The sequence below is a fragment of the Mirounga angustirostris genome, unplaced genomic scaffold (genome assembly GCF_029215605.1).
Source record: "Mirounga angustirostris isolate CCGP_5_RB_7025 unplaced genomic scaffold, mMirAng1.0.hap1 SCAF_13, whole genome shotgun sequence".
NCBI lineage: Eukaryota > Metazoa > Chordata > Mammalia > Carnivora > Phocidae > Mirounga > Mirounga angustirostris.
In genome coordinates, this window is record NW_026991721.1 from 98,791,695 (window position 1) to 98,863,783 (window position 72,089).

The 72,089-nt window shown below is 37.6% G+C and overlaps 1 protein-coding gene and 1 pseudogene across 1 annotated transcript; one reads left to right on the forward strand and one right to left on the reverse strand.

Moving 5' to 3' along the window:
* Positions 1-230: 230 nt before the first annotated feature.
* On the forward strand, positions 231-39,944 carry NXPE4 (neurexophilin and PC-esterase domain family member 4). The gene is made up of 7 exons (XM_064577413.1): positions 231-295; positions 3,956-4,065; positions 21,135-21,234; positions 26,022-26,755; positions 27,260-27,321; positions 35,092-35,298; positions 38,824-39,944. Exons 3-7 carry the CDS (start codon positions 21,145-21,147, stop codon positions 39,357-39,359), a joined length of 1,629 nt encoding a protein of 542 aa, XP_064433483.1. The 5' UTR covers positions 231-295; positions 3,956-4,065; positions 21,135-21,144; the 3' UTR covers positions 39,360-39,944.
* Positions 39,945-67,136: 27,192 nt separating this feature from the next.
* Positions 67,137-67,243, reverse strand: LOC123858179 (U4 spliceosomal RNA; annotated as a pseudogene).
* Between the last annotated feature and the right edge of the window lie 4,846 nt (positions 67,244-72,089).

Here is a 72,089-nt window from a genome sequence, read left to right on the forward strand (position 1 = left end):
AGATTCCAGGTGAATGTCAATTTTGGGGAGACAAAACTCAACTCATAATCTTATAGCAAACAATTTGACCAAACTTTCTTATTACTTCTAATAACTTGTGGATTTATCTATGTGGACTTTTATGTTATCATGAAATAGACAATTTTCTCATTTTGTCTCTTCTGTCATTTTTTTTTTTTTCCTTTTTAGGTCTTCTTTCTTTTGCTACACTCCAGTAAAATGTTGAGTAAAAGTTGTGGTGACAAACAATTTTAATTTCTTCCTAACTAGTATAAATTCTTCTAAAATTTTACAGGTAAGCGTAATGTATTGGATGTAGGATTTTAATAAATATCCTCTATTATACTAATCAAGTTTCTATTTCTAGTTTACTGAGAGCTTTTTACATTGTTTTATTTTTTAATTATAAATGAGTCCTGCATTTTATTGACATTTTTCAGCATCAAGTGAAAGGATCACATTTCCTTCATCTAAATGTTAATGTGGTTGTCAGGGAGGAAAAACTGTTCCTCTATTCCCTCCTGCTTAGTCACAGGAGTCCTATGAATTACACTGACAAAAGCCAGAGTAGCATGAAGAGAAAAAGGCTTATATAAGTGCATATGGGAGCCAACAAAAAAGTAGCTGTCTTATTAAATGTTTAAAGTTGGAGGCTTATCCATCTAATTTACTAGGGAAAAGGGAGGAGGGAGAAAAGGCTCTTGGGGAAGAACAAATAGGTTTCTTTAGGAAAGACAACCTGTTTTTTAGAAGAACAAGAAAGTTTATGATAAAGTTGGTTTATGCAGATGCCACTGGTCTTTTTCATGGCCATGAAACTCCCAGAGCAGCATTTATGGTAGCCTCCTTTCCCAGAAGTTGCTGCTCTTCGTCAGATAAGGGATGTTCCAAGAAGGCTTCTATTCACATCTACTGAATCTCAAATGTCTTCAGCTTAAAATAAGCTCCGTATGAACCCTGGAGTTCTGAGTTGGGTCCCTCATGGCAAAATGCAATGGATGTCCATCATTGTCTTCCTGGGACAAAATGAAGCCATGATGGTTTTCTTCCCCCATATATTAGGTAATTCAATTGAGTAGTCATCTATTTAGGATTATTCAGCTCTGTCCTGTGGTAAAATTAATTTTTCCTTTCTTTACTTTCCTCACAAAATAGTGTGAGGAATTTTCAGCCTTTTTTTTTTTTTTAAGATTTTATTTATTTGACAGAGCGAGAGATAGCAAGAGCAGGAATACAAGAGATAGCAAGAGCAGGAACACAAGCAGGTGGAGTGGGAGAAGGAGAAGCAGGCTTCCCGCCAAGCAGGGAGCCCGATGCGGGGCCCGATCCCAGGACCCTGGGATCATGACCTGCGCTGAAGGCAGACGCTTAACGACTGAGCCACCCAGGCACCCCTCAGCCTTTTTTTTTTAATTTCTAAATAGTTTATATAAATAGGTAAAAAGAGTAGAAATCAGGTAAAACTTGTGCTTTGTCGTACAGGTTGGAGAGGTTTTTATTATGAATTTATATTCTTTAATAATTACACTTTAAATTTTTTAATAAATTTAATTTTTTAAAGATTTTATTTGAGAGAGAGAGAGAGAAAGAGAGCATGAGCAGGGGGAGGGACAGAAGGAGAGGAAGAAGCAGGCTCTCTGTGGAGCAGGGAGCCTGATGTGGGATTCAATCCCAGGACCCTGAAATCATAACCCAAGCTGAAGGCAGACACTTAATGGACTGAGCCACCCAGGCACCCCTAATAAATTTAATTTTTTAGAACAGTTTTTGATTTACAGAAAAATAGGGAAGATAGTAGAGTTCCCAAATACTTTTGCATTCTTGTATTATTAACATATTATCATGAAACATTTATATTATGGTATAAACATATATAGGTAGTATATGTTACTATGATAACACACTTGCTATGGTATATTGTTATAATTAATGAGCCAATATTGATACATGGTTATTAACTAAGAACTATATTCAGATTTCTTTAGTTTTTAATCTAATGTCCCTTTTTCTGTTCCAAGATCCTGCGTTACATTTAGCTGACATGTCTTTTTAAATTCCTTTTGGCTATAATAGTTTTTCAGACTTCACTTGTTTTTGATGACTTGATTTTGAAGAGTACTGATCAGGTATTTTACATAAAATGTTCAGCAACTGGGATTTATCTGGTATTTTTCTCATGGTTAGGTTGAAGTTATGGGTTTGGAGAAGACTACAGAGGTGAAGTGTCATTTTTATCACTGTATATCAAGGGTACATCTTATCAGTATGATTTGTCACTCTCGATGTTGCCTTGGTCACCTGGCTGAGGATCTTTGTCAGCTTTCTCTCCTGTCGGAGTTACTCTCCCTGCCCCACCACTATGCCATATTCTTTCGAAGGAAGGTACTATGCATAGAATAATTACCTTTTTTGAGTTTTTTTCTTCTCCCATCAATTTTATTGTCATATATTTTGAAAATAGTTTCTGTGTCACACTTTGCAAATGTATTGATATAGTTATTTTAGTATCCTCATGATTTCAAAAGTCTTTGTATCAGCTATAGTAAACCCTTTTTTATTCCTCAAATTATTTGTATATTTTCCCTTTCTATTGATCACATTTATTGGGAAGTTGCACACTTTTTAGTTTTGTTCTAAGAATTAGCTTTTTATTCTGTTATTACTTCTTGTTTTAGCTCCTGTTAACATCTGCTATTTTACTTACGATTTCCTTACTTCAAGTTTACTATACTATTCCTTTACTATTCCTGGCATGGACATTTAGCTCATTTGGTCTTAATTCTTACTGCTATTTGATAGCTATATTTACAGTTATAAATTTCCCTCTCAGTATAACTTGGTGACATTCTACATCATTTGATAAAGGGAACCTCATTATAATTCACTGTCAAAATCTTGTGATTTCACTGTGATTTACATTTAAATAATGAATTTAACAGTTGTTGAGGTTTTCCTTGTGACCCAGTACGTGGCCTATTTTTTTATTTTCACATGTACTTGAAAGTAATGTAGTGTCTGCTGGTTTACTTGGATTTTACCTTGCCTTCCTGGGATTCTTACAGATGTTGACCTATTTATTCCTTTGCTCCATATCTTTTAACTTGTCTTTCCATATTCTTTCAACTCTTTGTTCCTTGATGATCTCTGGGAGAGTTCCTTAACCTGATCTTTCAGTTTCTTAATTGGCCTTCTTTATGCATTCTACTCTTGCACCAGACTATCATTTATTTCAGGCATTATTTATTTCAGACTGAGAAGCTTCAACTGGTTCTTTTTTTATGACTACTTGTTTTCTGCTTTCCAGTCAATCAGTATCTCCACTTGTTCTCTCTCTAATGATATGATAATGCTAATTCTTGCTCGATGTGGTCCATTACTTTTTCCCTTTCTTACATAGTGGGTGTACCTTCAGATGTCTCATTATTTTTCCTGTAATGCCACATTTCCCTGGGATTATCTGTTACTGTCAACAGTCATGTCTCCCTAGGAGAATAAGCCAAACGCCAAGCCCTAACTTGTGCCCTTGGTGTAGTGAGTTTACAGAGATTTTTAGAAGGGTTCTTTAGGGCTAAGAGCCTATTTTGATTTTTCCTCAACAATTTCCAGTTTGGCACGCACACATAATGTGACACTGATCTCAAGTGACTTTTCTATGCCTCCACCAAAGCACAGCTTTTCCCAAAAGCTGTCATCCTCTTGGGACCTAATCCTCTAAACCACAGCTTCTCAACCAAAAATGGTATTTGGAAATGTGTGAAGGGAATACAGGGGCCGCTGTAATGACATTGTCGCTAAAGCATTTTGGGCAAGGGGTTGAGAATATTAAACATGTTCTAAGGCATGGAGAAATCCCACACAATAAATTACTGTCGAATAAAATGACAGGAGCATCCCCATGGGTAGCAATAGGATATGAGTTAAAGCTGAGGACTAACTCCCTTATTTGCACCTGCAGGTTTCTCCTCCCTGCCCTCAGGTTTCTCCAGCGGTGCCGGATGCTACTACAGTGCCTCCAGGTGGGCATGGAAACTTGGTGCTCCTGCTTCTCTCCCCTACAGTCACAAGGTAGCAATCAGTGTTCTAACCAGGACATTGCAAGAAAATTAAAAGGACCCAGAATGCTTGCCTCGATCTTTTCCCTGTTCCTGACTACCAGCTTTCTCCTGCCCTGGCTTTGCTTCCTCTTCCTAAACCCTAATCTCCATCAGGGACATCAGAATCCAATTATCTTGGACTTCCTAGGGATTTCTTACAGTTTTTACTAATATCTGAATATACCATCTTCCTTCTGTGGCATACCCGGTGTTGAATCAAATGAAGGAACCAGCATCCCATTAGTATTCCATCTTGCTACCTCACTCTAGGAACACTGGTTCTTAACAACATGTGAACAGAAATGTACAGTGGATAGAAAATTTTCGCTAATTTTGAAAATTTGGAGCATGAAAAGTAGATTTACCCCCAGAAAATAAGGTATACAAAGACATGTTTAAAAAAAAAAAAAAAAAAGCCAGGGCACCTGGGTGGTTCTGTCGGTTAAGCATCCGACTCTTGATTTCGGCTCAGGTCATGATATCGGGGTGGTGGGGTCAAGCCCCACATCAGGCTCCACACTCAGCCCCAAGTCCGCTTGAGATTCTCTCTCTCCTTCTTCCCCTTTCCCCATCCCTCCCATGTTCTTTCTCCCTCTCTCTCTAAAATAAATAATCTTTAAAAAAATAAAAACAGTGTAACATTCATAGATGAAAAACATACCAAGCAAGATGAAGAGCCTAGAACTCTACCATGTATAGATGGCAACATGAAACAATAGAAGTGGTAACACCAATCTGTGTGGACATGATAAATTACTTGCTAAATTATTTGGTAGACAATATAGGGAAAATGAAACATTTCATGGAGAAATATAATATTTCCACCATTTGAGAAAGTTTAAAAATTTTTATAACAAATTTATTTGCGAGAGAAAGAGAGAGTGCCATGAGCCGGGGTGAGGGGCAGAGGGCAAAGCAGACTCCCCGCTGAGCAGGGAGCCCGATGTGGGGCTCGATCCCCGGACCCCAGGATCATAACCTGAGCCAAAGGCAGATGCTTAACTGACTGAGCCATCCAAGCACCCCTAAATTTTTTAATTTGAAATAATTTTATAAGTATAGAAAAGTTTCAAAAATAGTATAGAGTGTTCTTACACATGCTTCAGCCAGATTCACATAGTAACATCTTGTATAATTATTTTACAATGTACAAAATTAAGAAATTAACATTGGTACATTAGTGGCTATTACCTAAACTACAGATTTTATTTGAATTTCACCATTTTTTCCACTAATGTCCCTTTTCTGTTCCAGAACCCAAGCCGTGATCCCACATTGAATTTAATTATCATCTCCTTAATCTCTTCCAAACTCTGAAAGTTTTACACTGTTTTTCACGATCATGAATCTTTTTTTAAATTGTAGTTGACATACACTGTTATATTAGTTTCAGGTGTACAACATAGTGATTCAACAATTCTGTACATTACTCAGTGCTCACCACAATAGGTGTAGTAACCATACAACGTTATTACAATATTATTGCCTATATTCCCTATGCTGTACTTTTCATTTGACTTATATACTTCACACCTATAAGTGTGTACTTCTTAATCTCCTTTACTTATTTCACCTGTCTCCCCATACCCATTCCCCTCTGGCAACCACCAGCTTGTTCTCAGTATTTATGAGTCTGTTTCTCTGAAGGTTTGTTGGTTGGTTTGGTTTGGTTTTGGTTTGGTTTTTAGACTCCACATGTAAGTGAAATCCTATTTGTCTCTCTGACTTATTTCACTTAGTGTAGTACACTCTATGTTTATCCACATTGATGCAAATGGCAAGAACTCATTTCTTTTTATGGCTGAGTAATATTCCAGTGTGTGTGTGTGTGTGTGTGTGTGTGTGTGTGTGTGTATAAACACATCACATGTTCTTTATCCATTCATCTATTGATGGACACTCTGGTTGCCTCCATATCCTGGCTATTATAAATAGTGCTGTAATAAACATAAGGGTCCCTATGTGTTTTTGAATTAGTGTTTTCATTTTGTGGGGTAAATACCCAGCAGTGGAATTACTGGATTAAATAGTATTTCTATTTTTAATTTTTTGAGGAACCTCCTTACAGTCTTTTCCACAGAGATAACACCAATTTACATTCCCACTAACGGTGCACAAGTGTTCTCTTTTCTCCGCATCCTCTCCAACATTTGTTACTACTTGTCTTTTTGATACAACCATTCTAACTGGTGTCAGGTGATATTTCATTGTATTTTCATTTGCATTTCCCTGATGATTAGTAATGTTGAGCATTTTTTATGTTCCTTTTGGCCATCTGTATGTTGTCTTCGGGAAAATGTCTACTCAGGTCCTCTGCCCATTCTTTTATTATTATTATTTTTTTTTTTTTTTGGTGGTGAGCTATATATAAGTTCTTTATATATTTTGGATATTAATCCATTTTCAGATATATCATTTGCAAGTAACTCCTCCCATCCAGTAGGTTACCTTTTCATTTTATTGTTTCCTTTGCCATGCAAAAGCTCTTTATTTTGGTGTAGTACCAATAGTTTATTTCTGCTTTCATTTTCTGGCCTGGGGAGATATAGCCATAAAAATGTTGCTGAGGCCAATGTCCAAGAGATTACTGCATATGTTTCCTTTTAAGAGTAATTCTCATGGATTAGAAGAATTAATATTGTTAAAATGTCCATACTATTCAAAGGAATCTACTGGATTCAAGGGAATCCTTATCAAAATACCAGTAGTATTTTTCTAAGCACTAAAACAAATAATCCTGAAATTTACCAAAAGACCCTTAACAGCCAAAGCAATCTAGAGAGAGAGGAATAAAGCTGGATATATCACAATCCTGGATTTCAAGATATACTACAAAACTTTAGTGGTCAAAAACAATATGGTATTGGCACAACAGACACATAGATCAATAGAACAGGACAGAAAGCCCAGTAATAAACCCACACTTATATGATCAATTAATCTATGACAATGAAGATAAGAATATGCAATAGATGCAATAAGGGAATGACTATCTCTTCAATAAATACATTCAATAAATGATGTAGCTGTATGGACGACTAATGCAAAAGAATGAAACTGGACCACTTACTTACATCATATACAAAAAGAAACTCAAAATTATAACTTTACTGAATTCATTTATTTTAATCATTTTTGATGGAGTCTATGTATAATATATCATCTGCAAATAGTGACGGTTTACCTCTTCCTTACCAATTTAGATACCTTTATTTCTTTTTCTTGTTTGATTGCTGAAGCTCACACTTCCAGTACTATGTTGAATGAAAGTGACAAAAGTGGACATCCTTGTCTTTGTCCTCATCTTAGAAGAAAAGCTTTCAGTTTTTCACCATTGAATATGATGTTAGTTGTGGGTTTTTCATATTTGGCCTTTAGTATGTTGAGGTGAGTTCTCTCCAAACCCACTCTGTTGAAAGCTTTTATCATGAATGGATGTTGAATACTGTCAAGTGCTTTTCTGCATATTGAGATGATCACATGGCTTATCCTTCCTCCTGTTAATGTGGTGTATATTGATTGATTTGCAGATATTGAACCATCCTTGCATCCCTGGAATAAATCCCACTTTATCATGATTAATACTTTTCATGTATTGTTCAATTTGATTTGCTAATATTTTTTGAGGATTTTTGTATTTATGTCCATCAGCAATACCGGGCTGTAGTTTTCTTTTTTTGGTAGGATCTTTGCCTATGGTATCAGGGTAATACTGGTCTTATAGAATGAATTTAGAAGTTTTCCTTCCTCTTTTATTTTTTTTTTGAATAATTCAAGAGAATAGTTCTTTAAATGTTTGGTAGAATTCATCTGTGAAGATATCTGGTCCTGGACTTCCGTTTCTTGGGAGTCTTTGATTACTGATTCAATTTTGTTACTAGATATCTTTCAGTTCAGATTTTCTATTTCTTCTTGAATCAGTCTTGGAAGATTACATTTCTCAAAATTCATCCGTATCCCTAGGTTTCCAATTTGTTGGTATATAATTTTTCATAGTATTCTTATAATCCTTTGTATTTATGTGGTATTCATTGTTATTTCTCTTCTTCTATTTTTTATTTTCTTTGTGTCGTGTATCTTTTTTTTCCTTGATGAATCTGGCTAAGTGTTTATCAATTGTGTTTATCTTTTCAAAGAAGCAGCTCTTGGTTTCATTGGTATTTTCTAATTTTTTTGTGTCTATTTAATTTACTTCTGCTTTAATCTTTATTATTTTCTTTATTCTACTTACTTTGGATTTTGTTTGCTCTGCTTTTTCTAGTTCCTGAAGTTGGAAGGTTTGTTTGTTTACTTAAGATTTTTCTGGTAATAGGCCTGTATTGCTCTCAACTTCCCTCTTAGAACTGCTGCTGTTGCGTTTCAAAGATTTTGAACTGTTATCATTTCCACCTGTCTTCATTTTTTTAAAATATCCTCTTTGATTTTTTGTTGACCCATCAGTTGTTTAGTAACATGTTGTTTGCCTCCATGTTTGTTTATTTGCTTGTTTCCAGTTTTGTTTTGTTGTTGTTTGTTGTTGTTTTTGTAGTTGATTTCTAGTTTTATATTGTGGCCAGAAGAAAATGCTTGATGTAATTTTAATCTTCCTAAATTTAGTGAGACTCATTTTTGACCTAACATATGATCTCTCCTGGAGAATGTTCCATGTGCACTTGCAAAGAATTTGTATTCTGCTATTTTTGGATGGAAATGTTCTGAATATATCTGTTAAGTCTATCTGGTCTAATGTGCAATTCAAAGCCATTGTTTTCTTATTGATTATCTGTCTGAATGACCTATCCATTGATGTAAGTGGGGTGTTAAGTTTCCCTACTATTATCGTATTACTGTCAATGTCTTCTTTTAGGTCTGTTAAAATTTGCTTTATGTAGATAGGTGCTCTAGTGTTAAGTGCATTGGTATTTAGAATTGTTATATCCTCTTGTTGGAGTGATTCCTTTATTATATCATTATGTAAGGCCCTCTTTGTGTCTTGTTACGGTCTTTGGGTTTTTTATTATTATTATTATGTTAATCACCATACATTACATCATTAGTTTTTGATGTAGTGTTCCATGATTCATTGTTTGCGTATAACACCCAGTGCTCCATGCAGACACTGGGAGGGTATGTGCTATGGTGAGTGCTGTGAATTGTGCAAGAGTGTTGAATCACAATCTTTGTTTTAAAGTCTATATTGTCTGATATAAGTATTGCTACCCTGGCTTTTTTTTTTTTCCTGCTTTGATTTGCACAAATTATCTTTTTCCATCTCTTCACTTTCACTTTGTATGTGTCTTCAGGTCTGAGGTGAGTCTCTTGTAGAAGCATATAAATGGGTCATGTTTTTGTTTTTTTGGTTTTTTTTTAAATCCATTCAATCATCCCATATCCTTTGATTGGAGCATTTAGTTTATTTACATTTAGAGTACTTATTTTTAGGTATGTACTTGTTGCCATTTTGTTAATTGTTTTCTGCTTATTTTTGTTGTTCTCCTGTTTCATTCTTCCTTTCTAGCCATCTTCCCTGTGGTTTGATGGTTTTTAGTGTTAGTGCTCGAATTCCTTTTTCTTTTTTCTTTCTTTGTGTGTGTGTGTGTGTGTGTGTGTCTGTGTGTCTCTAGTATAGGTTTTTGTTTTGTGGTTACCATGGGGTTCATATTAATATCTTTGTGTTTAGCAGTCTATCTTAAATTGATGGTCATTTAAGTTCAAATACCTTATGAAAGCACTACATTTTTATTCCCCCCCCATGTTTCATGTATGTCATATTTTACATCTTTTTATTTTGTGTATCCCTTGACTAATTTTTATAGATATAATTAATTTCACTACTTTTTTCTTTTAACCTTTATACTGGCTTTATTAGTGACTAATCTATCTTTACTACGTGTTTGCTTTTACCTATGAAACTTTTTTCTATCATAATTTCCTTACTTCTAGCTGTGGCCTTTTCCTTTCCCTTGAAACACTCCCTCTAACATTTCTTATAAGGCATGTTTAGTGGTGATGAACTCTTTTAATGTTTGTTTGTCTGGGAAATTCTATTTCTATTTTTTTAAGATATCTTTAAGTAATCTCTACACCCAATGTGGGACTTGAACTTACAACCTTGAGACCAGAGTCACATGCTCTACTGACTGAGCCAGCTGGTCACCTCTGTCTGGGAAATTCTTTATGTCTCCTTCAATTTCAAATGATAACCTTGATAGGTATCTTGGTTGTAGGTTTTTTTCCTCCCAGCACTTGGAATATATCATGCCACTTTTTTTCTGGCCTGTAGAGTTTCTTATGAAAAATTAGCTGATAGGTTAATGGAGGTTCCCTGTGTATAATTGTTTTTTTTCTTGCTGCTTTTAAGATTTTCTCTTGATCACTACTTTTTGTCATTTTAATTATTATATATTTTGGTGTGGACCTCCTTGGGTTCATCTTGTTGGGGGTTCATCTGTTTTGGACCTGGATGTCTGTTCCCTTCCCCAGATGAAGGAAATCTTCAGCTCTTGTCTCTTCAAATGAATTTTCTCTTCTGTTCTCTCTCTTTTCCTTCTGGGATTCCTATAATGTAAATGTTAGTATACTTAATGATGTCACAGAGGTCCATTAACCTATTCTCCTTTATTATTTTTTCTTTTTGGTATCCAGCTTGATTGCTTTCCGTTCCACTGTTTTCCAAATTGCTTATCTGTTCTGCATCCTCTCATCTGCTGTTGATTTCCTCTAGAGTATTTTTCATTTCAGTCATTGTATTCTTCAACTTTAACTGTTTTTTACCTATCTCTTTATTGAAGCTCTTACTTGAGTCATCCACTATTTTGTCAAGTCCAGTGGTATCTCTGTGACCATTACTTTGAACTCTTTATCAGGCATATTGCTTATCTGTATTTCATTTAGCTCTTTTTCTGTGATTTTTGTCTTGTCCTTTCATCCTGGGCACATTCTTTGTCTCCTCATTTTGTCTAAATCTCTGTTTGTTTCTATGTATTAGATAGCTCAGGTGTGTCTCCTGGTCTTGAAAGTAGTTGCCTTGGTAGAAGAGGTCCTATGTTGCCCTATAGCCAATCCCCTTTTGTAAGCAGAATCAGGTGCTCCTTGCGGGCTGCATGCATTCTTTTGTTGTGACTTACCCTAAATGCTGTGAGCATGCTAGTGAGTAAGGCTGACACTCAGCCCAACTGGCTGCAATGACCCATTTCACCTGCGGTGGGTGTACTGGGCATGGTTTACTCCCAGTGCTGCTGAGATGGCTGGCTGTAGCTGCCTTGGGCTTGCTAGTGGGTGCAGCCAACCCTCAGCATGGTTTTCTGTGCACTGAAAGGCAGGGCTTGCTCCCCACACAGCCAGCTCAGAGGAAAGGCTGCAGGAACTGAAAACATGCTGGTGTGTGGGATTATCTCCATCTCTCCCCAGGGCAGGAGTCACTTTTGAGGGGTGCTAGTCTCAGATAGGACTGCCTGCTGGGTATGACGGGGTAGTAGCCACTTTGGAGGGGTACCTGCTAAGGTGAGGGGATTAGGCAAGCCAGTCCACAAGTGAACCCTAGGAGTGGGCACACGGTGATAGCAAAGTAGATGGAGAGTGTTAGCATTGGCTCCCCACAAGCATCCAGCATCCTAGGAGAAGGCAAGAAAATCACCTGTCAGCTCTTTTGTTCCTGGAGAAATCACCTACAGATCCCTGTTCCTCTTGCACATGTCCTAAAATTAGTCAGTAAATCTCCTTCCTGTATACCCCAAACACTTTTTAAACTGCTGCTTCTGTGTTATGTCTCACATGGAGTTTTTTTCACATGCTGGCTCTTTAAGGGTGGGGACTCCATTTCCTGTCATGCTCTTGCTCTCCCAGAGTTAAGTCCCACTAATTTCTGAAGCTCCAAGAATGAAGGCTCATTGATTTTTAAAGCTTCTGTAGGTAAGTCCCACTGTATTTCAAAGCCAGATGTTGTGGAGATTCATCTTCCCAGTGGTGTCTCCAGGGCCAGGGGATGCTCAGTACGGGTTCTGATCCCCTTCTCTTCTGTTCTTGTGATATCTCTCCCATTTGTGGTTAGTCACACTGGGGATTTGGTTTCCAACCATGGCTCTGCCCCTCCTACCCTTTTAGATGTGGTCTTCTTTCTCTGACTAGCTGTGGAAGATCTTTTCTGCTAGTCCTCAGGTCATTTTCAGAATTCGTTTTAATACCTGTAGTTTTTGTGTCTGTGTCTGTGGGAGGAGGTGAGCTCAGGATCCTCCTACTTCACCATCTTCACCACCAAGTCCAATCATGACATTTTCCAAGAGTATTAGTTATTTTGTAGAATGTCCCTCAATTTTGTTCTATCCAATATTTTCTCATAATTAGATTGAGGTCATGCATTTTTGTCAAGAACACCCCAAAAGTGATGTGTCCTTCTTGGTACAACATTCGTGAAAAAAGATCTTATAACTGCTGATATTAACCTAATCACTGGGGTAAACCAGTGTCTATTGATTTTACGTACTGTAAAGTTACAATTTTTCACTTTGAAATTAATGTATTAGTGGGAAGATATTCTTTTTTTTTAAGATTCTATTTATTTATTTGACAGAGCTATAGAGAGCACAAGTAGGCAGAGATGCAGGCAGAGGGAGAAGCAGGCTCTCTGCCGAGCAGGGAGCCCGATGTGGGGCTTGATCCCAGGACCCTGGGATCATGACCTGAGCCGAAGGCAGATGCTTAACAACTGAGTCACCCAGGCACCCCAGTGGGAAGATATTCTTGTTTCTCCTCAAACTTCCACCCACTAATTTTAGGCTCATCAACAGATCTTGACTATAACAATTGTTACTGCAGTGTTTTAGTGCAGAGAAAAGGTGTACCTTAACAATGTATTTGTATTATGAAATGGAAGACTTTTCCTTCTGAAACGTCCGTGTTTAAGTTGCTCCACATCATTCATATTTTCCACAGGGAAAAAAGGGGCATATGCTTGCTCTACAACCATATGACTAAAAGGGTCTCAGTAGTGAAAGAATTCCAGTGTGAAGGGCAAGACTGCTCGCAGTTTTTTAAAGTAAGCTCTTCTTCATTCGGCCTTCAAGATAAAGTCTCAGCCAGGCAAACCCGTTACTCAATTTTTGGCCAAAAATTAACTAGAAGGCCCAATGCTTTTCTTCTCCTGTTCAGGTTGGTCAAATCCATTAAAGTTGTTCAGGAAACCAACCACAGCACTATCCAGAAAACATGTTCATTTACCTAGCCAGGAAAATCCCTAGACACGTGGTGCTAGTATCACTAAGGTGTGAAAGTCATCTGTGTTGGAACAAAATGCTCACAGTTTGCCTGTGTTTTATTTTTTACCTTCATAGAAAACATGTTGTTTCACGCAGTCAGTAAATCAAAATATAATCATTTGTGTATATGTATATGTAGCTAGTTTCATGTAATTTTGAGTTTCTCATATTTTAGTATCCTGTCTGAGAATTTTAGGGATGAGTGAACTCTTCCTCCCAGACCCCCAACGTGGTCCAGTGCTTCACAGAGATGGTAAACTGTTGCTGAGGAACTAACTGGAAAGGCCTTTAGGATATGATGTGGCCCTCATGATGGGCTTAAAACCACCTCCGCAGTAGGCCTAGTTTTTATTATGCCCCACCATTCAGTGATTCAAGCCCTTTTGTGTCTGTCTCTCCTACTTCTGCTATTAACATGTTACTGATCTCTCCTCCCTGTCTCTCTGCATCATGGCAGTACTGTAGAGTGGTTAGAAACGCAGTTCTGAGGATCTGGCTCCAAGGCCTGCCTCTTCCGCATACTAACTGCGTGACCTCAGCTAACGTTTAACTGCACTCTGCCTCATTTTCCTCGTCTGAAAATGGTAATCACTTCCTAATGTAGTTCTGAGAGTCAAGTGGGTGAGTGCCTAAGAAGCACTGGGATAGCGCCTGGCATGTAATGAGTCCTCAGTAAATGTTGGCTGTTGTTCAGTCAGTGGGTCTCTCCACACCTGCCCCCGCCAACTGCTTTCTGTCTCACATCTATGTGTCTCTGTCAAACTCCAGCAAATAGGAGCTCTGAGTGGTAGGCAGTCACCCACAAAAGGGAGTAGTTGTGGGTGGCAGTGTTTTCATTCCCGCTTCCCCCACTTGGTTACCTCTGAGACAGGTGCCCATCTCTGTGACAGTGTCACAGGGTAACAATAACTTAGGTATAACCAAGCACCTTTACACCACTTTTTCGCTGCTTTTTTCAAAAAGGGCTACGGAAATGATGGTCACTCTGAACTTCATACGCTCTCCCATAGTATACCTGAAAATGACACAAAGTTTGCGGTCCTGCTACTGGTAAATTCTGGGACCGTAGTCAGCTATCTATCCATATACCTGCCACATCACCTGCCCTTGTCCCTCCATTAGCGTGGTTGAGTTGCAACAGCCTGTGCCCTTTATCATCATTTAGTGACGTAAAGTGTCCTGTGCCAAGTTCTCACTGCTGGAATTCTGAGTCATTTTTGGTATTGTATCCTCTCTCATCCCTCCAGGGATACTCAGATCGCACAAACATGAGACCTCCTACCATTTGGTACAGCCTCCTTGGCAATGGGGCACATCTTGTTTTAATTCCTGGGGCCTCCAGCAGCCATCTCCCTAACTTGTGGCTCAGTCCCCAGTGACAGTTCCTGGGACATCTGCTCTTTGCTTGGCTGATGCTGGCAATTTGCCCACTTTGCTTGGGCTCTTTTATTTTTTTTTTTTTAGAGGTTTGTTTTTTTCTTTTATTATGTTAATCACCATACATTACATCATTAGTTGGTGATGTAGTGTTCCATGATTCATTGTTTGCACATAACACTGAGTGCTCCATGCAGAACGTGCCCTCTTTAATACCCATCACCAGGCCAACCCACCCCCCCAACCCCCTCCCCTCTAGAACCCTCAGTTTGCTTCTCAGAGTCCATCGTCTCTCATGGTTCATCTCCCCCTCCGATTTCCCCCACTTCATTGTTCCCCTCCTGCTATCTTCTTCTTCTTCTTCTTCTTCTTTTTTTTTAACATATAATGTATTATTTGTTTCAGACGTACAGGTCTGTGATTCATCAGTATTACACAATTCACGGCGCTCACCATAGCACATACCCTCCCCAGTGTCTATCACCCAGCTATCCCATCCCTCCCACCCCCCACCACTCCAGCAACCCTCAGTTTGTTTCCTGAGATTAAGAATTCCTCATATCAGTGAGGTCATATGATACATGTCTTTCTCTGGTTGACTTATTTCGCTCAGCATAACACCCTCCAGTTCCATCCACGTCGTTGCAAATGGCAAGATTTCATTCCTTTTGATGGCTGCATAATATTCCATAGTATATATATATACCACTTCTTCTTTATCCATTCATCTGTCAATGCACATCTTGGCTCTTTCCACAGTTTGGCTATTGTGGACATTGCTGCTATAAACATCGGGGTGCATGTACCCCTTCAAATCCCTACATTTGTATCTTTGGGGTAAATACCCAGTAGTGCAATTGCTGGGACGTAGGGCAGCTCTATTTTCAACTTTCTGAGGAACCTCCATACTGTTTTCCAGAGTGGCTGCACCAGCTTGCATTCCCACCAATAGTGTAGGAGGGTTCCCCTTTCTCCGCATCCCCGCCAACATCTGTCGTTTCTTGACTTGTTAATTTTAGCCATTCTGACTGGTGTGAGGTGATATCTCATTGAAGTTTTGATTTGGATTCAGAAGAATAGGTATTAATTCTTCTTTAAATGTTTGGTAGAATTCCCCTGGGAAGCCATCTGGCCCTGGGCATTTGTTTGTTGGGAGATGTTTGATGACTGCTTCAATTTCCTTAGTGGTTATGGGTCTGTTCAGGTTTTCTATTTCTTCCTGGTTCAGTTTTGGTAGTTGATACATCTCTAGGAATGCATCCATTTCTTCCAGATTTTCTAATTTGCTGGCATAGAGTTGCTCATAATATGTTCTTATAATTGTTTGTATTTCTTTGGTGTTGGTTGTGATCTCTCCTCTTTCATTCATGATTTTATTTATTTGGGTCCTTTCTCTTTTCTTTTTGATAAGTCTGGCCAGGGGTTTTTCAATCTTATTAATTCTTTCAAAGAACCAGCTCCTAGTTTCGTTGATCTGTTCTACTGTTCTTTTGGTTTCTATTTCATTGATTTCTGCTCTGATCTTTATTATTTCTCTTCTCCTGCTGGGTTTAGGCTTTCTTTGCTGTTCTTTCTCCAGCTCCTTTAGGTGTAGGGTTAGGTTGTGTATTTGAGACCTTTCTTGTTTCTTGAGAAAGGCTTGTATTGCTATATACTTTCCTCTTAAGACTGCCTTTGCTGCATCCCAAAGATTTTGAATAGTTGTGTTTTCATTTTCATTGGTTTCCATGAATTTTTTTTAATTCTTCTTTAATTTCCTGGTTGACCCATTCATTCTTTAGTCGGATGCTCTTTAGCCTCCATGTATTTGAGTTCTTTCCGACTTCCCTCTTGTGATTGAGTTCTAGTTTCAAAGCATTGTGGTCTGAAAATATGCAGGGAATGATCCCAGTCTTTTGGTACCAGTTGAGACCTGATTTGTGACCTAGGATGTGATCTATTCTGGAGAATGTTCCATGGGCACTAGAGAAGAATGTGTTCTGTTGTTTTGGGATGGAATGTACTGAATATATTTGTGAAGTCCATTTGGTCCAGTGTGTCATTTAAAGTCTTTATTTCCTTGTTGATCTTTTGCTTAGATGTTCTGTCCATTTCAGTGAGGGGGGTGTTAAAGTCCCCCACTATTATTGTATTGTTGTCAATGTGTTTCTTTGCTTTTCTTATTAATTGGCTTATATAATTGGCTGCTCCCATGTTAGGGGCATAGATATTTACAATTGTTAGATCTTCTTGTTGGATAGACTCTTTAAGTAGGATATAGTGTCCTTCCTCATCTCTTATTATAGTCTTTGTTTTAAAATCTAATTTGTCTGATATAAGGATTGCCACCCCAGCTTTCTTTTGATGTCCATTAGCATGGTAAATGGTTTTCCACCCCCTCACTTTCAATTTGGGGGTGTCTTCGGGTCTAAAATGAGTCTCTTGCAGACAGCATATTGATGGGTCTTGTTTTTTTATCCAATCTGATAGCCTGTGTCTTTTGATTGGGGCATTTAGCCCATTTACATTCAGGGTAACTATTGAAAGATATGAATTTAGTACCACTGTATTGCCTGTAAGGTGAATGTTACTGTGTATTGTCTGTGTTCCTTTCTGGTCTATGTTACGTTTAGGTGCTCTCTTTGCTTAGAGGACCCCTTTCAATATTTCTTGTAGGGCTTATTTGGTGTTGGCAAATTCCTTTAGTTTTTGTGTGTCCTGGAAGCTTTTGATCTCTCCTATTTTCAATGACAGCCTAGCTGGATATAGTATTCTTGGCTGCATATTTTTCTCGTTTAGTGCTCTGAATGTATCCTGCCAGTCCTTTCTGGCCTGCCAGGTCTCTGTGGATAGGTCTGTTGCCAGTCTAATGTTTCTACCATTGTAGGTTACATATGTCTTCTCCTGAGCTGCTTTCAGGATTTTCTCTTTGTCTCTGAGACTCATAAGTTTTACTATTAGATGTCGGGGTGTTGACCTATTTTTATTGATTTAGAGCGGGGTTCTCTGTGCCTCCTGGATTTTGATGCCTGTTTCCTTCCCCAAATTAGGGAAGTTCTCTGCTATAATTTGCTCCAATATACCTTCTGCCCCACCCTCTCTTTCTTCTTCTTCTGGATCCCAATTATTCTAATGTTGTTTCGTCTTATGGTATCACTTATCTCTCGAATTCTGCCCTCATGATCCATTAGTTGTTTATCTCTCTTTTTCTCAGCTTCTTTATTTTCCATCATTTGGTCTTCTATATCACTAATTCTCTCTTCTGCCTTATTTATTCTAGCAGTTAGAGCCTCCATTTTTTATTGTACCTCATTAATAGCCTTTTTGATTTTGACTTGGTTAGATTTCAGTTCTTTTATTTCTCCAGAAAGGGTTTCTCTAATAACTTCCATGCTTTTTTCAAGTGCTTGGGCTCTTTTAGATCCTGGTCAGCACTACTCTTGCCCTACTCATACCCCCAAAGAACTGATGACCTCCTGAATTGTATTTTATTCTGTAAACACATGGTCCCACGTTCCCTTGCCTGAGCTCTCATGTTTATATCCCTCATTTAGACCTATAAATGTAGGGGAAAATGAAGCTACTCAGTCAAAGATAATGACAAAGCCACACACTAACTGCAAGGAGAACGCACTAATGATGACCATTTATCTTGCTCAGATCAGGCTTTCAGGTGGTTTAAGGGGGTTGGGGGTCTTTTAGGCATAATGGACAATAAATATATGAACCACGGGATTTACCTGAACTTGGTTAGACCATTTCTGTTGGAGTCATGCTGCATGGTGGAAAGTGCTCTAAATCAGAGGTCAAAGTGACAGGAATCCTAATCTCAGCTCTGTTTCAAAGCATACTAGATGATCTGGACAAACCATTTAAATTCTACACTCTCAGTTAAGTCAAGCAGATTCGTTATTCCTGCCTCCTGAAGAGATGTCAAGTTGACATTAAATATCAGCCTCTATATAACTAGAACAAATTAAAACCCATAAATCTGTGTATCAGTAGGTGGCAAACTTGAGTGCTTGCTAACACTGGTCTCCTAAGAAGCAACCAAACCAGAACTGCAAATATTTGTCTCTTAGAGGCTCCCTAGGACAGAATGGTCCAGAATGGGTATGACTAAACCCAGTCATACACGTAAGGTTAAAACAGTTTCTCCAACTGTCATCACGTAAAGACATAAAGAAGTATTGTTAAGGCCAGTTCAGTAGAGCACAATCAAGGATGTTGGAAGGATTATTATGTCCTTATGAAACAGACCTCGATTCTTTCATAGACAGATGGACATGTTTAAATATGTTTAACTGCCTCTGTGGGACAGTACAAATGAGACTGTAGAGGGATCCACAGTGTAATCAGCTACTGCTTTCTATGGACACTGGTGCAATAGTCCTGGGTACCTGCTCTTTTGGGCACCATTTCTATCAGTTCAAGACTGCAAACCCCAGATAGATTCAAACTCGTAAGTATAAGCCATTCACTCTCTTGTCTTGAGAGTTAATATCATTGTCTTGCCTCTGTTGTATCTGAGGTTTTATTAATTCAATTCAGCAAATTTTATGGAGTACCTACTATGTCCAAGATAATATGCACTTGAATCCTGGCAAGTGGGTCTTGATGACAAGGTTCAAATGGAATCTAGGCAGTTTCAGCTTTTCGGGAATGGCTGACTACTCTCAATCATTCAAACGTTCAGCTTCATTCACTCTTTTTGTTGTTGTTGTTGGATTTTTATTGTATGTGTACTGTAACTAGACTAATAAGGTCTAAAGACATTAAAATTATCTAATCTGTACTGAGGATTTCGTTTTTCCTCCCCCATTATGCACGAACTAGTAACTGTAGTCTGTGATCTAGGCCTCCCCTTAGGGTAGAGTCCCCTTCACGGAAATAAGCAGAAGGTTGTGGATCCCAGCCAAAAGTATGCAGGCTGCAGCTCCTACCTGTGTTTTCTTTTAGCACAGAGGAGACACACCCCAGTAGTACACTGGTGGCTTCAAAAGAAAGCCCCAGATGACAGCAGGTCCTATGCATAGGATTGAACGTAATCTTTAAAGGTACGAAAACATTCTCCAAATTGTGCAGGTGGGGGAAGAGGTAACACTTACTCTTTGGTACAGAAACTTCTAACGTATATGTATCAACTGGGAATCTAGGGTAGGAGGTGCTTCGAGGGGAGAGTCAATTTGAAAGATGGAAAATTTTAGAAAGGCAGCATTTAAGCAATCTGCTTTTAAAAGACAACTTGAAATTCTTACCCAATGACAAATGAAGATGTAACAAACTTTTTCGGCTTTGGTAGTACTAGAAAAGCTGGTTAAGACAAGAAAAAGGAACCTAATAATAGAATTGTAATAAGGAAGCTGGAAAAACCAAGTTACATTAAAAAGGCCCTGGGAAACTGTGGAAAGAGCCAAGATGTCCATCGACAGATGAATGGATAAAGAAGATGTGGTATATATATACAATGGAATATTATGCAGCCATCAAAAGGAATGGGATCTTGCCATTTGCAATGATGTGGATGGAACTGGAGGGTGTTATGCTGAGCGAAATAAGTCAATCAGAGAAAGACATGTATCATATGACCTCACTGATATGAGGAATTCTTAATCTCAGGAAACAAACTGAGGGTTGCTGGAGTGGGGGGTGGGGTGGGAGGGATGGGGTGGCTGGGTGATAGACACTGGGGAGGGTATGTGCTATGGTGAGTGCTGTGAATTGTGCAAGACTGTTGAATCACAGATCTGTACCTCTGAAACAAATAATGCAATATATGTTAAGAAAAAAAATAAAGATAGGAGGGGAAGAATGGAGGGGGGGGAAATCAGAGGGGGAGACGAACCATGAGAGATGATGGACTCTGAAAAACAAAGTGAGGGTTCTAGAGGGGAGTGGGGTGGGAGGATGGGTTAGCCTGGTGATGGGTATTAAAGAGGGCACGTTCTACATGGAGCACTGGGTGTTATGCACAAACAATGAATCATGGATCACTACATCAAAAACTAATGATGTAATGTATGGTGATTAACATAACAATTAAAAAATTTTTAAAAGGCCTTGGGATAAAATGATGATCAGGGTCAACATTTGCTGAGATGTTTTATCTACAGTTTGTGTTTAAGGGAAGAGAATAGGAAATCTGTTAGGGAACAAAATAGCCTGGACACCTAAACATGAGCAACCCTGCATCCTCCAGGCCATTAACGGCTCAGTTTCATAGAATCCATGGTGGGCTTCCTGTCTCAGAACAGCGTTTCTGTTGAAGGTACAAGCTGATCGCCAAAGATGGCCGCTGGGAGGACAATAAGAGCAGCTTCTATGTAGGAGCAGGGCAAGGTTCTGTTCTGGGAGAAACTTAGGACAAAAGAATCAAGAGGTATAAACTTTTCATGTATTTCTGCATTTTCTTTCTGCTGTGCATTTGTTTGTTTTGTATTATCTCTTGTAGGATCCTCATCATGAGAAGTATGGCAAATCGTAAATCACTGTTGATACAGTTTATATTGGCCTCCTGGATCATTTTTACAGTTTTTCAAAATTCCACTAAGGTAGGAATTGCTTTCTTTCTGTGTCTTACTTTTACTTCATACTTTACCTGTTCTAGGAAAATTCAAACAGGGATGCCTGCGTGGCTTAGACAGTTAAGGTCATGAGATCAAGTTCTGCATCTGGCTCCTTGTTCAGCAGGGAGCCTGCTTCTCCCTTTGCCTGCCATGCTCCCCCCTGCTTGTGCTCTTGCACTCTCTTTCTGACAAATAAAAAATCTTAGAGAGAGGAAGGAAGGAAGGAAGGAAGAAAAGGAAAGGAAGGAAGGAAGAGAAAGAAAAAAAGAAAAGAAGGAAAGAAAAGAAAGAAAGGAAAGGAAAGAAAAGATTAAAAAAAAAAAAGGAAAGTCCAAACAATGAGACTTACTAAATTGTAGTAGGGGAATTTCAACAGCTTACACAACTTTGAAGAGCCAACTTATTTGGGGACACCTGAGGGGCTCAGTTGGTTGAGTGTCCAACTCTTGATCTTGGCTCAGATCTTGATCTCAGGGTGATGAGTTCAGACCCCACGTTGGGCTCCATGCTGGGTGTGGAGCCTACTTAATAAAAAACAAATAAAAGAATCAACATATTTGATTATTATGCAGCTTGGGTGAGGAGGATGTTGTGTTCGTGTGTGTGTGTATGCGCGTGTGTGTGTATGCATGCACACTTCTTTTGTCACTTACAAATGCCCCTGCAATGATTTTCTCCCAATGTTTAGCTTGTTTTTTCACCTTTAAGGGAATTTCTGAACAATACATTTTCCTGTCTACATAGTAAAATTTATCTGCCTTTTTAAACAGTCAATTCTTTTTGAGTATTAAGAAACCCTTCCCTACTTCAGTGTCAGATTATTTATCTAAATATTCTACTTAAGCTTTTAAAGGTTGCTCTAGACATTTAACTCTGCAACAGATCTGAATTTTCTTTTTTTTGCTGATTTTTATTTCTGTATGGATGATCACCTTTTCAGGTCTTCTTATTTTGTAGTTGTTTCTTTCTATGCTGATTCTTGTCATGTATCAAAATTTCTGATCAGGATGGGTCCCTTTCTGTTCTCTTTGTTCTATTCCATTGACCTATGTATCTTCCCTGTATCAATACCACATTGCTATAATTAATATAAATAATAATAATAATAATTAGTTTCATAGTTAGTCATGAAAGCTTCTAGGTCAAGTTACCACCACTTAATCTACTTCACAAGTTTCCCGGCCAGGATTGGCCCTTTACTCTTTTATTATTATATGTTTTAGAGTCAGTCTGTCAGATATGATGGAAAAATCTTACTTAAATTTTATGTGCATTACATTAACCATGCAGTTCAAATTGGGAAAACTGACATGTTTATAATATTATTTTACTCTTTACAAACATGTAATCTCTGTCCATTTATTTAGGTTTTCTTCAAGATCTTTCAGTAAATTTAAAAATTTTTGGATACCTGTCTTCTACATCTTTTATTAGATTTATAACTAGGTACTTTATAATTTTTTTGTTGCTGTTGTAAATGGTGTTTTTATTTTATTTTTTATTTTTTTATTATTATGTTCCCTTAGCATTTTCTAATTCCTTCTTGCTGGTGTAGAAGAATGCAGTTGACTTTTGCATATTGAACAGCAATATTTTGCTTTGCAAGGTCTCTGATTCATTAGTTGAGGGATGCAAATATCACCTAGCATCTCCCCAAGGATAGAAATATACTTGCTCTAAAGTTTTGTTGTGCATTTTCTATTTCTGTTCCTTTGTCTTCTCTTTACTGAACTTGATACTTTTCTTTCTTGAGTTGGCTTTCATAAAATTTTTGCGAATCCTTGGTTGTATGTCCATTCTTATACTTAAGGTTCTATGGTGGCCAGACTGAGTCCTGTTACCTATTTTCTCCAGCATGTTTGTAGCAGAGCTGCAAAAGTACTCAAGGCAATAAATGCTCCCCATTTGTCTGGGGTGTTGCCAGGCACACAGGGTCCTATCCTACACCCTCCAACTTAAATACCTAGAGTTTTTATGCACAGTAAAGTACAGAAGTCCCCATTTCTAGCTGCCTGGCCAGGCACAGGTGGAAAAATAGGGAAGCAGTAACCAGCCCAGTATGTCCTCCCATGGGCTACTCCTTTATCCTCTCTTATTCCAATTATCAACTTCCTCCAAGTTTGGAGTATCCTTGGAGTGGCTTCCATCTTCTGCAGAATTCTCATTGACATGCATTTGGAGCCATGGTTTTCTTCATTGATCTAAGTTCATCTGCCTTTTGTTTTTCAGATTTCTTTTTTTTTTTTTGAGGTATCTCTCCACCCAGTGTGGGGCTCAAACTCATGACCCTGAGATCAAGAATCTTATGCTCTACCAACTGAGACAGCAAGGCACCCCTATTTTTCAGATTTCTTATAAATTCTGGTCTAATTAAGGTATCTCATCCTATTTCCTAGAATACTTAGAAATTTTTAATTTTTTTTCTATCTTTCGTTAGATTTTCTGGTGGGAAATTGAGGCTATAATATGTCCTTTGTCCTCCATCTTTTTTTTTTTTTTTAAGATTTTATTTATTTATTTGAGACAGAGAGAATGAGATACAGAGAGCATGAGAGGGAAGAGGGTCAGAGGGAGAAGCAGACTCCCTGCCGAGCAGGGAGCCTGATGTGGGACTCGATCCAGGGACTCCAGGATCATGACCTGAGCCGAAGGCAGTCACTCAACCAACTGAGCCACCCAGGCACCCCTTTGTCCTCCATCTTGAATCAGGTTTTCCTGCTTATTTTTACCAAAAAAATTTTTTGTCCAGAGTAGTATTCTATCATACTAAAAATCACTTAAAATTTCCATTTGCTGAAGTTGTAGCAATTAAAAAGTACCTGATAATGTATTGTGATGGTTAAGTACCTGATAAGGTATTGTGATGATTAATGTACATATTCTCTAGGTCATTACTCATTTTTTTATCTAAATAAATAGCAACTACTGAGACAGTAGTTTTAAGTTCCTATAGCAACTACTGAGACAGGTTTTAAGTTTCTAATTATTATTGTGGATTTTTATGTCCCTTTAATTCTGTCAATTTTTGTTTCACTTATAAACACATGTACGTGTAGGTACAATACACATTTATGATGCTATGTTTTCTGACAAATTGACTCTTACCACTGTGAAATGTCCATCTCTATGTCTGGTGACATGCTTTGTCTTGAAGTCTATTTTAACATTAATATTAGCTTTTTCATGCTTACATGGCATGTTTCCCATCTTTACTTTCAATCTATAGATAACTTTATACTTAAACTACATTTTTGATAAGCAGCAAATAGTTGGGTCTTGCTTTTTTATCTCTGTCTTGTAATAGCATGTTTAGTCAACTTATTGTTAATGAAATTTTTGAGCGGATTTAGGTCCATCAGTTTACTGTTTGTTTTCTCTTTGGCCCCTCTGTTCCTCTTTTTGGATTAATTGATTTTTTTTTTTTAGAATTTCCTGTTAGTTTCTTTATTATTTTTACAGCTGTAAGTTTTTTTTTTTTTAAGTAGTTCCTCTAGGGATTATAATGCATGTTCTTTTATAGTTAATATCATGCTACTTCATGTGATCTGTAATAACCTTTCAACTATTTACTTCCATCTATTTGCCACCCCATTCTTTATGCTATCATTGTCATATTATTACAAAATTACAATTTTTACTTTGGCTCAGGTCATGATCCCCGAGTCCTGGGATCAAGTCCCACACTGGGCTTGCTCAGCAGGGAAGCTGCTTCTCCCTCTGCCTGCCGCTCCCTCTGCTTGTGCTCACATGCTCTCTCTCTCTCACAAATAAATTAAAAAAAAAAAGACCTTTAATAGTGTTCACCACATTGGATCAAAATAATTCTATTTCTGAGTTCTTACAAATAACCTGGATTGCAAAGATTTATACCAAAACATTTATACTGAAGTATAAGCAAGAGAAAAGTTGAGTGTAATAAATGTCCAAAAAGGTGGGAATATGTAAAATATTAAGCTGTATCCATAGGCTGGAATACTATGTGAGCCAGTGACATAAGGTGGAGTTTTTAACAACACTGTTTTTAAAAATATCAAAATTCATTGGTAATATTCGGTTTGTTCACAATCATGTGAAATAGCATATAGAGAATGAAAGAAAAATCACCAAAATGTTAACAGTAGTTATCAATTATGACAGATTCAACCAATTATGGTTGTCATAATTGTCACTGATTTTTGTTTCCTATACAGTTTGGCATTCTCCCATTTTTAATAATCAGTGTTAATTTATGATTAGAAAATAAATATTTTTGTAAGCCTATGTTTATTATCTCCTAAGTTAACTAAAACAATCTGAAAAATACTAATAAATATCATAGGATGTTTAAGCAACATACAAAATATCAAATAGAAAAAAATAATCATATTTTACATAAAAGCCCCATGCATCTTAAACATTTTCTTAAGGATTTTTTTAATGACTGAATTCTAGTTTTAAGATTAAAAAATAATAGAACGGTAAACATTTGTTGTGTGCTATGCAGTTAAAAAACATTTTTCCACGTCTTCACAACTGCCCAGCAAAGGTGTATTTTATCGTCACCACTCTAAGGAAGAAGATTCTAGAACCCAAAATATATCAGCCAGTGAAAAATGGAGTTCCACCACCAAATTATTTTGCCCATGAAACATATATGATAATAAAATCTCAATATCATTTTATTTTATATCTCCCATTATTATATAAAAGATCAAAGTTGGCTAACTTACCAAAAATTATTATATTACATAAAACAGTCTCTATATTCTTTATTGTATTCATTATCATTTCAGATATGGACTGCACTTAAGTTGCCCATCTCCCTCCATCACTGGAACTTTATCATGAAGTCCTCAAGTCCTGAATTACCACTGCATCCAGTAGTTTCATCAGCAGAGACTGAGCTAAGAATAAAGAGAATCATGGAAAAACTAGACCAGCTGATCCCCCCCAGACCTTTCACCCACATGAACACCACCACCAGTGCCACACACAGCACAGCCACCATCCTCCACTCTCGAGACACCTACTGCAGGGGGGATCAACTAGACATCCTCCTGGAGGCGAGGGACCGCTTGGAACGCAGGAAGGAATATGGTGGGGATTTCCTGAGGGCCAGGATGTCCTCCCCAGCGCTGAAGGCAGGTGCTTCAGGAAAGGTGACAGACTTCAACAACGGCACTTACCTTGTCAGTTTCACCCTCTTCTGGGAGGGCTGGGTCTCTTTGTCTCTCCTGCTCATCCACCCCAGTGAAGGAGTGTCGGCTCTCTGGAGGGCAAGGAACCAAGGCTATGACAGGGTGATCTTCACAGGCCAGTTTGCCAGTGGCACCTCCCATGTCAATACTGATTGTGCCCTGGTTTTAAACTCCAGTGCTGAGCTGTGTGAGTACCTGGATGCTCAAGACCAAGAAGCCTTCTACTGTGTGAGACCTCAGCACATGCCGTGTGCTGCACTCACTCACATGCAATCCAAAAACACGGATGTTTCTTATCTTAGCAGACAAGAATGGAGCCTCTTTGAAAGGTAAATAATTATTTCTGGAGACTCCCTGGGAAAATATGGTAATGATTTAGCCTCCATGTTGATCCAAAGGAAAGTGCTATGAATATATCAATTTTGGGACTCTGTGAAGAGCCATTTTAGGAAAAAATCTGTGAATTCATTTGGGGACAGTGTTTACATTCCAGTCATCCCCAGTCTTTTTGGATATTTAACCCTTATCATTGAAACAAAAAGATATACAAACAGAATAAAAATTGAAGGGGAATGAGAAACATACACATAAGTGTGTGCTCAAATATATATTCTTACTGCACCTCAATAAATTACCTTGCACACCTTCTAGGCATCTGTACCCCTGGGACTAATAAGCAAAGGAAGGGAAATTTAATCATTGACCTGGAACTGTGGGTAAGGTAGTCAGTTATCAGCACTAAGAAATAACTGAAGCAATTAGTAATGTGGCTTCTTGTGTTTCCTGATCTTTGGGGTCACCTGCAGATTAATTTCTGTATCTGTCTCTTTAAGGTCAAATGTCGGTGTAGAGATTATGGAAAATAATGCCATTAATGTCTCCAAATGCAACAACAGTAAGTTCTCCCTGTGATGATGGGTGGTGTTTAGCACTAAACTCATTTAAAGGGTTTCTTCTGGTGGACTTGTTCACTGTTATCAGTCCTATTGGTACTCTACACATCAGGCTTCTCTGTGGTGAGCCCAAGTGAATAAATGATTGGAATCACTAGGATATCATAAACCTGTTTTAGTAATTTTAACTCATCATTAATCTATTTATCAGGCAACAGATTACCTGCTCATCCAACACAATAACCTTCAAATATCAAAACTCTCTACACCTAGGTGTTTCCCTCCCCACATCATAACCATCATCCCCTTCCCACATCACTATAAGCCCAAAAATCACCATCTAAAAGTTTCCAACCTGCCATCTAAGAGTCTCTTATGTCGAGATATGTTTCTTTTATACTCAATTTGTTAAGAGTTCTTATAAATGTATATTGAATTTTGTCATGTTCATTCTCTGCATCTGTTAAGGTGATCATATGATTTGTATCCTAGTTTGGTAATATGGTGTGTCACCTTGATTTGCAGGTACTGAACCATCCTTGCATTCCTGGAATGAATCCCACTCAGTTGTGGTGTATGATCTTTTTAATTTATTATTAGTATTGTTGAATTTGGTTTGTTAATATTTTGTTAAGGGTCTTTGCCTAGTTTTGGTATCAGGGTAGTGCTGGCCTCGTAAAATGAGTTTGGAAGCATTCCTTTCTTTAAAATTTTTTAGAATAATTTGAGAAAACTAGGTATTAATTTTTCTTTAGCTATTTATTAGAATTTACCTGTGAAGCTGTCTGGTCCTGGACTTTTGCTTTTTGAAAAGTTTTGAATTACTGATTCAATTTCATTCCTTGTAATTGTTCTATTCAGATTTTCTGTTGCTTTATGATTCAGAGTTGGAAAGCTGTTCATTTCTTCTAGGTTTTCCAAGTTTTTGGCATGTAATTATTCATATAATCTCTTATGATATTTTATATATGTAGTATCATTTGAAGCTCTGTTTTCATTTTTTAAGATTTTATTTATTTGAGAGTGAGAGAGAGAGAGCTCATGAATGTGGGGAGGGGCAGAGGAAGAGGGAGAAGCAGTCTCCCCATGGAGCAGGGAGCCCCATGCAGAACTCGATCCCAGGACCCTGGGATCATGACCTGAGCCGAAGGCAGATGCTTAATCGACAGCCACCCAGGTGCTCCTCCTTTTTAATTTCTGATTTTGTGTTCTCGTTTTTGTTGACAGATCTGGCTAGAGGTTTATTTATTGATTTTGTTTACCTTTTCAAAGAACCAGCTTTTAGTTCATTGATCTTTTCTATTTTTTTTTTCAGTCTCTGTTTCATTTATTTCCACTCTGATCTTAAATAAGTCTTCTCTTCTACTAACTTTAGGCTTTGTTCTTTTTCTCTAGTTTCTTTAGGTATAAAATTGGACTGTTTATTTGGACTTTATTTTTTGCTATATTGCTACAGGCTTTCTCTTAGAACTGTTTTTGCAGTGTCCCATGGATTTGGAGGAGTTGTGGTTCCATTTTCATTTGTCTCAAGGTATTTTTTTATTTCCTCTTTGATGTCTTTCTAACCCATTAGTCATTTAGTAACATGCTGTTTAGTCTCCATGTGTTCATGTTTTTTCCAGTTCTTCTTGTAATCAATTCCTAGCTTCATACTGCTGTCATTGGAAAAGATGCTTGATAAGATTTCAGTCTTCTTGAATTTAATGAGACTTGTTTTGTGGACTAATGTGATCTACCCTGGAGAATGTTTCCTATGCTCCTTAAAAAATGTGTATTCTGGGGCACCTGGGTGGCTCAGTCGTTAAGCGTCTGCCTTCAGCTCAGGTCATGATCCCGGGGTCCTGGGATTGAGCCCCACGTCGGGCTCCCCGCTCGGTGGGAAGCCTGCTTCTCCCTCTCCCACTCCCCCTGCTTGTGTTCCCTCTCTCCTCGTCTCTCTCTCTGTCAAATAAATAAATAAAATCTTTTTAAAAAAATGTGTATTCTGAAGTTTTTGAATGAAATGTTCTATATATATGTTAAGTCTATTTGATCTAATATTTAAGACCAATGTTTCCTTATTGATTTTCTGTCTGGATGATGTACCCATTGATGGAAGTGTGGAGTATGTAAGTCTCCTACTATTATTGTATTACTGTCAATTTCCTCCTGTGCCTGTTAATATTTGCTTTATGTATTTAAGTGCTCCTATGTTGGGTTGCATATATACTACAAGTATTATATCCCCTGCTTGGATTTAGCCCTTTATCATTGTAGTGATGCCTTTCTTTGCCTTTTGTTACAGTCTCTGTTTTAAAGTCTATTTTGTCCTATACAAATATTGTGTACCAGCTTTCTTTTTATTTTCATTTGCATGGAATATCTTGTTTTCCTTCACTTTCAGCTTGTATGTCTTTAGATCTGAAGTGAGTCTCTTGTAGGCAGCATACAGGTGGTCTTATTATTTTTTTTTATTTGGTTTTGGTTTTTGCCACCCTGTGTCTGTTTTTTCTTTCTGAGAACTTTTATTACAAATTTAATTTATTTATAGTGAATATGCCTATTCAGATTTTCTATTTCATCTTGTATTGATTTTGGTAAGTTGTGTTTTTCAAAGAATTTATCCATTTCATCTAAATTTTGAAATTTGTTGGCATACACTTTATTGTAATACTGCCTTATTACCCTTTTAATGTCTGCAGAAACTTTAGTGATACTTTTTCGTTTCTAATATTGGTAACTTGTGCCGATTCTTTTTTTCCCTTTTGATTGGAGCATTTAGTCCATTTAAATTTAAAGTAATTCTTGATAGGTATTTATTTATTGCTATTTTATTCATTGTTTTCTGGTTCTTTTTGTGGTTCTTCTATTCCTTTCTTCTTCTCTTTTCTCTTCCCTTTTGGTTTATTTTCTTGATGGTTATATTTGGGTTCCTTTCTCTTTTGTGCATCTATTGTAGGTTTTGGCTTGTGGATACCATAAGGTTCATATATTGGTGTGTATGTGTGTGTGTGTGTGTGTGTATTTTAAGCTGATAGTCACTTAAATTCAAATGCATTCTAAAACAGTACAATTTGACTCTCGCCCCCACCCGCCTGCCCATTTGGGTTTTTTTGATGTCTTTTTTTTACATCTTTTTATTTTGTATATCCTTTAAGTGCTTATTATAGTCATAGTTTAACCTATTTTTGTATTTAACTTTCATTCTAGTTAAGTGGCTGATTTACTGCCTTTATTGCATATTTGCCTTTATCAATGATTTTTTCATATATATATATATACACACACACCATATATTTACATATAAATATATGTATATATTTCTAGTTATAGCCTATTTTCTGTTTAAAGAAAACCCCTTATAGGGACACCTGGGTGGCTCAGTCGGTTAAGCGTCTGCCTTCAGCTCAGGTCATGATCCCAGGGTCCTGGGATCAAGTCCCGCATCAGGCTTCCCGTTCCACGGGGAGCCTGCTTCTCCCTCTGCCTTTCTCTCTCTCTATCTCTCATGAATAAATAAATAAAATCTTTAAAAAAAAAAAAAGAAAAAGAAAACCCCTTATAGTTTCTTATAAGTGCAGTTTAGTGGTAATTAACTCCTTTAGTTTTTGCTACTCCAGGAAACTCTATTATTTCCTTCAACTCTGAATGATAACCTTGCTAGGTAGAGTATTTTTATTGTAAGTTTATCCTTTCAGCCCTCTAAATATATGCTTCCACTCCCTTCTGGCCTGCAAAGTTTCTGCTAAACATCAGCTGATAGTCTTATGGTGTTTCCTATGTATGTGATTGTTTTTCTCTTGCTGATTTTAAGATTCTCTATCTTTAACTTTTGCCATTTTAGTTGGCATACCATATCTTGGTATAGGTCTCTTTGGATTCAACTGGTTTGGGACTTTCTTTGCTTCCTAGACCTGGATGTCTATTTCCTTCTCCAGGTTAGAGAAGTTTTCAGCCATTATTTATTCAAATAAGTTTTCTGCCCATTTATCTCTTTTTCTTCTTCTGGGATCCTTATAATGTAAATATTAGTATTCTTTTGTTAAAAAATTTTTTATTGTTATGTTAATCACCATACATTACATCATTAGTTTTTGATGTAGTGATCCATGATTCATTGTTTGTGCATAACACCCAGTGCTCCATGCAGAACATGCCCTCTTTAATACCCATCACCAGGCTAACCCATCCTCCCACCCCCCCTCCCCTCTAGAACCCTCAGTTTGTTTTTCAGAGTCCATCATCTCTCATGGTTCATCTCCCCCTCTGATTTCCCCCCCTTCATTCTTCCCCTCCTGCTATCTTCTTCTTCTTCTTCTTTTTTTTTTTTGTAACATATATTGCATTATTTGTTTCAGAGGTACAGATCTGTGATTCAACAGTCTTGCACAATTCACAGCACTCACCATAGCACATACCCTCTCCAGTGTCTATCACCCAGCCACCCCATCCCTCCCACCCCACCCCCCACTCCAGCAACCCTCAGTTTGTTTCCTGAGATTAAGAATTCCTCATATCAGTGAGGTCATATGATACATGTCTTTCTCTGATTGACTTATTTCGCTCAGCATAACACCCTCCAGTTCCATCCACATCGTTGCAAATGACATGATCTCATTCCTTTTGATGGCTGCATAATATGCCATGGTATATATACACCACATCTCCTTTATCCATTCATCTGTCGATGGACATCTTGGCTCTTTCCACAGTTTGGCTTAAATATTAGTATTCTTGATGTTATTCCATGGCTACCTTGGACTCTTCTTATGTATTTTTTTTTTATTTTTTAAATTTATTTTATGATGTTGAGGTATCTTTCTTCTATCCCTACTTTCTTGAGGGTTTTTATCAAGTAAGGATACTGTATTTTGTAAACGCTTTTTCTGTATCTATTGAAAGGATCATATCAAACTCAACACCCAAAAAACAAATAATCCAGTTAAGAAATGAGTAGAAGACATGAATAGACACTTTTCCAGAGAAGACATCCAGATGTCCAACAGACACAGAAAAAGATGCTCAACATCATTCATCATGAGGGAAATACAAATCAAAACCACAATGAGATACCACCCACACCTGTCAGAATGGCTAAAATTAACAAGTCAGGAAATAACAGGTGTTGGCAAGAATGTGGAGAAAAGGTAACTCTTTTGCACTGTTGGTGGGAATGTAAAGTAGTGCAGACACTCTGGAAAATAGTATGGAAGTTCCTCAGGAAGTTAAAAATAGAACTACCCTACAGCCCAGCAATTGCACTACTAGGTATTTATCCAAAGGATAAAAAAAAATGCTGATTCTAAGGGGCACATGCAGCCCAATGCTTACAGCATTACTATCAATAATAACCAAGTCATGGAAAGAGCCCAAATGTCCATTGATTGATGAATGAGTAAAGAAGATGTGGTGTGTGTGTATCTATATATAACATATATAACATACACACACACACACACACACACACACACACACTGGAATATTACTCAGTGATCAAAAAGAATGAAATCTTGGCATTTGCAACAATGTGGATGGAGCTAAAGGGTATTATGCTAAGCGAAATACGTCAATCAAAGAAAGACAGACGTCATAGGATTTCACTCATATGTGGAATATAGGAAACAAAACAGATGAACATAGGGGAAGGGAAGGGAAAATAAGATAAAAACAGAGAGGGAGGCCAAACTATAGTTAAGAGACTTAACTATAGAGAAAAAGCTGAGGGTTGCTGGAGGGGAGGTGTGGTGGGGGGAGGTATGGACTAAATAGGTGATGGGCATTAAGGAGGGCACTTGTTGGGGTGAGCACTGGGGGTTATATGTCAGTGATGAATCACTAAATTTTACTCCTGAAAATGCCCCCCCCCAAAAAAGTATTTGTGCCATTCAGCTTGGGTGATTTCCACTATTCTGTCTTCCAGATTGCTGTTCCATTCTTTCATCTAATCCACTGTTGATTTACTCTAGTTTACTTTCCATTTCAGTTTGTATTCTTTAGCTCTGGTTCATTTTTACATTTTCTAACTCTTTGTTGAAGTTCTCCATTTGCCCATTTTGGTCAGCATCTTTATAACCATGACTTTGAACTCTTTATCAGGTACATTAGTTATCTCTGTTTCATTAGGGTTTTTTTCTGGGGTTTTATTTTCCTTTTTCATTTGGAACATAATTCTTTGCTCCTTGTTTTGCTTGACTTTTTGTGGGGTTTTTTCTATGAATTAAGCTGAATAGGTACCTCTCTTAGTCTTAAAATAGTGGCCTTGTGTAGGAGCATCCCCTGTGTAAACTGTGTGCCTGGTGGTTTTGGTGGGATGGCTGGGGCTAGAGCAGGCATGGGTCCTGGGGTCTTCAGGGTGTTATTGATGAGATAGCTGGGCCTGGAATGGGCATGGGCCAGGGAATCCTGCTATGTCCATCCTTGCAAGATGGCTGAGTCTGGAGTTGGTGCATACCAGGGAGTTCATGGTCTGCACCATGCCAGGGCTGCTTGGGCTACATGGGCAGATGGCTGGGTCAGGCATGGCCTGGGGAAATCCTGTGGCATGCCACTCTGGGGCCCCTTCGCAGGACAGATGGAGCTGGGGGGGGGGGGGCGCTGTGAAGGGGGGTTGGGACAGGGTGGTGCCCTTAGGGGCAGCTGGAGCTGACGTGAACTAGAGGCCCAGGACTTGCTAGGGCAGCCCTAGTAAGCTGGCTACAGCACCTGGACCCTGCTCCCATCCATGCTATTACAGTGGAGGGGGAATGTTAAAAAAAAAAAAAAAAAAGGCACTTGTCAGCATCTCCAACTCCAGAAAGTTTCAGTAGTTCCCCTACTTGCTTGGCAGATGATTCAGTGTGAGTAAATGGATTTCCTTCACTTATAGACTAGTTGCCTTTTAAATAGCTATTTTTTGCTGTGCCCCAGGACAAGCAAGTCTGTGCGTGGGCACCCCCATGATATCCCTCCCTAATGCAGGTTGCTGTGCTGGGGGTGGAGGTCCTATGGTTACCACGCCTCCATCTTTTTTATCCTCCTCTATGCGGTCCCTATATCACTTGTTGTGAAGCAGCTGTTCAATCAGCCCTCAGTTCTTCAGGGGGAATTGTTGTATATGTAGTGGTAGATTCAGTGTGTCCATAGGAGGAGGTGAGTTCAGGGTCTTCCTATGCTGCCATCCTGGACCCTATATTCAAAGAATTTACAGTTTGTTGGTGTCATTTAAGACACTATGACAAAGTGTGACAAACTTGGGGTAAAGTGGGCTAAAATGATAAAATAATTGAGTTTTTATTACTAAGCAAGAATTGGTAACTTTACTTTCATAGGAAGTCATTTTTTTTTTTTAAGATTTTATTTCTTTATTTTGACAGAGAGAGAGAGAGACAGTGAGAAAGGGAACACAAGCAGAGGGAGTGGGAGAGGGAGAAACAGATTTCCTGCTGAGGAGGGAGCCTGATGCGGGGCTCGATTCCAGGACCCCGGGATCAGGACCCGAGCTGAAGGCAGACGCTTAACGACTGAGCCACTCAGGTGCCCCTCAAATATTTAAATCTTACCCAGAGGGTTCTTTTGGCGGGGGGAACAAGAGGAGAAAACATGTTCTTATATTAAACATTAATGGGCACCATTTAGAAAATTCGTATCAGAGAAAAATTCTACTAAAAATAACTATTACATTAAGAGGATGATGCTTCAGTAGGGTTTTTCACCTCCGTTATGACCTATTAAGAGGATACTTAGAAAAGATAGTAGGCTCTTAATAAATACCAGTGAATATGTGATATTTTAGATCTTGCTGATTTTTTTGGCAGGAAAAACAGTTACAGTGAAAAAGAAATGCAAGTTTGGAGTGGCATCCACAATCCCTGGTGGACATGTCTGGAAAGAGACCTGGAATCCTGTCTCCTGTAGTTTGGCTCCAGTCAAAATGAAAGAATGCCTAAGAGGAAAATTCATATATCTAATGGGAGATTCCACGATCCGCCAGTGGATGGAATATTTCAAAAACAGTATCAACAGTATGCCTCAGTCTAAGATATTATTTATATCCCTTTCAGAAATTTACTTTTTATTTCAAGGAAACAATAGGAAATGCCTCTTCTTCATATTTCTTAATCACCAAAACTTTTTAAGATATCATTGTCTTTCTTTTAAAAAAATACATTCATCTGACTGGAAGGGAGCATGTGTAGGAAAGGTTATTACATCCCTATCCCAGTGCATACCTCAGTATGTAGCCAGCATGCTCACAAAATCATTGAAAGAGCTGAAAATAATGTAAAATTTTATATTGTCCATTTTCTACGGTTGGCATGATTATTAAGGGTGTGGATTCTAGATCCAGATCCTCTGGGAGCAAAATCTGGCTTCTCCATGTCCTATCTGGGTAATCTTGGGCAAGTTACATAACTACTGTCCCTCTAAGTTTCTTCATCTGTGAAACTGAGATGAAAATAGTACCCACATGGTAAAATGAAGTAATATATACAATGCCTTTAGAATTGTTTGTTACATAGGTAAGTCCTCTTTGGTGTAACCTATCATCCCTATTATCATTACATGAAAAGAGAGATTCCAGAAGCAAGACAATGACTTTGCATCAGTTAGAAATAATACTTAAAAGCATGGGCTGTGTTGTCTAATGGACATAGACTGTGCACTTAGAAGCTATGGCCTTTGGCGTGTTACTTATTTCTGTGCCTCATTTTCCTCATCCAGCTACAAATAATATTATCTGGTGGTGGTTATGAAGACCAAATGAGATAATGGTTATAAAATACTTAACACAGTGCCCAGTGAACAAGAGCTACTGCAGCTGTATCCCATGTCCAAGTTGGGGCTGGAATCCAGTGGCTAGAATCCTAGTCCAGTTGCTCTATTTACTAAACCAAGGATGCACCAGTAATAATAGAGAATTCACTAGTAGATCTTAGCACTCTTCACTGGCAAACTGTGACTGCCTGCCTACTGGGTCCTGGGTCCTGGCTGTCATCACTGAGAATAGTGCGCCTTCTGTGGCTCCATTATGACCTTTCTGACATGATGCCACTCTTGTGATCTCAAACTTAGAAGGTCAGCTGATCCTTCCAATAAAAAGAGAAAATAGGGGACTTGGCTCCAAGAAATAGGTAGAATTCCCAACAAAAGGGGGAGAGTTGTAAATTATGACCTCTGAACTCCTCCAGACCTCAGTTTCCTCATCTATAAAATTCAGGGTTCGATGGTAATCTTTAGCATCACTTTCTATAACAGTGGGTCTCTTAGGCTATAGAAAGTACAGAATTTAATGAGTTACTTCCTTCTTTGTCTAACCTTTTAAATTGTAGCAAAATGTCTGTTGCACATTTTCTTTTTTTTTTTTAAGATTTTATTTATTTATTTGAGAAAGAGAGAATGAGAGAGAACACATGAGATGGGATAGGGTCAGAGGGCAAAGCAGACTCCCTGCCAAGCAGGGAGCCCGATGCGGGACTCGATCCAGGGACTCCAGGATCATGACCTGAGCCGAAGGCAGTCGCTCAACCAACTGAGCCACCCAGGCGCCCCTGTTGCACATTTTCTTAAAAGTTAAATTTTATAGCAGGCTTTGGAAAAGGAAATTGAAGTAAATTAGAAGCAGAATGAAGACAATGATACTGCCATTTTCCTTCAACCACTGTTCCAGTGTCTATTTTCAAACACCGTGGGTGAAAACTTTAAATGTAGCCCTTTACTTCAAAGATGGCACTTGTTACAAAGCATTAATAATCCTTTTCTACATACTTTTCTCAGAACTTCTAACTACAAAGCAGCTGGCCCTGGTAGTCTGATAAAGGCCTAATTTATAGGATGAAAAGTGGAAGGACTTCATTTTATTCTATTCGTATTATACTCATATTTTCATGGGTTCTAAGATTGAGTAGACGGTTTTCATAAGAATTGGGAGCAGCCTCAAATCGAGGTGCAGATTCTGTCAGTAGCTCTGTAATCTTGAGCAGGTCATTTCATCTCTTGATTTTCTACAACATGACGTGTGTGTGTGTGTGTGTGTGTGTGTAGCAGTTGGTTTCACTTTCCACAGTTTGAGTTACTGTCAACGACAGTCTGGAAGCAGATCATCCTCCTGACATATTGTCAGAAGGTCAATAGTAGCCTCAGTCTGTGTCACAGTGCCTACATCATTCATTTCACTTCATCTCATCATGTAGGCATTTTATCATCTCACATCATCACAGAAAAAGGATGTGTCCCATACAAGAAGATATTTTGAGAGAGATCACATTTACATAACTTTATTGCAGTATATCGTTATAATTGTTCTATTTTATTTTCATTGTTAATCTCTTACTCTGATTTATAAATTAAACTTTATCATAAGTATGTATGTATAGGAAAAAACATTGTATGTGTGTATATATATATGTTTTTTCCTATACATACATACTTATGATAAAGTATGTATGTATGGAAATGGAGCCACCCTATATATATATACACACCCTATACATATATATACCCTATATATACACACACACACCATATATATATATAGTGTGTGTGTGTGTGTATATATATATATATTGCTATCTGCACTTTCAGACATCCACTGGGGCTCTTAGAATGTATCCTGAATGGATAAGGGGGACTACTGTGTGTGTGTGTGTGTGTGTGTGTGTGTGTGTAGAGGGAGAGGAGCATGATTTGAGGTGTATGAATATATCTAAATAAATGCTTTGTAAACTATGAAGCCCTTCACAAATGAATAGTAATACTATTATAGATGAGATGCTCAGTAACATTCTAAGCATATGAAAAGGAAACACAAAAGTATAGAATATAATTCCAGGGATGCCTGAGTGGCTCAGGTCATGATCCCAGGGTCCTGGGATGGAGTCCCCCATTGGGCTTCCTGCTCAGAGGAGAGCCTGCTTCTCCCTCTGCCTGCCCCTCCTCCTGCTTGTGCTCACTCACTCTCTATCTCTGATAAATGAATAAAATCTTAAATATAAATATATATATATTTATATATAAAAATATATTTTTATATATATATTTATATATAAAAATATATTTTTATATATAAATAAAATATATATTAAAAATATATTTTTATATATATAAATATATATTTATATATATATATTTATATGTATATAATTCCAGTCTTAAGGAAACTTAGAGTATTTGGAGAAATAGGTTTACTCGGTTTTTTTTAAATGTAAAAACACTAATTAGTACTTTCTCTATCCTCAAGCTTAATCTACAGCTCACAAGATGTACAAAAATAATACCTAAAAAGTTAACTACATCATGCTCCAATGAAGTTACTTCAGTGATTACCATCCCCAGTCAATTTGCATCTACATGATTCTACAAGGGAGCATATATAACTCCTTATCTGTAGAACACTTTGGATTGTTCAAATAATTTTCACAACTGTTCCTTCATTTAAGCCTATAATCAGTCATGATTAACTTATTGTAAACACCAAACCTTTTCTTCTGTCTTTATGATCTTTATAACTTTATACTTGTTTCATTTTGGGATTGCCTATTTGTCATCAGCACTGAAGTCAGTGGATCTACATGAATCTGGAAAACTTCAACACCAACTTGCTGTGGACTTGGACGAGAATATCAACATCCAGTGGCAAAAACATGGTTACCCTTTGGTTGGCTCATTGAGCTATTCAGTGAAAGAAATTGAGTACATCGCACGAGTCATTGACAGAACTGGAGGAGGAAAAAACATCATCATTGTAATTTCTCTGGGCCAGCATTTCAGACCCTTCCCCATTGATGTTTTTATCCGAAGGACCCTCAATATCCACAAAGCTGTTCAGCGTCTTCTTCTGAGAAGCCCAGACACTATGGTTATTATCAAGACAGAAAACATCAGGGAGATGCACGGTGATGTGGAAAGATTCAGTGACTTTCATGGTTATGTCCAGTATCTTGCCATTAAGGATATTTTTCAAGACCTCAATGTGGGCATCATTGATGCCTGGGATATAACAATTGCATATGGCACAAATAATGTCCACCCACCTCAATCTGTAGTCAGAAATCAAGTTAGTATATTGCTAAACTATATTTGCTAGATAACACCTCTGAAATCCATTCACTTAATTAAAAACATTTATAAAGTGTTTGCTATCATGCCAGTTCCTGTGTTTGGCTCTGAACTCCCAATTAGCATGAGAGAATCTGCACTATGGCTAATCCATAAACCACCAATTCAACCAAATAAATTATTTCTAATTGGGCCTCCACTTAAGAATAAAAACTAAAAGTGCCCATGAAAAGGACCTACACTTCTTGATCAGAGTCCTGCTACTCTTCACAAATGAGAAGTCAAGACACCTAATGGTTAAAAGTTGTCTCTGATTCGTGGAAATCCAGTGCAATAAAGTTATTTTAAAATATTTGGAGAAAGCAGTCCCATTTTCTTGTTTCTGCTGCTAAAGACAAGCTCAAGATGATTTCCAAGTGGCAAGAGAAGTCCTGTAAGGCAGTTCTCCATGTCTGCAGTCCTAGAGGAGCAACAAAGTTCTAAGCAGGGCTCCCTGGATACTGAAAACCTCTGACTTTTCTCTCCCTGTAAGAACTCCCACTGCTGGAAGCTAATCTGATTTGATAGAATTTATCCTCCAGCAATATAGAACAATACAGGTAAAGACACAGTTCCCTAGAATTCAAGAAGCTGAGCTTCAGTCCTTTTGTTGACAGTAATTTTACAACTTTGGATAAAGCACTTCAGACCTCTGGGCCTATTTCCCAACTTAAGGAATCAGTCTAAGACTTGTGATTTTTTTCAAACCTTGCTCTGTGCAGATCTGGGTGCTATAGTGGTACTTCAGGTATCGCCTGCAGGGCAGGACTTAGAACAGGTGCCTGGTGGGCAGGGTACAAGTTCTGCCGCACCATTTCAGCAAGCTATCAGCCAGGTTAACTTATAGGTGTGTTGAACTTGTGGGAGGGCTTTTGATTTGAAGAAAGCTCCACTGCTTAAAACATGTTGGAAAATCATGGATAATCAACAACATTGGTTTCTCTAATCTACACATGTAGGTTAACATTTTAACCTCTTTCTCTTGCATTTTAACAGACCTTCCCAAAACTTGACCAAACAAGAATTATTGATAGAATTTCAGTTGAAAGGGGCAGTATAATTATTATAAAACAATTTGGCATCCTATTCTTCCTTAATTTTTCACTCTAAACCATGCCCCAGATACCACTGGGCCTCTGGCCTACTCTTGATGCTTCTAAGAAAGAACAATTATAATAGAAACATAATCTATTTACCCAGTTTCCTCTGGGTAAGAGATAATTTTCTACTTATTTGCCATGTTCATGGTTCAGTGCCCAGTAAACATTCAGATGGTCAAAAAATATTATGTGCCAGGAACTGTTCTAGTCTTTAGAGATAAAGTGGTCAAAAAGACACATGAATTCTCTGCCATCAAAGAATTTACACTGTAATGAAAAAGATAAAGATATAAATTCCAGCCTGCTAAAGTAGTATCAACAAAGTATATGATGTAATATAGTGGACAGTGATGGCATGCTGGTGATGGAGGTGACAAGTATAGTTGAGAAGGCATCCCAGAGAGGAAGGCATTTCAAATGAGATCAAACTAGTGGAAAGGAGTCATCCATGAGAGAAAGCAGGGACAGAAAAAAATGACAATTGCAAAACCTCTGAGATATGATGGGGCTTGGTTTATTTAAGGAACAGGAGATCATTATGCCTGGAGTATTGTCAATGCAGGAAATATGGAGGGAGAAATTAGAGGAAGGCAGGGGCCAGATCATGTATGGCCTGTGTAGCCTATGGCAAGGAGTTTGAATTTTATCCTAATTACAATGGGAAGGCAGTCGAGGGAGGAGAAAATAGAAGGAGCGGGAGAATAAGAGGAGGAGAATGCAAGGGAGGGAGGGACTGGTTACCTGAACCTGGGCATCACTATAGACTCTTGTCGTTGCTAAGGTCAGAATGAACAAGAGTTGTGAAACCAAGGAAACCCAGCACAGCATGTGTTCTGTTAATGAAGTGACTTTCCATGACCACGCTTCAACTGGGGTGAGAATGGATAAGGGGTATTGGAGGTCTTGCTAAAGGGACAGATTTTTAAAAAAGACACAGAGGGCTCTAATTTTAGAACAGAGACTAAAAATTAGAATGTGTCCTACAGTTTTTAAGAAAAGAAAGAGAAATATGTTTTTATATATCCCAAGAGATGTATAAATCCTAAGAGAAAGTATAGGCTCAGATAGGGTAATACATTCAGAATAGCTCTCAGAAGTTAGCACTTCTGGTTCTTCCAAAAACTGAATCATCATAAACACAGAAGTAACAGTCTCTATGTCTCCTTGACATTTGGTGTGGTCATTTCCCATCTGAGATGATTGCCAAGTGTGTACACAGCAAATGCAAGTTGGTTTTCTAATAGGAGGAAAAAGTGAAAACACCTGGCACTCAGCCTTTTGGGCAGGATGGATTCTTACAGATGGATAAATACTCCTAAAAGAAACAAAGAGGTAAATATTTCCAAGGAAAACCATTATCAAGAGGCAATGATGTTAAAAAATATACTGAGAAGAAACTAAGAAGGTGAGTGTTTTTTAATTACATAAATGAGGATCTTGCCAAGGAGAATGTTTCAAAAACTGGTATATATTATGTACCAGGTATTGCTGAATTCCCGCAGTTATGATTTCTCGTCATTGTATCACTCTGGATCCAATTAGAAGGTAGAAACCACACTGTAGGGCGCCTGGGTGGCTCAGTTGGTTAAGCAACTGCCTTCGGCTCAGGTCATGATCCTGGAGTCCCTGGATCGAGTCCCGCATCGGGCTCCCTGCTCGGCGGGGAGTCTGCTTCTCCCTCTGACCCTCCCCACTTTCATGTGCTCTCTCTCATTCTCTCTCTCTCAAATAAATAAATAAAATCTTTTTTTTTAAATAAATAAAATCTTTAAAAAAAAAAAAAGAAGGGAGAAACCACACTGTGAACTAAACCAAGGAAGTCTCATAGAATTATTAAACCCTTGATAAAGGAGTGATTGTAATATATAAGGAAACCATATGGTACACTTATGGTAGAGGGAGGGAATCCAAGGAAGGAGCAACATGGAAGGGGCCCTCCCAAGGCAAAGGGTCAGACCATGTTGGTGAAAGTAGCAGAGGTTGATGGTTGGCCCAGGCCACAGCTGGTGTGCAGTTGCTGGGCAAGCAAAAAACATCCTCTGTGGTGTGGGCAGGGTGCAGGTGATTGGCAAGCAGGGGCATGGGCATGCCGAGGGGGCGGGGCCTTGGGACGCAGGCAAACTCTGCAGGAGGCCTGCTGAGGGAATGGGTGCCCAAGCAAACAGGAGGCCTTCACAGGCAGGAAGATTTGTAGTGACTTTTCCCTGTTGCAAAGGCCAGGGAAGATTATCACTAGTCCAGGACAAGGCTGCAAGGTCACCAAATGATGGACAGGTTAGACAGGGGAGGAGCTCCACCAGATAGCCCCATACCCACAACACCAACCCACTGCAGAGCCATTGGACATAGCAGCATAGCTCCTTCCTCCTCTAATGTCCCTCCAATGCCCTCTACTGAGAACGTTTGACAATGTGCAGGAGAGATGCTTAATAGAATTCGGTCCATTATTTCAGAGAACATATTGAAGGGTGAGTTTGGAGCTGAGAGACAGTAAGTTAACTGTTATAGTCATCAGCCTACTCCTTTTTACTGGGTAGTTTCTCTAGGAAACAAGACCATGCTCTAATAATACTCTATATCTTTAAAAAAAAAATTTTTTAAACATATATCTAAAAAACTCTATAGATCACTGATATTACATTTCTCTTCAGTTACTGTCACACATCTCCCCCTTGAACAAAACCTTCCTGAAAATATGATTCTATATTCACTGTCCTCATTGCCTCCTATTCTCTGTTACAACACATTCCACGTTGGCTTATATTCTCTGCTGCGCCTGTTAGGGTCACCTTTGTGTTGTCAAATATAATGGCCACTTGTCTGTGTTCATCCAATTCAGCCTCTCGGTGGCATTTAAGTTGAATATGCCTTCTTTATTTAGACCCTCACTTTCCTTTGTGTGACATGACTCTTTCGGTGTTTTCCTCTTGCCTGCCTAGAGACTTCTTCCCCCTCTCCTTTGGCCATTCTACCTCTGCTACTTGGCCTCTAAATTTGGAATACCCTGGGGTTCAATCCTATTCACCTGCTTTGCTCTGTAGTCTCATTCTGGGTGACATCCACCCTTTGGTTTAAATACCGCCTATAGTTTCACTGACTTCTAAATATTTGTCTCCAACTCTGATCTCTCTATTGCATTTAGGAATTGCATATCCAATTGCCTACTTAACTCTCTATGTTCCTGTCTAGGCGGTATCTCAAACTCACCATGATGAAAGTAGAATTCTTGATTTATATTCCAAAACACATTTGTCCCTAGTCTTCTCCAATTCAAAAAATGTTAGCAAGACCCAAACAGTAGTCAGGAGCTATCCTTTATTCATCCATTTCTTTCCAAGTCCTGCCATATTTTCTTATATGTAGACAATGTGTCTCCTCTACTTTCATTCCTACCATCCTGATTCAGGCTATACCTCCTCTCTCCTGGAGGTAGGCAACAACTGGTCTTTCTGCTTATAATCTTGAAACCTCTGTAAGGCATTCTCTACACAGCAGCCAGACTGATCTTTTGAAACTGCAAATTGGATTGTTTCACACCCTTAGATAAAAATCTTTCAGTGGATTCTAAATCCAGCCTCAGGGCAAGTGTCTCCTAAGAGATAATTCTTCCTGACCAGACAGTCTAGATGTAGGTCCCTCCATCTCTCTATTATTTAATTACTTTATCATGTTCCCTTTTTATGTGACTGTGTATCACTATCCAAGATGATCTCATTAAGTTAGTTTTACATGTGATTTTTACCTGTTCTACTTAATGCTAGATTCTAAGCTCCCTAACTGTAAGGGTCTTGTGTTGCTCACTAGATGTTTTATCCACAGCATCTAGAAAATGCCCAGAATATATTGGTTCAGTCTGTACATGTTGGATGAAATAAAGGCTCCTCTTAAATTTGCCAGGGAGAAAGCTAGATGCAACAGTGGCTACCAGTCACCTATTTGGAATTACAGAGCTCTTCATGTGTAGAATGGCATGGCATGTAGTAAGGACATGTTCTCTCTCAGGAGAACATATCCATGATTATTAAAGACTCCAAGACTCATCAAGTCTGCAAAAGCCCATGAGATGTGTATCACAAAATATTTTCATGTTATGACTCAGAAATGAAAAATTTAGGGACAAAAATTGTAGTTTTCATTATTACCTATTGATGACTGAAGCTTTAAAAGAGAACAGAGAGTATGGACACATGTTAATAGTTGTATCTTTGTGTTGCCAGGAAAGATTTGCTCTTTTGGAATATGAACAATGATACTGATCCACCTGGCTCCTGCAAAGGGCTTGGCACACAGAAAAACAAGGACGAAAAAGATTTGGTCTCTGACCAGAAAGTATTTATAATCCAACTAAAGAGATAAACTTATATAGAAATAACTTAGAAATGAAACCAGGGGTCTGCCTGCATAGCCTAAACTTCTAGATCTCATACTAAATTAGGCTCTAAAAGTATCCCTTTGATGGGTCTCCCACTTCCAGAACAAGGTAAGGATCATGTTGACTATATATTCCTGCCTTAAATCCATCATCCAAGCTGTTCCTTTTTAATGGGAAGAAAACCCTTCCTAGCATTCTCTAATTAAAGAGAACTGTCCTTCAACTCCCAGATCTATATAGGTATACTCAACCACTCCCTCTCCTGTGCACTCATGGCACTATTTTCATATGGCTGTAATGTAATATTGTATTAGAAATAATTCTACCTGTGTTTGATAACATGGATAACACTGAAACTAAATTACATATTTCACGAGGACAGGGAATATACCTTCATCACTTACAAACAATGCCAGAGTTTCAGAGCTGAGAGACCATCCATGGATTCCCAGTTCTTTCCAAGTCTGCAACTGCAGGCAATGCAGTACATGATTGAGACTAAATGAGTGATTAAATAAGTAACTTATATGACTCATGGGGATAAACTGTCAGATAAAGCTTCCCTAGAGATAAAGGATTAATGACAGGAAATATGACTTCCTCTCTTACTTGCCTTCAACTGTACTGCCCTCTATATTAAACATCTGTTGTTTCTGCCCTGACCAATACTCCCCCCTTCTAGTAACAGAGCCCCTCTTTTCCTAGAGAACTGCACTTACTCCACTTTATATCATACTAATGGAACTGTCAACCATGTGGTTCTGCCTCTCTTTGGATCTTACTCATCCACTAAAGCACTCTCCCCCACGCTTAAGTGGTTGGTCCTAGAAGAGTCTATCCGGATTGTTATTTTTGGAGTTCTTTCTATGACCTATAAATTCTGGATCTCTCACTGAGAGATCCTGAACACTGAAGACCATGTATGGCTTAAGCTTCTTGGGACTACAGTGTGAAAAGGATCAGTCTGAGAATGGATCCAAGGAAAGAGGACAGTAGACCCTAGAAGCTTAGAGAGTTGGCTTACCTTATTTGACCCCCTAGATGAGTCATTCAGTTTCCTTTCTCTTTTTCCTTCAGCTGTCACGGAAACTACTAGCATGAGTTGGAAACTACAACTGGAAGAGTCCTGGATAATGTGTTTCTGTAAGGTCAACTTGCCCCTGGAGAGTAATAAATAGAGATTGCAGATGCAGTTGTAAAAGTCATTACAAACCATAGAAAATTAGCAGAATTCAACAGTCCTAGGATCTGTGATTGATACTGAAAAAAATTTTCTGGATACCCTGATGGGCAATAGTTGAAATGATAGTATTTCTGTCTTTTGCTGTGAATCTTCTTGAAGTAAGGTGGACACAAAGAGTTTGTATGGAGACTGAATGGTTTTATTTCACATATTTCTCCCAAAACAAATAATGAAAGAAACAGATTAAAGGAACTACCAAGTGCCTGCATATGTTTTTACACTTAATCCTCACAAACCCTAAGAAATTTGTGCTATTAATATCCCACTTTATAGTGACTAAATTCTGCCTGTAGATGAGTAGAAAGTTAAAAAATTGTCCAGGATCCTAAAGCCAGTCTATGAGAAACTTTTGTTTATCAATATCTAGTGATAAAAGATAAACAAGTAACTCACAATATAAAGGAATAACAAGATGTTAACAGTAGAAAGTAGGAAGCTGATGATAAATAAGAAAACCTATGGAATTTATTCAAAATGGTGGACTTGGCACACACTGTAGCCTTCCCTCTAAAATAAGTCCACAGAAATGTCTGGAAGGAGATTTATAAAACTCCATTACCACGACAGAAAAGAAGAATTTCCTTAAAACAGAGAATGTGAGAAAATCCAAAGACTAATATCAGAAGGGATGAGATTAAACTTGAAAAGTCCAGTCCAAGATGAATTTGTGTCTGGACTGCCACAAAAGTTTCATATGCCAGAATCAGGAGAGAGCCCTGAGAAGATTGTAGTCTCATAAGTGTGCAATAGCATTATATCTAAAAACCAATGTGTATACCTTAATTTAAAAATAATTTATTGCTAATTTTCCAATGAATCATAATCACTGATCATGATTACCATAACAAATATGATAATGAAAAAGTTTGAAATATTGCAAGAATTACCAAAACGTGACAGAGACACAAGGTGGGCAAATGCTATTGACAAAAAAAAATGGCACCAATAGATTGCTTGATGCAAGGTTGCTACAAACCATCAATCTGTAAAACAAAGCAAAACAAAAATGTAGTACCTGCAAAGCACAATAAAGTAAGGTATGTCTCTATAAGTAGGCCAGTAGTGAATCTCAAATTCAAAGATGAATACATAACCAAAACTTACCAATCATTTGAAAAAGGTGAATATTTGAAAGAAAAAGCATCAAGCACAACAATGAGAAGAAATTTGCAAGTCAAGGACACATTAGGTTACATAGGACATAAAATATAATTCGTCTCTGGAGTGACACGAGAAGATATTGCAGCCATACTTAGAGTTAGCTAGATGTTTGCTAAACTAAATGTGTGATAGATGAAATAAAGGAAAACTTGAAGGACACACTGAGAATCAAAACAAAAACACACTGGCTAAGATGAAATATTAATTCAAGAATTCATCCAGAATATAGAATAAAACAAAAATGAGATCAAAATTGTGAAAGGAAAGTTAGCAGGTATTAGTTCTCAGATTTAAAGGGTCATGAGCCATTAAAAGTGCCAAGCAAGATAAAAAGATTTGCATAAATTTCATAAGACCAAGGATGAAGAGAAAATTTTTAAAAATTCCAGAAGGATATTAACTTTGATATCTGATATTTCATCAGCCACATTAGATGCAAGAAGAAAATAGAACAGTGTCTTCAAAGCTATGAGACAAATATTTTTCATCTTATAATTCTATACCACATAAACTTAACTATTTGTGGGGGCAAAACAAAAACCTGTTCAGTGTTATGTTGGCCCTTTCTGAAAGCACTAAAGATTTTACAAGATGAGAAATCACTTTAGTAGAAAGGAGTAGATTTTAGAAATAATATTGTTGAGGAAAAAAAGAACACAACATTGCTATAATTGTGAGCTAATATGTAATATATAAAATATTTTTTAATTTAAACTCAATTAGCCAATGTATAGTACATCATTAGTTTTTGATATAATGTTCAATGATTCATTGGTTGTATATAACACCCCGTGCTGCTCATATCACGTGCCCTCCTTATTGCCCATCACCCAGTTACCCCATCCCCCCCACCTCCCTTTCCACAACCCTCAGTTTGTTTCCCGGAGTCAAGACTCTCATATGTAAAACTTATTCTTAAGCATAAAGATTAGTATTATGGGTGATAGTAGTTGATAATCGCTGAGTTTTAAAAAGTGCAAAACACAGTTCTAAATATTATACATGTATTAATTCATTTAATCTTCCTAACAATCCTGTGAGCTATACACCTGGAAAATGATAATACTGAGGCATAGAAAAGTTGAATAACTTGCCATTTGTCACAGAGCTAGGAGGTGGTAGAGCCAGGATGTGAACCTATAAATAACACTGAGATTCCAGACGATATTAACATGTGTTATGTACTAACTGAACTGTGTCCTTCCCAATTCATATGTTGAAGTCCCAACCCTCAGTACTTCAGAATATAAACATATTTGGAAATAAGGTCTTTAAAGAGGTTATTAAGTTAAGATGAGGACTTTTGTGTAGGGCTCTAATCCAATAGAACTGCTGTCCTGGTAGGAAAAGGAAGACATACCAGGGAGGCACATGCACAGAGGAAAGCATGTGAGGACACCGCAAGGAGGGCACCATTTGCAAGCCAAAGAGAGGGACCTCAGAAGAAACCAGACTTGCCAATGTTATGATCTTGGATTTACAGCCTCCAGAACTGTGAGAAAATACATTTCTATTGTTTACACCACTCAGGCTGTAGTATTTTGTTATGGTAGCTCTAGCAAACTAATACTGATTTGAGTGATAACAGTGTAGCAATAGAAAAATTTTACATGCTAGTAAATTCTAGATGCATCTTTTAAAGTAGCAATTTAAGCTTACTGGTTTTTTTTAATTAAGAGCAACTCATAAAGAAATATCTAATTTTAAACCAGAAAAGGCAAAAATGTAACAAAGGAAACACATTTTAAAAAAAGAAAATGAGAAGAAAGAAACCAAGAAAGACCTGGAAATTGGATTTACAAAGTACGATGGTAGTAAGAAGTCCATATGTATCAGTGATCATACTATATTTAAGAGTAAAATTCCTAATCAAAAGACCGTTCAGGTTAAAATAAAAAACTAAGCATACACTTAACATGCAACTCAGGAATTGCCTTCCTGGACATTTATCTCAGAAAAAGGAAAATTTATGTTCGCATAAAAACCTGTACACAATTGTTCATAGCAGCTTTATTTGCTATACACCAAACTTGGAAACAATTAAATGTTCCTCAGTAGGTGAATGGTCATGCAAACTGCAGTACATCCATACAATGGAATGCTATTAGCAATACAAAGTGTTATATATATACAACTGATAATTTATTGAAAACTACCCCTGAAACTAATGATGTACTATCAGTTGGCTAATTGAATTTAAATTAAAAAAAATACGAAGGAGCAATCTATTGGTATATACAACAGCTTGGATGGATCTCTATGCTATATATAAGTGAAAAAGCCAATCTCGAAATATCATATACGGTATAATTCCATTTATGTAACATCTTTGAAATGACAAAATTATAGACAGAATAGATTCGTGATTACCAGAAGTTAGGAATGGTGGGAGAGCAGGATGGGTGTGACTACAAAGGGCTAGATGAGGGAGATGTTTGTGGTAATGGAACAGTTCTGTATCTTGGTTTGTAGTGGTAGTTACACAAATTTATATATGGGATAAAATGATAGAGATCTATACCCATGCATTGTACCAATGTCAAATTCCTGGTTTTGATCTTGTACTATATAGTTATGTAAATTGTAACCATTGGGGAAAACTAGATGATGAGCACAGAGAATCTCTCTGTACTATCTTTGCAACTTCCTGTGAATCTGAATCTTAAGTGCAAGGCACTGTTCTAAATATTGTAATGTATTAATTTAATCCTCATCGCAATCTTATAAGCTGCATACCTGGAAACTAATCATAGTAAGGCACTGATAAATTGGGTGGGTTTTTTTTTTCCCCTGCACAGTGAACAATGGCACTTGGTAAACATGTAAAAAAATATTTCTTCATTGAATAAATGCCATTAGACAATTATAATATTGAATAATTAGAGGGATTAAAAAGTTGGAATAAATACTAGATAAAATAATATATACAGAAGGAGATAATGGGAGCCAAGCATTTCTTTGCATAAAGGGAGCAGCAAAAGATAAAGATCAATTTTAAGATTTGTTAAATATGCATATTAAAATTTTTAATTCATAAAGTGGATATACATACCTCTATATATGATTAAACTTCCAAAACTATAAAGGGGAGGGAAAGAGAAAAAGTATAATCATCAAAATATAAGAAGATAAGCCACAGAGTGGCAGAAAATATTTTCAAGAGACATACGCGTGTTATCCAAAATATACAAATAATTCTTAAAATTCAACAATAAGAAAACACAAAAAATTGGGCAAAAGACTTGAACATTTGCCTCACTAAAGATATACAAATGGCAAATAAGCATATGAAAAGATGCTCAACCTCCTATATTAGGAAACTGAAAATTATAACAAGAATGAGATATCACAACATACTATTAGAATGGCCAAAATCCAAAACATTGGCCATACCAAATGCTGGGGAGGATGTGGAGCAACAGGAACTCTCATTCATTGCTGGTCAGAATGCAAGATGGTACAGCCACTTTGGAAAATAGTTCAGTAGTTACTTAGAAGACTAAACATCCTCTTACCATATGATCTAGCAATTATGCTCCTTGATATTTCCCCAAATGATCTGAAAACTTATGTCCACACAAAAATCTGCACATGGATGGTTGTAATGGCTTTATTCATAATTGCCAAAACTTGGAAGCAGCCAAGATGTCCTTCAGTTGGTGAATGGATAAACTGTGGTACATCCAGACACTAAAATTTTATTCAGAGCTGAAAAGAAATGAGCTATCAAACCATGACAAGACATGGAGGAACCTTAAGTGCATAATACTGTTAAGTGGAAGAAGCCAGTCTGAAAAGGCTACATACTATACAATTCCAACTACATGACTTTCTGGAAAAGGCATAATGAGGCAGTAAAAAAAAAAAAAAAAAAAAAAATCAGTGGTTACTAGGAGTTAGGAAGGACGAATAGGTGAAGCACAGGGGATATTTAAGGCAGTGAAACTATTTTACATGATAGTATAATTGTGAGTACATATTGTTATACATTTGTCAAAACCCAGAGAATGTATGATACCCAAAATGAACTTAACATAAACTGTGGACTTTGGATGATAATCATGTGTCCATGTAGGTTCATTGATTGTAACAAATGTGCCACTCCACTGCATGATGTTGACAGGAGAGACTGTGAATGGGGGGGTGAGGGAGGTTGGGGCATATGGGAAATCTCTGTACTTTCCAATCAGTTTTGTGAACCTAAAAATGCTCTTAAAGTCTATTTTAAAAAGAAAAGTAATCATTCCAGTAAGAGGACAGGAAAGAAGGGTGTGGGGGGTGGGGAGGAAGAACATGGTAAATATAAAGCAAAAAAAGAAGATGGTAGAAATAAATTCAAACATATCCATAATCAAAGTGACTTTAAGTGGATCAAATTCTTCTTAATGTTAAACATCAGTGATTTATAAATTAGAATTTAAAAAATTTAAATCCCTCTTTAAGCTGTTCAAAAGATACATCTAAAATATAATGACACAGGGCGCCTGGGTGGCTCAGTCGTTAAGCGTCTGCCTTCGGCTCAGGTCATGATCCCAGGGTCCTGGGATCGAGTCCCACATCGGGCTCCCCGCTCCACAGGAAGCCTGCTTCTCCCTCTCCCATTCCCCCTGCTTGTGTTCCTGCTCTCGCTATCTCTCTGTCAAATAAATAAATAAAATCTTTTTAAAAAAATAAAAATAAATAAAATAAAATATAATGACACAAAAAGGTTGAAGGTCGAGGAATGGGAAAATAGTAAATATAAACAAAAGGGATGCTGTAATATCAATTTTAATATAAAACAACTCTTGGGAGAGCATAATGACTAATTAATTTTTCTTTTCCATAACAGCTTCTTCTACTTAGACCATATTCCTGGATCAAGAACCAAGAGTAGTACATCTCCATTCTGAATCTGGCACCGAGTCACCAGAAGAGTATATTGTCCTCAGGGAATGTCTAGGCATAGGAATACCATGCCTGGGAAGGCAAATAAACTTCTGAGTAGGATGAGATGTTCTAAGAATAAGTTTGTTAATGCCATAAAGATTCTAACCTTAAGAATTATGAAATTCTTTTTTTTTTTTTAATTTGACAGAGAGAATGAGAGAGAGCACATGAGAGGGGGGAGGGTCAGAGGGAGAAGCAGACTCCCCGCCGAGCAGGGAGCCCGATGCGGGACTCGATCCCGGGACTCCAGGATCATGACCTGAGCCGAAGGCAGTCGCTTAACCAACTGAGCCACCCAGGCTCCCAAGAATTATGAAATTCTTAAGATCAAGGATAATGTTTTATTATTCATGTTTGAATCACTAGCACTTAAAACATTAAAAGTATAAGACAAATGTTGGGTGAATAAATGAGTGAATCAATGTATCATGTACATTGTATATTATAATGATTTAGTTCTTCGTTATCATGCACATACCTGAATTATCAATACCGTAAATGTTGCTTACTTTATGCCAAAGGCCTATAACATGCAAAGGGAATGTCGGGATATCAGAATGCTCAGATAAACCCTGTCCTGGCTTCTCATGCTCCCTTGTGAAGACTTTTCTACTGTAACCTCCTGGCCTATGGTGTATTTCTACCACCTCTTTTCTTGCATAGCCTTTCCTTTACAGCTGTGATTCTCAAAGTGTGGTCCACAGACATACAGTCCACATGCCAGCCCATTGACTGCTTTTACTGGTCCTCATCAAGATATATACAGAAATTGAGAGTAAGCATTTGAAACATTCTAGACAGTTTCAATTACCATGACAGTTATGCAGATTTTTATTGTATTTTCCAAAGTCATGGTAGCTGACAGTTTGGAAATAAGTAAATAACTTGTCTTTCAGCACAGATAGTTCAAGAGGCCTTGTGCCAGGGCTGTTGGCTGAATATAAGTCACTTGGGATCTTCAAAACTAAATCTTAGGAATTGGCACAGAGTTTAGGCATCCAGGCATAAAAAGACCGATGAAGTTGGAGTTCTGTTTCAGAGCTAATGTAATAGTCACATGACAAAACCGAAAGTGTTAGGTGGGAAGGGCCTGAAGCATAGAAGAGCCCCCTCAGCAGATATATGAATTGTACCCCCTTTCCCTATCCCACAGAGCAAATAGTCCTTCCTGTTTTATTATTTAAACCACCCACCATTTCTCAACAACCCACCATTTTTCTGCATGGTGTTCACCAACAATGTGTCCTAAGTGGAGTTATCTTCAGACCCCAGGTTTTCAGAGCAAAGGCTACACATAGAGTAGAGCCACCGTGGTATTTTCACACTATGACCACAAGGACTTATGTATCTTAAAACTAGGAAATTTCTATTCCAACGATTTCTGGTAACATACGGGAAGAGATACAGGAGTCTCAAAGATTTTCTGGGACCCACCCAGTTAGCAGAGCCTGTAGAATTCTGTCACCATCCAATTGCACTATTCTTTATTGCCTTTTCAAATTTATGCCCTGATTAATCATAAACCAAGTGACAGTGAATACAGATAGATCAAAATAAATGTCCTCAGGGACAATAAAAAATAAGTTTTGTACAGCCACAAGAGACAATTAAGAACCCAGGTACTTTTCCAACTATCCAGATGAAGAAGCCATTAAAACAGGTGAGTAAGCAAAACTATAAAGACTTCACTATCTCTAATCTTGCCTGTGGTGAGTAGGGGAGAGGAAAAAGCAAAGCAGAAGGAATTAGAAAGACTGTGTCCATGCCAAAATCTTTTTTCAAGTAAGAGAAAGGAAGAAAAAAAGGGGAAAGTTCAGAAGAAAAATGTAGTAAACAAAAATGATTGCAAGAGCCTCTCTTCATGACAAGAACAGGCTAGTTGTCCTGACATGGCATGAAAATAAAATATTTTTCTAATAACCACTGATCCAAAGTACCCAGTGCTCCATGGGGAACAAGCATTTATACAGTCACTCCACCTAACATCTAGTTGGAGAAAGAAAGATGTCAAAAATACCTGCTTACAGCTGATAATATTTTTTTGCCTTGTTTCATGTGTTACACTGACTGGGTGGAAAAATGTATAAATATGTCCCAGGAATTTGGAATGTGGGAGAGATCAATGTGGTCTAGAATTATTCTGGGAAGATTTCTGTAGAGTTGGGTCCTAAATTGGGGACGGACTGCCTGTCAAGTTTGGATTGGTCCAGGGCAAGCCATCCCAGGTGGGAAGTAGGGTGTGTTAAAAAGTCAAAAAGCGGGATGATTCTTTTGATATATGTCTTTGAATATGTGAGTATCCTTATACTGTATTTTATGTGTTTTTAATTTATGTAAATAATTTTGTGATAAATACTCTGTCTTTCTTCATTTAGCAATGTGTTGAGCAACCCTCCATGTTGTATGTAAATGTAAGTTGCTTCTGACTGCTGTATCGTGTCCCACATTACACATCCACTGCATATGTCTTAAACATTTCATAATACATATTATAGTCCATCTAATTCCCTACAATGACACACACAGATATACAGGAAATGAAATAAAATTTTGAAAGTGATTTTTTTTCATGGACCCGACTGAAAAGTCTTCTGATATACTCAAATTAGATTGCTTGGACTTAGGACATAGGTATACACAATTTCAGAAAAAGAAACTACCATATTACTTTGAAACTTTATTATACTCATTGGTGCACTCACCAAGAATACAACAGACTTCTATATAAAAATGCAATATATATTATGACCCAGTTGGGTTTAAGTGAGCAAGGTAGTGTGGTTTAGCTTTAGAAAACATTTAAAGATAAAGGAGAGACATCATATAACCACCTCAATAATCAGAAAACAAGTCTATGACAAAATTCAATTTCCATTAATTCAACTTGCATTAAACACTTAGCAAACTGTTTTTTAGAAGATAGCTTCCCTTTTTATTAAAGTATACATGACATACAATGTTATATTAGTTTCACATGTACAACATAGTGCTTCAACAATCATGTACATTACACAGTGTTCACCACAATAAGTGGTGACCATCTGTCACCATACAAAGTTATTACATTATTGATAGTCTCTATGCTGTACTCAACATCCTTGGGACCTGTTCATTTTATAACTGGAAGTTTGGACTTCATAAACCCATTCATCTATTTCACACATCCCCCCCACATTCCTCCCTTCTGGAAAACACCAGTTTCTCCTCTGTATTTATAATTCTGTGTCATTTGTTTGTTCATTTGCTTTGTTTTTTGGACTCCATATATGAGTGCAAATACATATTTGTCTTTGTGTGACTTATTTCACTTAGTACAATACCCTTTAGGTCTATCCATGTTGTCATGAATGGTAAGATCTCAATGGTAATATTCCATTGTTTGTATGTATGTGTACCACATCTTCTGTATCTATTCATCTATCAATGGATGCTTTGGTTGCTTCCATATTTTGGCTATTGTAAATAATGCTACAATAAACATAGGAATGCATATATCTTTTTGAATTAGTTTCTTCATTTTCTTAAATACCCAGTAGCAGAATTATTAAATCATATGGTATTTTTATTTTTAACTTTTGAGTAATCTTTATACTGTTTTGTAGGGTGACTGCACCAATTTACATTCCCTCAAACAATGTATGAGGTTTCCTTTTTCTCCACATCCTTATCAACACTTGTTACTTCTTGTTGATACTAGCAATTCTGACAGGTGTAAGGTGATATCTCATTGTGGTTTTGATTTGCATTTTCTTGATAATTAGTGATGTTGAGCATCTCTTCATATGTTTGTTGGCCATCTGTATGTCTTCTCCGGACAAAGTGTCTATGCATGTCCTCTGCCCATTTTTAATCAGATTATAGGGGTGTTTTGCTATTGTATGAGTTCTTTGTATGTTTTGTACATTAACTCCTCATTAGATACTATCATTTGCAAATATTTTCTCATATCCAGTTAATGCCATTTTTGTTTTGTTGATGGTTTCTTTCAATGTTCAAAAGCTTTGTATTTTGATGTAATCCCAATAGTTTGTTTTTGCTTTTTTTTCCCTTGCCTAGGAGATATATCTAGAAAAATGTTGCTAAGGTGAAGGTCCAAGAGATTACTGCCTATGTTTTCTATGAGGTGTTTTATGGGTTCAGGCATGTCTTTAAACCATTTTGAGTTTATGTTTGTGAATAAAGAAAGTGGTCCAGTGTCATTCTGTCCAGTTATTGAAGAGATGTCTTTTTCTCACTGTAAATTCTTGCCTCCCTTGTCATAGATCAATTGACCATATAAGAGTAGGTTTATTTCTGGGCTCTCTGTTCCATTGATCTGTGTATCTGTTTTCGTGTCAGTACCATACTGTTTTGATTACTATTCCCTTGTAGTAGTGTTTGAACCTGGGATTGTGATACCTCCAGCTTTATTCTTCTTAAGATTGTTTTGGCTGTTCAGGTCTTCTGTGGTTCCATACAAATTTAGGATTATTTGTTCTAGTTCTGTGAAGAGTACTATTGCTATTTGGTAGGAATTGCATTGAATCTATAAAATGCTTTGGGTAGTATGGACATTTTAATGATACTAACTTTTCCAATCTATGAGCATGGTATATCCTTCCATTTGGTTTTTTCACCTTCAGTTTCTTTCATCAATGTCTTATAGTTTTCAGAGTATAGGTCTTTCACCTCCTTGGCTAAATTTATCCCTCGGTATTTTATTCTATTTTTATTATTATTATTATTCTGATGCATTTATAAATAGGATTGTTTTGATTTCTTTTTTGGCTACTTTATTATTAGTTTATGAAAATACAAGCGATTTCTGTATTTAATTTTGTATCCTGAAACTTTACTTAGTTCTTATAGTTTTTTGGTGCAGTCTTTAGGGTTTTCTCTATATAATATCTTGTCATCTGCAAATAGTGACAGTTTTACTTCTTCTGAGAAGAGTGTTTCCTTACTCTAATAGAAAGCATTAAAAACAGCAAATATCATACATCAAACATTATATGTTTAACCAAGTACAGGGAAATTTGAAATTAACAATGGGAACAAGTCAGAGCTGCCCAATATGGCCACTTCTAATTATCTTTGTTCTGGATGTGTACTGAAACAAAAACACTATAAAAATAGCAAAGCACAGGGGCGCCTGGGTGGCTCAGTCGGTTAAGCGACTGCCTTCAGCTCAGGTCATGATCCTGGAGTCCCAGGATCGAGTCCCGCATCGGGCTCCCTGCTCAGCAGGGGGTCTGCTTCTCCCTCTGCCCTCTTCCCTCTCGTGCTCTGTCTCTCATTCTCTCTCTCTCAAATAAATAAATAAATAAAATCTTTAAAAAAAAAATAGCAAAGCACAGTAGGTGGGAGTAATACCGCAGCAATAACTGTACCAGGTAACAATAGTAATGATGGAAAAAAGACTGCAAATTGAAAAGATGCTTAATAGTAGATGTAGGCAGGCTGAACTGCTAGGGGGAAAAAACTCCCAAAATATGATAACTCAAATAGGATAGGGGTTTGTTTCTCTCTCATGTAATTGTTCAGGCAGGTTCTGCTCCTTGAGGTCATCTGGGAAGCCAGGTATCCATCATTGAAGCTCTATCACTCATTACCAGTGCTCTTAACCCAAGGCCAATGGACACCCAAATGGTCCTATAGACAGAATTTAGGAAGTCTGTAAACTTTAATGGGAAAAAATATATCTTTATGTTCACTAGCTTCTAAATGAAGTTTAGTAATCTTTTTAATTTTAAATAATGACAACAAATCATAGTAGCATTGACAGTACCTGTGGCCCAGTCACCAGTTGAAATCACAGATATTTTCATATCACAGTTCAGTTATTACAGAATCTGGAAATATCACACTTAATGTCATTTTTAAATTATTATAAAATATTAGACTTGGTTGCTAAATATTATTTGGTGTGTTAGTAAAGACTTGCTATACAACTATATAACAAATTAGATTATTTAAAATGTTGATAACTGTACTTCAACAGAATTAATTTTTGTTATAATTCTATACATTTTATGTATTTAAAAACATTATCTGCAGAAGTCCAAGGGTTTCATTAGACTGCCAAAGGGGCCCATGTTACAAAGAAGTTTTAAGAACACTCCTGTTAGGATATTTTCATCTCCCCCATGGTCAAAGCCAGGCTGCTGCCCTATTCGGTTTGCATTAAGTAGGAAGAGAAAAGAGAGCATGGAGGAGCCATATCATGGTCTTAAGGGAAAGGCCAGGGTATGGCACACATCCCCTTTGTCTGTATTCCACTTCAGACAACTCAGTCCCATGGCCACACCCAAACACAGTGGAGGCTGGGAAACACAAATATTGTGCTTTTCAGGTGTCAGAGAGGAAAAAGTTTTCCTCAACCCTCCTTGGGTCACTGATTTCATGTGAAAATTAAACTGACAGAGTAACAGAACAGCATATACATTTCACTGAATTTTTATTAGTACATGGGAATCTTCACAAGAGAATGAACACCCAAAGAAGTAACCAGAAGAGAAAGCTTTGACATCTTTTAGACAATAAATTTGTGAAGACACAGGCGTTTGGGCTAGTGCTAGTTGAACTAGGGCTAGGTACTTATCTCTCTTAACTAGTTAACTTCTTTAACTTCCTAATTGAGGTAAGCGTTAGTTTAACAGGTTTGTTTGCAGATTCCTCTGGTGCCATCTCTGGGCTCTTAAGTCTATTGCCAGTAAAATAAGGGTTGGTTAGGTTTTTTTGGTTTTTTGTTTGTGAGTTTTGTTTTGTTTTGTTTTGCATTTACTGTTTCTTAATTGCCTGCAGCTCAAAATAATTTTTATGTGAAAGAGGCAAATTTGGGGGTGACATTCTAGTTTCCTTCATAGGCACTGTGATAGGGCACTAGGCATGCAACCCTAAGATAAACATTCCATTACTTAGCTACATTTCTGTTATTAGTGATGAAAGGGACAACTATGGTCCCTGCACATTGACTCAATCATGTCCAAGGATGACTTAGTATAAACATAAGGGAATTAAATGAGTCAAAGACAGTGATCAGTTTTCTGATTAGTGATCATTCACAAAGAGAGGAAGAGGGAAAAACAGAAGAACAGAAAATGTTCCATTGGACAAGTTGACCGAGATTTCTGTGAGCTGTAGTGTACTGATAAACCTGCTCTCTGAGGAGTAAGGGGTAGGAGAAACACCTGTTTACAGCATTTGCTGATTCCCATCGTATGAATCTACCCATCAAGGCCACTTTAAAGCTACCAAGATGATATCATGGCACAAGGAGTTGGAAAAGATGAGCACAATAAGCTCTCACAAGCTAGTATGAGCTAGTGTACCTCTGTTGGTGAGGGTGAGGACTTACAAGTGGAGACATTCTGAAGAAATTTGCATATGCAGAGCTCAGGTTTAGGAGTAGAATTGGTGAAATGTTGATTTGGGAATCAAAAAAATTATCTAGCAATAAGGTTCTTTTTAAATAACAACAAAAAAAGAGTGTCTGGGTGGTTCAGTCAGTTAAGTGTCTGACTCTTGATTTCAGCCCAGGTCTTGATTTCAGCTCAGGGTCCTGGGAATGAGCCCCACGTGGGGCTCTGTGCTGGGCTGGGTGTGGAGCCTGCTTGAGATTCTCTCCCTCTCCCCTCCTCCACTCTCCTCTCTCTCCCTCCTTCCCTCCCTCCCTCTCTCTCTTTCTCTCTCTCTAAAAAACAAAAACCCTAACAACAACAACAAAAGACGGCCCAAAATGGAGTCGTTTATACTAAGCCCCATGTCATGAAACCAATACTTAAAGTTTCAGCTCTCCCAGAAATGAAATCTTAAATTATTCAGTTAGTACTCACCTGATCAGCACTTAGGTAATCTGCCTAATAGACCCTTGCCATCTCTGAAAGAAAAATAACCTCACAAAAACCAACCTTCTTTTTTGCCTAGTATAGTAACTTCCTGTTCCCACTCCTTTCTGATTATAAAAGTTTTTCATTTCCTATAGCTCTTCCTGCCAGATTCAAATTAATTTTTGCTCAAATAAACTCAAATATTTAATATCTCAGTTTACCTTTAACAGTTTTAGTATCAGAAGAGGGAACTAAATGAGACCCCTGACAGCCCTCAGGAGCAATGAGCAACCAAGCAAACCCCTTGAACTTACAGCTTTCTCGCCTCTGAAGGTTGTATGTAAGTCCTTTTCTCATCCTAGCTCTACAGTTTTTTGTTCTAAGCTTTCAGACTTTATTTGAGCTTTTCCTTCTCCAGACTGGTTTCAGAAACTGGCCAGTTGAACTGGCTCTGACTTAGAAACTGAACTGGGTCTGGGGCTGGACAGCATACAACTTAAACTAGACTGGGTCTAGCGTGAGGTCTTAGGTGAATAAAATTTTGTTTTAAGGCTGAACAAACAAGTTAACCTTATCAAAATCATTTCAAATTGCAGTAGCCACAATGGAGAACTTTTAACCTATTTAGAAGGTACCCTAGGAAAAAAGGAGTCTCAGGGAAGCACTCACCATAAAGGGTAGACAGAAAATTATTTTTCTTCTAAGTTTCTGGTAACCAGAATGAGACCTGCTGGGACACCCTACTCCCTCCAGATCCTGCAGATGGGATCCTGAGAAAACTAGCAGAATCTGACAAAGGGTAATTCTTATTAAAGGCAGCTCTCCCAGATCTCTACCTATGGTGCCATATTGAGAGTAAAGGCTAAAATTTCACATTATCTCTTCTTTTTCAGATTCAGATTTGCAGGTAAAAAACATAAGAATTAGATCTTGAGTTATGACTTATGAATTTGCTTTTCGGTACCCACTAGTTGTATATATTTTCTCTTTCAGAGAAAGCTATTGACTTCTTATCTCATTTTGTGTCCTGAGAACTTGGCTTGACAACCATCAGGTTGAGGGGCCCATAAATATGGCTGGATAGAAATGTGAGTCACACCCCACTTTCAGCTAGATATGGCTGAATAGAGATGTGGGTTGTATTCCATTTGCTGCTAGGGTCCTACCAACTATTTCAGCTCTCAGAGGAATGTCTGTCTGTCTTTTGGTTGTCTTTTGGTCTTGGGAGAGTAGTGCATTTTGTACCCTCTTTGGGGACATGTCTTGTGTCTATGAAGTTCTTTAATACTACCAGGAATATTTACTGTTTGTCCTTGAAGAAACCTGGCAAGATATTCAAAAGGATTTCTCTTAAGTAGCTTTTTGGTCAAAAGTTTGTCAAATTGGCAGCTGATAGAGCCTGAGAGGAACTTTTTTTAAAGAAATTCTCCCCTATGCTAAGATGAAACTATATCCCCAGAGGGAAAGAAAAATATTCTGAAACTTTTGTGGGAAGACTTACTAAAACATTCCCAAGACAAACAGCTCTAAATCTAGAACATAGGAATCTTTTGATTTCCATCTTATCATTCAGGTTGCAACCCAATTCTTTGAGGAATTAAAAATAACTGTCCTAAAAATTGAGGACAACTTGTACAACTTGTCTTACAAGTTGAGTTTTTACAGAACAGAAAAAGCCTACCTATCCTTTTTACCAGTCTGCAAAACTCCCCTATTTATCTCAAAAGGCTTGTAGATATTGTAAAAATTCTGGTCTTAGGAAACAAAAGTCCTTCTTGGAGGAACTTTCATTTTTTTTATGTGCCTTTGAGATATAAATATTCTACCCTGTTTTCTCTCAGAAAGAGAGAGGGCCAACTCTTTGAAATGAAGACTTCAGATAAGTAATTGTTATCAGAAGGTAAAAAATAAAATGAAAGGAAGGCTTTTGGGACCTAAGCAAATAAAAAAAATCTTAAAAATCTTCAACACAAATAGTGAAAAGTTTAAGCCATCTGGGCAATTAACCTGAACTTACTCTATCTGCCAGGAACATAATTTGGATCCAACTTTTCAGAAATAAACTAGTGAGTTTTACATTATCACACCTGTCTCATGGTTAAAATTTTAAAACAAAAGCTATAAGATCTCTGTTTGTATCTTTCTGTACACTTATGTATGTCTGTTACATACACATAAGTATGTATTTATGTTATATAGATGTGTGACTTTTTTTAACCTCTGGATGATATTACCAAAATTAATTTGTGAATAACTCTATTTGATTGGCTTAAATTAAATATACTCTCAGCAACATAGAAACTACTCAAATGTTTTTCAAGTTCATGTGATCTAGAATAATCTTCAATAAATAAAGTTTGACAAACTAGTTTAAGTTTGTCAGTTTAATTAAAACAGTCATATCTTTAGAGTTATCAGCATTAAATACAATGCAGATATACTAATTCTACCTAGGTTTACTAAATGTTAAATTAGCTCATGTTATCTCTGTTACAGAATTTATCAGCAAGAAAAATAACTCAACATGATTTAGCTGTTTAATATCTCATGAAACTTGCAGTAATGTAAACATAATTGCTAAGAACAAGTAAATCGATGTAAGTAAGATATAAGTTTATAAATGAACTTTTCAACAATAATTATGTTTTATGGTATGTCTACTTAAAAATAGTTTCCAAATATTTTTAGTAACTTGAAACCCTACAGTTATATGAAGATAATTTAAATGATGGGTATTCATTAAATATCTAGATTATTTCAAAATATAATAAAATATTGAAACATCACAGAACTAATAGATTTATTTACTTTGACTTCCTTTTACAGAAGAACTAAAGATATTTGGATCTGTTAGTAAACACGTTTTGTGCCACATTAAAAAATTTACTATGAGGACAGATATATTTCTAGAAAATAAAAAATGCATAAATTTGCCAGTCCACTGAATGCTAGTGTAACAGTCTACAACTGCTTATTTCTTAGTTTTCACTAGGAATTAAGAATTTTAAGTGTTAAGAATGCTAATCAATATATGTAACTAAAACTACTTCAAAATAGTAAGGGTGAAAGGAAACAGCTGTGTATGAAAAATAGGTAAGGCAAGTAAAAATACTGATTGTTCCAGAATTAGAAAAAGGAAAAAAAACATAAGACAAAGTAAGAATGGATCTAAAAAAATTGTGTAAGTATTGTGGAAAAAGAATCTTGGGAAAGGAGTGTTATGTGTGGTCAAGCTGGCTAAGATTGGAATGGACTGAAAGTTTTTTTAATGAGTTTTTTAAAAATATTTATATATTTATTTTATTTTATTATTTTTTAAGATTTTATTTATTCATTTGAGACACAGAGATACAGAGAGAGAGAGAGCATGAGCAGGGAGAGAGGCAGAGGGAGAGGGAGAAGCAGGCTCCCCGCTGAGCCAGGAGCCCGATGCGGGATTCGATCCCAGGACCCTGGGATCATGACCTGAGCCGAAGGCAGACGCTTAACCATCTGAGCCACCCAGGCGCCCCAATATTTATATATTTATTTTAGAGAGAGAGTTAGAGCATGCACTCGAGTAGTGGGAGGGGGAGAGGTAAAGGGAGAAAGTTCCAGACAGACTCCCTGCTGAGCACAGAGCCTGACACAGGACTTAATCTCATGACCCTGAGATCATGACCCAAGCTGAAATCGAGAGTCAGATGCTTAACCAACTGAGTGAGTCATCCAGGTGCCCCTTTAATGAGTTTTAATATCAAAACTACACAGCAAAATTAGAATTTATTTTATTCTCTTGTTAATAACACAAAGTTTTCTTGGACTGTTGGTCTACTGTAGATAACATATTGTGAAAAGTTTTTCTTTTTAACATCTTGGATAATCTACTTGGAAAGCAATGATGTTATATCTTATCAAAATGATTTACTATGCTTCATGTTATCTTTATAGGTCTTTTACTACTTAAGAAAACCCAGTCCCGGGGCGCCTGGGTGGCTCAGTTGGTTAAGCAACTGCCTTCGGCTCAGGTCATGATCCTGGAGTCCCTGGATTGAGTCCCACATCGGGCTCCCTGCTCGGCAGGGAGCCTGCTTCTCCCTCTGACCCTCCCCCCTCTCATGTGCTCTCTCTCTGTCTCTCTCTCATTCTCTCTGTCTCAAATAAATAAATAAAATCTAAAAAAAAAAAAAAAGAAAGAAAACCCAGTCCTTACAATATTAAGAGAGCTAAGTTTTGTTCACAACTACATAACCTTCTGTATCTGCCTTTAAAAATCTTCTATTGTCACTTGAATTAAATAGATAATTAAATATTATTTTATAATGGTCTGTGATCCTATTAGTCAAATGTTCAAACCTTTTGACATTTTGACAGCTTCCCAAAATTAAATTCTAAATGCAGTCCTTTTGACCTCACAGTAACTTTGAGATTTCCCAGAGGGTCCCTGGAAAATCTGAAAGGATTTGTATTTCACCCTCTAAAAGAGAAATTTAAACATTAGGTTTATTTGGTATGTGAAGTTACATGGGAAGCATTGCCAAACAAGTGATGATAAACCCTTTAGGTTATATTTGTATGGATGCCTATTAATGTTATTAATAAAATAGTTATAAAAATTGTATAAAAATCTAAAAATCAGATATGTCCTGGTATAATGTTATCAGTCATAATTCCAATTATTATCTTCAAATGCTTATGTCACAGAAATAATCAAATTTCCTTGTTAATTCCATTATAATGAACTCTGATCAGGTCTTTCAACAAAGTCATTTACAGGCAGTTATTGCTTTACTCTAATGCTTTTGCAAAAGTGAGGTTCAGAGAAAGGACCCTACCAAGTATTCTTGACCACTGACAATGCTGCCAAATCACAATGTGTTAAATCTTGGGTGCCTATTTCACAGCCAAGGAGGATCCTCCTGATACCTGGTCCTGTGCAGATGCTGGATACCTCAAAAATCACATTGACTAGGGAGAGAAGTTACTGACACTGAAAAAGACTGCCTCCTTTCATGATATGAGATCAAACGGTTTCCTTCCATTTCTCTTTTACTCTCTGACCACCCTTTACCAAATTCTAACACCATGAAGATCTTTATGATTCTTTTGTCTACCTTTGGCCTTGCTCTGGCCTGGGAAGATAATGCCATTTAACACATCTCAGGTCATTGCAAGGGAGGTAATTTAATCTCCAAATACTGTTAGATTTGCCACAATGCAGTTGATCCTGTAGTTCTACCTATCACAAACAACTCCCTAATTTCCAACACCAGAGTTTCTCTGGAACAAATTCAGCCCTCTCTACCATGTTAGATTCCCTAACCCTGGAGGTCCATTTCTCTGTCACTGCTTAACAACCCCAAACCCAGAGAAACTCGCACTAAGGCTCTGTACAAAGGGACATAAGGCAAGGGTGACGAGAATAAAACCATCTATGTAGTCTACAGACCCTAAAGTTTTACTGGCTCTGATAGCTATCACCTTCCTAGTCCCAAGCCATAGACTCAAATAGGAATTACCAGGAGGCATTTGAAATTCAAAATCTGCTTCCTTTGGCAGATACATATGCCCCTGGCTAGGAGTAAGTGCAAATGAGGCTATGACCAGGAACTTCTCCTTAACTCTTAAAGATGCTGCAGAACCTGATGCTAAAGCAATAGCTGCCCAACAAAATCCATGGGCCAAAGTTGCACTTGATTTTCTTTTAGCTGAGCAAGGAGGTGTTTTTTTCTATGCCAACATCATTTGCAATACATGGATTTATACAAAAGTTAGCCATAAACCATAAACTTTTCTTGCTGACAAATTTTGTAACAGAGATAACATGACTTTATTTGATTAGTAAACCCAGTTAGAATAAAAGTTGGATATCTGGGGGCGCCTGGGTGGCTCAGTTGGTTAAGCGACTGCCTTCGGCTCAGGTCATGATCCTGGAGTCCCGGGATCGAGTCCCACATTGGGCTCCCTGCTCGGCAGGGAGTCTGCTTCTCCCTCTGACCCTCCCCCCTCTCATGCTCTCTGTCTCTCATTCTCTCTCTCTCAAATAAATAAATAAAATAAAATCTTAAAAAAAAAAAAAGTTGGATATCTGCATTATATTTAATGCTGATAACTCTGAAGACATGCCTATTTTAATTAAACCAACTAATTTAAACTAGCTTTTTTTTTACTGAAGACTATCCCAAATCATGTGAACTTGAAAAGCATTTGGGTTAGTTTCTATATTTCTGGGAGTTTTAGGAATATTTAATTTACATAAGTGCTTATATTTCTTTATGCCAGTTAAATAGAGCTTTTTTACCAATTAATTTTGGCACTACCATCCAGAGTCAGAAAAATATCACGTATACGTAACACACATCCATAGATGTATATAAACATACAGACAGATACAGAGACCTTATTATAGCTTTACATTCAAAAATTTTAGCCATGAGTCAGGTAAAATAATACAAAACTCACTACTTTGGGCGCCTGGGTGGCTCAGTTGGTTAAGCGACTGCCTTCGGCTCAGGTCATGATCCCAGGGTCCTGGGATCGAGTCCCACATCGGTCTCCCCGCTCGGCAGGAGGCCTGCTTCTCCCTCTCCCGCTCCCCCTGCTTGTGTTCCTGCTCTCGCTGTCTCTGTCTCTGTCAAATAAATAAATAAAATCTTAAAAAAAAAAAAAAAACTCACTACTTTATAAACAACAGTTGAATCCAAGTTATGTTTCGAACAGGTAGAACAAGTTAAGTTTAGTTGCTGAGATGGTTAAAGCTTTTTATTTACATTTATGCAGAAGACTTTTAAGATCTATTTCCACTCTTGACAAGTAATCTTACGGAGGCTGTGAACTAGATTTAGGGCAAAGGAACTTTCCTAGGAGTTTATATTTTTAAAAGCCTCTGTTTTTTCCTTCAGTCTCAGGCAATTGCAGGCAGTGTTTTAGTTATCTCTTGGAATGTTTACGTTTCAAAGACATGGTAAAACTTACATCTTCAAGGGACAGAGAAAGAATATATTTTCTCCTAGGGTCTTTGGGGTATATTTGTCTACTATCAGAAATCTATGGCAATTACTATTTAAAGTTTTCTTTCTTTTCCTTAAGTGTAAGAAATTCCATTTCCACTGTCCTGATCTTTTAAAATATTTATAACGTTTTGAGATTAACAGGGGAGGTTTGGGGTTGGTAAGTCTAGGAGGACTTGAAATTGCCTCTAGAGCCACATTTCTGGTTATTTAGCAATAATCACGCCTCGGATAAACCTCATGGGCTACGATACTGCCCCTGCGCAAAGCTCATTTCTGGTTATTTAAAGACTCAACTGTAAGGTAAGGACAGTTGTTTTTAATCCTCAAAGAATTGGATTACAGCTTGAATGATACCAGAGGGCTGACCCACCCCTTCAAATACACTTTTTTCTCTTTGCTTCTTTATATCAGGGAGAAGATTTCCAACTAAGAAATTTTAAAAGATTCCTATGTTCTAGATTTAGAGCTGTGTATCTCTGGAATGTTTTGATAAATCCTTCTACAAAATTTTCAGGATTTTTTTTCTCCTCGGATTATATTGTTTCATTTTGGTTTAGAAGAGAAGGCCTTTAAAAACTGTTCCTATCAGACTCTGAATATTAGCCTCTAATTTGGACAATTTCTGACTATAGAGCTCCTTAAAAAAAATCTTTTCAAACATCTTATTAAGATTCAACTGGGACAAACAGAAATATTCCTGGCAGTATTGAACTCCTCCCCCCCCCCCCACCCCATTTCTTTTGAAACAAAGACATAGCCCAAATGACAGCCAAAACCAATAAACCTTTTATGACTTAACTGCCAACTCAGTAGGCATCCCCAGAGAGGGTACAAGAGAGATATGCTCTCCCAAGATCCAGAGCCATTCCCAAAGATAGCCAAAAGGAAGACTTAGTTCCCCTAAGAGCTGGCAACAGTCAATAAGACAGTAACTGTAGATGATGTGAAACCCACATTTCTGTCTGGCCATATTTTCAGGGCCCCCAAACTGACAACAGCTGAGCTGCCTACACATGCAGAACCAACAACCTGCGTGCCCCAGGCAGGCAGAAAGCCAAACCAAGTTCTCAGAACATACAACAAGGCAAAAAGGAAAATAACAGCTATCCCTGGGAGGGAAAGAAGCAATAACCAACGGATACCCAAAAACAAATTTTAACCAGAGTCACAATATAAAGAATAAATTCTCACAAATGTTTTTCTCCTACTAATCTGAATTTGGAAAGTAAAGGACGATACAGAACTTTCACCCTCCCTTCTTGAGTAGGCACTACAGACCAAGATCAAGGAGAGCTAACTTTGGGTAAGAATTCTTACCCTTACCTCCAAGATGCTTGGTTATCCGTCTTCTGTTTTGCATATGCAGTCCTTGTTTTTGATCCACACCAACCAGATGCAAACATGGAACCTCTTTGGATTCCACTAGATGAATCTGTTCACACAAAAGCTTTTCACATAATCTAGATTTCACTGAGAATGTGGTAAGGGCCAGATAGAAAGGGCTTTACATTTTGTACCCCAAAATAAGCTATTTAGAACTCCTGCCAGTTTTCCAGGATCCCATGTACAGGCTCCAGAGCAGGTAAGGTGTCTCAGCAGGTCCCATCATGGTCACCAAACTTTAGAGGAGGAAACATAATTTTCCCTCTACTCTTCTAAGTTCTTGGTTGAGATCCCCCTGTAATAAAAAGATTAATATGATGAAAATTTTGATTACATATTTTATCAGAGCTCCACGGAGATATGAGACTCAAAAGTCAGACAGGCAATTGAGGTTTATATACTATCCTGAGCCAAAGGAAAGAGATAGGGGTGTGGAGCTTCAAAGTGGGCAAGGTAAGAGCTCTTTCTCATACAGTCCTGCTCCTGTATCAGCAGTTTCTCAAAATAATCAGCTGAAAAAAATCTTTATGCAATAGAGGCATATTTTGGGGTGGCATTTCTGCTACCTTTTAATAACACAAGGAGTTTAAGAATCTAAGATTCATAAGTGCAATTGTAATTGTACTTTTTTTAAAGATTGCTGAAATATCTATATCCACTATATCCATCTATATCCACCATCTATATCCACTACTTTCTTGGTAAAGGAAAAAAAAAATCAGATCACACAGTGCAACTCACACACTGCAAAATTTACTTAAAAGTGAGAAGACCTGGGTCAATCTCTGGAGTGGGGGTGGGGGAAGGGACTCGGAGTAGCCGCTTGACTCTAATGTTTTGCCCTGTTGAGCATGCTATCTGTACATTCTGAGAAAATCCACCTTCAGTGAATAAAAGTTGAAGTTGGTCTGTAAAGTGGGATTTGGTTTTCAAATTATTCATTAAACTAATGTGTTTGTCTGACACTGTGCTAGGCACTGGGTATACAATGCTGAGATAGGCGTTATTACAATTCTTTAGTAATGGGCAATTTTGGTGATCAGAAAGTCAACTATTGCAATATAATATGTGATACAATTAGAGCTGTCCCTTTGTCCTGTCTCTAGCATTCATTTATTTTTTCCCCACGCTAATTTAGACCCAGAATTTAACACCTCTACACATTCCCCCTAACCATGCCTCAGTAATTTGGAAGAACTCATAGTTCACTCTTAAGGTAGTGATTTGTGTAGTAGTACTATGAGTTGTGATTGTGTACCGAACCTTATTTAAAACGATTTCATCTTGGACTGCCCAAAGATTAACTAGATATAGGTGACGCTTGGTTATCTGTCTTCTGTTTTGCATATGCAGTCCTTGTTTTTGATCCACACCAACCAGATGCAAACATGGAACCTCTTTGGATTCCACTAGATGAATCTGTTCACACAAAAGCTTTTCACATAATCTAGATTTCACTGAGAATGTGGTAAGGGCCAGATAGAAAGGGCTTTACATCTTGTACCCCCAAATAAGCTATTTAGAATGCATATAATCTGATTTCTGTTCTCCATAACCATACTAACATAAACATATGAGAAGAGCTGCTCTCTCTCCCTTTCTCTCTCTCACTCCTTCTTCCCTTCTATAGTACCCAGGTTTGTCAGGTCATCTCTCCCTTATTGTGCAGAGCAATTCAATCCTGAAGGAGTTTCTACTTCCAAATTTCATATTTGGTGCTCAGCAAAATAAAAGCTACCAGCTCCACCTTCCCACTCAGTTAATATAACCAACTTTCTTTAAGAGCATTTTATAGATTATGGTTTATAACATAAGCATATTCTTATATGCCCATCAGCTATCCTAAGTCTTCCCCCAAAAGACAAGCTGATGAATTAATTTTTCTGATTCTCATTGTAATTGTGGTAAGTGCTATAACCAAGAAAATAGAATGCAGTGAGAGATTGTATGAGAAGTATCTGACTCCCATTTAAGAATAATGAAAGGAGGAAGCAACGATCCTCACTAAAACCTGGATGGGTAGCCAATAGGTGGACAAAACAGTTGAGGGTATGAGTTTTAAGAGAATAAGAAGAAAGTGGTTCACAAAGGAGGAACAAAGTCTCAGGTAAAAATAGAACAATGAATGAGTACAGAGGGATTCACTTCTTACATGATTTCTTCTCTTGTGTCATCCCTTCTGGGGCATTCATCATATCCTCAAATACGATGTTTTGGAAAGTGCTGCTGATGTCTTTTTTAGTAGTTGCCTGGATAATTTTTATAATTTCCCAAAACTCCACAAAGGAAGAGTTTTCTCTAGTTTGACCTGCAAGTCCCTCCTGTGTGACGTGTCTCAAGTCAGTCCCAGATAGCCAATCCTCCCCCTCCTTTCCCTCTCCAACTCTGCTCTGCTCTTTGTACTCTGTTCCCTTCATTTCCTCTCTCCGCATTCATCTTCAATCCATTCTCATCAGGGTTCCACCTCCAAGATGACCCCAACATAACCCTTGATAAGGCCAATGACTTCCTTGTCACTAAATCCAGGTGCATGTATTACTCTTACATGTAAATTCTGTTTTTCTTTTTTTTTTTTTTCTATTTCTTTTTCTACACAGAAGTGATTTTTAAAGTAATCTAGTTTCCCTTTTTGCTACTGAATGTTGAGTCATAGTTAGAAAAGTTTCCCCCACTCTAAGATTATACAGGAATTGACCTCTGTTTTCTTATTTTTTCACTTGCATCATTTCATTTTTTTCTATTTAAATATCTGATGCACTTGGAATTATCCAATTGAATGGTATGAGGTATTGATCTCACTTTACCTTTTTCTATAAGGCAGTTCAGTTATGCTAATCTTCTTATTAAAAATTCCACCTTACACCTCTACTGATTTTGAGATTGCCTCTATAGCATACTAAATTTGTATATATTATGTATATTTCTGATTTTCTATTCTGTTCCATTCTTTTTATTCTTGTGCCAGTATAACCCTATTTTAATTATAGAGGTATTTATGAGCAAGTTTTAATATCTAGTAGGTCTAACCCTACTCACACCCCTGCTTTTCATTAATATTCCATATATTTTCTGGCTATTCTTATTTTCCTTTCAAATGAATTCTCTATTGATCTGTCCAGCTCCAGAAAAAATGATTATTCTTTTATTGTAATTTCAATAAATGTATAAATTAACTTTGGAAGAAACAGCATCTTTATAATGTTAAATTTTTCTATCCAAAAACAAGGTTTTGTTTCCATTTGCTTAAGACCGTTATTTCCATTTGTTTCCCTTACTAGTTATTCTGTGAATTTTCTTCAAATAAGTCTTGGACATTCATGTAAAATTTGTCCCCTAAGTGTTTTACTATCATTTTGCTATCATATATTGGGCCATCTCTTCCACTTTATCTTCTCTCTGGTTTTTGTCTGTATATATAAAGGCTATGGATATTTTTTTTTTATTTTATTATGTTAGTCACCATACATTACATCATTAGTTTTCGAGGTAGTGTTGCATGATTCATTCTTTGCATATAACACCCAGTGCTCCATTCAACACATGCCCTCCTTAATACCCATCACTGGGCTAATCCATCCCCCCACCCCCCTCCCTTCTATCACCCTCAGTTTGTTTCTCAGAGTCCATCATCTCTCATGGCTCGTCTCCCCCTCCAAAATCCCCCCCTTCATTCTTCCCTTCCTGCTATCTTCTCCTTCTTTTTTTTTTTATTAACATATAATGTATTATTT

Coding starts and splice junctions, on each gene's coding strand:
- NXPE4 (XM_064577413.1), top strand. CDS start 21,145: ATGAGAAGTATGGCAAATCGTAAATCACTGTTGATACAGTTTATATTG. Junction 21,235..26,021: donor TTTTTCAAAATTCCACTAAG/GTAGGAATTGCT, acceptor TTATCATTTCAG/ATATGGACTGCACTTAAGTT. Junction 27,322..35,091: donor TGTCTCCAAATGCAACAACA/GTAAGTTCTCCC, acceptor TTTTTTTGGCAG/GAAAAACAGTTACAGTGAAA.